The following is a 72,089-nucleotide window of genomic DNA, read 5'->3' on the forward strand; positions in this document are numbered from 1 at the left end:
CTTCGAACTTGGCCCTTTTATGGCTTGTGGACCTCAACTCTCAGAATTCCTCAGCCAGGGAGTTGAAGTCCACAAGCCATAAAAGGGCCAAATTTGAAGACCTCTGGTTTAAACCATGGTGGCTTGGCCCATGGAACCCCCAGCAGTCCCTTTTAACTTCCCCAAAACACCATAGTGCTTGGTCAATCTCTGACAGCAAACTTAAGGATTTTAGCAATGTGGGTTTTTTTCCTTGATTTGGAGGGGAGATGTCGGTGCTATTGAGACAGTTTTAAGTTTTAAATTTTGCCAAGGAAGGTCTTTCTGTAATCCATTAACAAGAAGGAAGTTCTGTAATCCTCTAACAGAGGTGTCTTCAAACTTGGCCCTTTTATGACTTGTGGACTTCAACTCCCAGAATTGTGGACTTCTGGGAGTTGAAGTCCACAAGTCATAAAAGGGCCAAGTTTGACGACCCCTGCAAACATGTTACAGCCCATGACTAAGCAGAATTCCCTCACTCTTAACTTAAACTTTGCTTAGGTCACAAGCATTTCAGATGAGAGACTCCCCCATTCCAACGATACAGAAAAACAAGTCTGTTCATCTAGACATAATGGAAAGGTTAAGGCTGCATGTAAGCTGCTTCTCTTTCATGGCCTTCCTCAGATTACTAAACGGTACAGGTAGACCTCGACAACAGCTCTTTACTGAGCATTCAAAGTTACAACAGCACTGAAAAAAGTGACTTGTGACCATTTTTCACAGATAAGACCATTGCAGCATCCCCATGGTCACGTGGTTTACATTTGGATGCCAGACAATTGGCTCATATTTATGATGGTTGTGTGTCCCAGGGTCATGTGACCATCTTTTGCGACCTTCTGACAAGCAAAGTCAATGGGGAAGCCGGATTCACTTAACAATTGTGTTGCTAACTTAACAACTGCAGTGTCTCACTTAACAAATGTGGTAAGAAAGATCTTAAAATGGGGTAAAAATCACTTAATAAATTTCTCACTTAGCAACATAAATTTTGGGCTCAATTGTGATCGTAAGTCGAGGACCACCTGTACTGTAGATGGCACTCAAGGTCAATAACTTGGGCGACTTCAGCCTTTTTTTAAAAAAAGATTCTATTAAGGTAAGCAAAATGGGATTTCCTAAACAAAAGTAGGACAGGTTATTGCTGTAAAGTTGTTTTTTTAAAAAAGAAATAATTCTTCTATAAAGTTTCATAGAGCTTGAGTCGAATTAAATCTGAAAAAGCAAAGCCGAACTTGATATTTCTTCCTCTTCCCACTAATAGAATTCACTTTTGGACTTTGGTCAAAGAAGCAGAATGATCTCAGGAATGAAAGAGATCCAGAGTTTGCACCCCCTTCTGCTTACTTTAACAATCAAAAGAAATATTATGATTCGAATAACCAAAATTGGAACAAACCTGAATCCTCCTATGTAAGTACAGAAGACGGTCTTAGAGGCAACCTGCCATCTACATCAGCTGAGACTCACAATAACTCATGGAACAATGACTTCACGCCCACTCAGGCAGCTGAGAAGAGGCCGTCAAACCAAGAGCCAGTTTACCAAAGTTTGGATGATATGCTCTCCTACTATAAGCAGGTCACCTGAACTTCAGATACTGTTAGCAAAATGACACGTTCTCTGATGATTAAAAAGAATTAAGGATCATTTCTGTGAGCGGGTGAACTTTTCTGCAATTCCCTTCTCTTATCAATTCTAATATTAAAAGAATTCACCTCAAAGATACTGTTTTTGTCTGGAATTTTTATTTCTTGAGGCGCACGAAAACTTGGATATGATCAGGTTTTAACATCTTAATAACAATCCTCATTTAATTAATAACAAAGGTTATGCTAGAGCAAGAGCTGCTGTAGAAGAAACTTATCCTTCGCCATTTGCCCAGTTATTTGGAGTCAAGCAGAGGTGGTGAGCAACTTCTGCACTTTAGGAACTGCAATTTTTTTTAACACCTAGAAGCTACTGGGTTGAAAAGTGTCACCATTTTGTGAGGGGATCTATTAAATCTATTTAATTTGCTAAATTCTTATCTTGGATTTAAGACAGTAAATATAACATTCTATCCTTCAGTTTTTCCCAACGACATCTTTGTGAAATAGATTGGGTTGAGGGTGACTGGTAAACTCTGATACTAAAAGTGAACATGAGTGTCCCCAGTCTTGGTCTAGCAACATAACCATGATGCTCCATGGGTTCCCATATCACCATCAGTCTCTCCATTTAACCTAACTGCGAGAGCTGCAAAATTTCAGCTGGAAGCCATTTCTGATATGGGCTATCTTTCCTCAGATTTCCTCTAAGAAAGTAAGTTTTGATCCTATTATATGTGCTTATAATATTTTTGGTTGTTACAGGTATTCCTTAGGTGTACATTCTTCATAATCAAACATTCACATATGACATCTTCATGCTATAAGCAGAATTACTTTAAATTGTACTTTTTGATTCTCTTTATTTTCCATTAGCCTTCTGAAATTCTTCCAGTGTTAAAGAAGCAAAATGTTCACAGATTAGTATAGTTGACCTTCCAGATTATTATTACATAATAGCCCATTATTCTAAACTAATTTTGTGTTACTTAAGTGCATATTTAAATGTCCGCTAGATTGATGTAATCATAGTGATGTCTGGCTGAAAAATGAAAAATAAAACTCTATTTTCCAGTTTTGAAGGTTCCATTTTTTCTGCAAAGGGTAAAATTGTATTATTTAATGAAATGCCTTGAAATAATGAAGTAAAATGCAAGTCCTTCAGTTAACAGGCTGCTTAGGAAAAAATATATGAGTTCATAAACTTGTACTGGCTTTAACAAATAGAGCATCAACAAAGCTAATGCCTTGCCTGATTTTTATTTACTACAGTTATTGTTATTAGGAATGTCTATTTTCAAAAGTGAGAGTAAATTACATTGTTATAGCCAACTATATAGAATGCAAGATTTTAATGGAAAATGTGTCTCACATTTTTCTTCAGGAACAAAGCCAGTTAAATACAATTTCTCTTGACATCCCTTAAACTTGAAATTCGTCAAACGTGTCCAGTAGATGGCACAAGCTGCTTTTACAAATAGTTGTTGAATATCCACAAAGTGTGTGTGTGTGTGTGATTTTAATACAGTAGCTAAAATTTATTTTTAAGAACAGTAAAATAAGAGATTAGAAGTGGGGAAACCTGAATTCTATTTCTACCTGGAAGGCAGGCAGTTCACTTTGGGCTATTCATTCTTTCTCTACCTAGGAAAGAGGCAAAGGAAAACCTGAAAAATTGTGTCAAGAAAACTGCAGGGTCTTGTTTGTGTAGCTGCCAGGAACCAAGACTGACTTGAAGGGCATACACACTTTTTATTATTTCTGCTGAGGAACATAGATCCTATGAGTTCTCTAGGAGAGATGTCTTTCTTTCTTTCTTTCTTTCTTTCTTTCTTTCTTTCTTTCTTTCTTTCTTTCTTTCTTTCTTTCTTTCTTTCTTTCTTTCTTTCTTTCTTTCTCCTTTCTTTCCTTCCTTCCTTCCTTCCTTCCTTCCTTCCTTCCTTCCTTCCTTCCTTCCTTCCTTCCTTCCTTCCTTCCTTCCTTCCTTTCTTCTCTCTCTTTCTCTCTATTTCATTTTCTTTGTCCTCTTACCTTTTCTTTTGCTCAATGTATCTTCCAAGGAAAGGACACTTCTTGACGGAGATCTGAATTATTTGCTGAGAGGTCTCCCAGTAGGCTAAATTAATTGGCAGAAGTTCTTCACAGTCTTAACTGAGAAATGTTTTAAATTGTCTGGATGCAAACTTTTCAGAAACTTTTGATATAGATGGAGCTATACTATACTGTGTTAGGCCATCAATCTTAACCTGACATTTATCTAATCTGACTGGTGCTAGTTTCCAAGATTTTATGAGCCCTGATGGCACAGTGGTTAGAATGCAATATTGCAGGCAAATTCTGCCCGCAGCCAGGAGTTTAATCCTGATGGAGCTCAAGGTTGACTCATCCTTCCACCCTTCTGAGATCAGCAAAATGATGACCCAAATTGTTGGGGCAATATGCTGACTGCGTAAATGCTCAGTACTGTAAAGCACTGTGGAGTGGTATATAAGTCTAAGTGTTAACTGCTATTTTAAGCAATCCTTTTATTCCCTGCCTTATCACCCAAAGATTACCGATAAACAGACTGGAAACTTATCATTCAAAGTACAAGTCTACTGGGCACAAATGGTCCCTGGAAATTCTCCACCAAATTTATGAGGAGCAATAACTTTCAAGAATTCCTCAAGGACATAATTCCTCTTTGTCAGTAACAGCAGGGCTTCTGCTGCTCCTGGAAAAAAGGGGGGGGGACTCCCTACATGATATCTTCCATTAGAATTACATGAGAGCATGGGAAGCCAAAATGGTCGGAGGCTGCTTCAGAGGGCTTTGTACAATGAAGAGAGAGCTGTTTGCACATACACTGTGCCCTCGTCACTAAAGTACAGGATCAACAACTGCTACCCCTGGATTTTTTTCCCAGATGGGTGGTTGAGTAGTCACTCCATTTGGTGGAAAGAGTTTGCAGACATTCACATTAATGAAGCCTTATGGCTATTTGAATTGCATATAACCACCCATAATGATGCTGCATGCCCTTTGCGTTCCTCTTTATTTTTAATTTGAAGCAGCAGGGAGACTGCTCTTTGTACTAGAAATAGCTAATACAAGTTCCAAAACCAATTCTTCATTTTCACCATAAAAACATATGAACCCTAACTAGCCTTTGGGTGAAGAAAACTCTATACTAAAAAAAATCTAGAATGATAAGGTTCTCTGCTACTATGACATAAGAATGAATGCTGGCAAATGGAATGCAGGATGCTGCCATATCACCCAGCTAATGCTGTGACTATTAGAACATCATCCTCATAACAGGTAATAATTCAAAGTCTCCTTCACTGAAATTTTAGATTTAATGTGAAATCCTGGAGATATTACTTAGGTTTGCTTTTGTTGAATATTACGCTCCAGCTTGTGACCCCTGTGTGTGTGTGAATGCCCTCCTCTTGCTTAATCTTCTAAAGCCACACAGCTGAAAATGCAACTCTCCCTGGTCTTGTTATGGAAGCTGGAAAGAACGGTGGATCCCAAGGGATTCATTGTGTCTGCTGGTTTTTCTGTTATGTTCTTTACTGGTTTCAGTTCTGTACTTACTTACTGCCTTGGAAGAGTGAGGAGAATTCTCAGGGACGACTCACACCCTGGTTGGTATCTCTTTACTCTCCTACCATTGGGTAGGAGATACAGGAGTATAGCCAGCCGTACCAACAGGCTGAAGAATAGCTTTTATCCATGGGCTGTTAGGCTCTTGAATGGGAAATAATTTTATAATTTTATGTATGATTGATTTGCAAGGCCAGTGTGTTTAGCTCACATGGTGTAACAAGATGGTGGGTTTGTTGTCACTGAGTTGTGGTGGTGGGGGGCACGAAGGGAGGCTCAGCCAATCTCAATGTATACATGGTTGTACTTTGACAATAAAGGTTCATTCATTCATTTAACATATGTCAATGTTACAATTAGCCAGCAGACTACAGTGTTAATATAATGTATTTATTTGGCTGCCGAAGAAGGCTAGTCTGTTTAGTTTGCACTTGCAGACTACTATTCAGGGTGCACCACAGGAGGCGAACTAGCTTCCAGAAAGACGAGCAGCATCCTGCAGCATCAGCTTGGGCCTTCTCCCACCACCAATGTTGCCTTGCAATCGGGCACCATATCCGGGCAGGTCCAGCACCAGCAGGGTCTCATCATCCACACAAAACGCCGCCGCATTTCCACCAAATTGGTACCTATTTACCTATTTGCATGTAAGATGCTTTCAAATTGCTAGGTGGGCAGAAGCTGAGGTAAGTGATGGGAACTCACTCCGCCACTCAAACCACTGGAGCAAAGTCCATCTCCAACATCTTTAAGCCACTGAGTCACCGTGATTCTTAGTTCTGTGTTAGTCCATGCCGATGACTGAAACATTTAAAGTCCCCTCTCTTCGTCCTTTTCAGCCAATGTGATCTTAGAACAAATATATCTAAAGTTTCTTTCTAGCATTGTTTAACCTCTTCAGAACATGGTAAAGGGGTAACCAAGCAACTGGTTTTGGAATATGATTCATGACATTTTAAAGTGAGTTGAGCTCAGTTTATAGATCGTTATCCTAAAGTATTTTTGGGCACCATGAATGATCTGTTTCTACTTCTATTTCCTGCGCCTGCACACGCTTGTCACTTTTTGTAGTATGAGTTTGGTCCAGTGAGTTGTGCGCACACATGATCAGAAAAAGTCCCATGACATGGAAAGGATTGGCCTAGGTTCTCAGAGCTAGGTCTTCTAAAGCAGAGGTCCCCAACCTTTTGGCTACCAAGGACCGATTCCTTGCAGAGAGGTTTTTCACGGACCAGAGTATGTGTGGTTTTGTATGCTGCTTGCATCCCACAGATGGGGTTTGCTTGTTTGTGCGGACCGGTTGCTGGCATGCTGGGGCCTGATACTGGTCCACAGTTCGGGACCCCTGCTCTAAGAACACATGATCACATGTAGAGTCTTTAGAAATGCTAGACAAAATGAGCCCTAACCACAAAGCAGAGATTTCTGGGCAGGAGGTTGGATTTAGTGAGCCATTTCACTCCTGAGGTGATCAAGTCTAGTCTGCCGTAGAAACCCAACTGATATAAAGCTTAGACTGACAGGTTATTAGTTCCAGTTGAAAATATACTTTCTAATTAAGAAAATTCTCCAGTTTCTGTTTTCTAATTAAATCAATGGTAATTTATCTGTCACACTTAAACATGGACTTTCTTGGTACTTCAATTAAAAGAAAAAGGGCTGCTTTTGGTAAGGAGAGTTAAGGCCTTTATAATGCCGCATTTTATTTCTTGGAGATATTTCTTGGAGATACTTCCATTCTTAACTATTGCATATCTTGAGAGTGAAGGTTCGTTCTCCGAGCTTGTGGGTTGGTTTCCGAACATTTTGTTACCAGGCTAGGTAACATCTTCAGCACAAATCCGCTGAAGATGTTACCTGGCCTGGTAACAAAATAATTACCATTTTGAAAGAGACAGATTAGCACATCATTCACTTAACAAATGATACATTAGTCCTAAAGATAACAGCACAGAGATATTTCTTATCTATTGTTCTCCTTATTTAGATGTTGCTACATCAATGATGAAATGAATGAACTGGTAATATGAATGACCAAAGGTCTGACACAAAAAGTAGTCCAAAGGTTGATCAAAAGGATGAACATAAATCTGACCATAAGAATGATATTAAGAGTGAACAGAAACCTGAACAGAAACCTGAACAGAAGGCTGAGCAGAAAGCTGAGCAGAAAGAGGAGCCGAAAGAGGAGCACAAGACAGATGAATATAAAAATCTTGATTTTGAGCAAATGAAAGCCAAGGCCCCAAAGCTTTTGGCTGATATGGTACAGATGCTTATCACATGGCAGAAAATGGGCTTCCATGTGCCACGAGGTGTCAGGAACATATTTGAGTTCACCTGGGACGAGCTCATAGAGATACCGCCCAAAAAATCTTTCACAGGTTTATATTGTCCCATTGTCAAATTCCTCCCCTATGACGAGGTTGAGCTGGCCTCTGCAACTACCTCAAGAAGTCAAAAGCTAGGTGTTACACCCTCAGGGAAGAGAGCTAACTATACGATCTCACTTGAAACTCAACCGATGCTCATGAAGTTCCAGAAGCGGTCCATACATCTCCTGACAGAACTTCTGAAGCTAAAGATGAAGATAATGATTGATGCCATTGCTGGTGAGACCAATTAGTTAAGTGTTTGTTTGTCTGCCATAACCTATGGAATACTATCTGGAGAACCTGAACCTATTCAGGCAAAAGGTTCACCGGCTTTGGGTATGATGAAGCTGCATATGTGGGAAGGCTAAATGAAATGCATCCTCAAGTTCGTATAGTTCCATGGAGTTAGGGGGGGGGGAATAAGAGCCCTTACTAATGACAAAGAGTGCTGCTGAAACACAGCAAAACATGAATTATACATCTATAGAATGGGCAGAAGGGACGCGGTGGCTCAGTGGGTTAGGACGCTGAGCTTGTCGATCAGAAGGTCGGCAGTTTGGCGGGTCGAATCCCGAGTGCCGCGTAACAGAGTGAGCGCCTGTTACTCGTCCCAGCTTCTGCCAACCTAGCAGTTCGAAAGCACGTAAAAATGCAAGTAGAAAAATAGGGACCGCTCCGGTGGGAAGGTAACAGCGTTCCGTGCGCCTTTGGTGTCTAGTCATGCCGGCCACATGACCACGGAGATGTCCTCGGACAAGCGCTGGCTCTTCGGCTTTGAAACGGAGATGAGCACCGGCCCCTAGAGTCGGAAACGACTAGCACGCATGTGCGGGGGAACCTTTACCTTTACCTTTAGAATGGGCAGAATATTTGGCTGTTTATGATATGTTCATTGTACATATGGAGGAGGAAATCCCCAATAGGATTCTGTTGAAGGAGCTAGTTCAGATCTTGCAGGAATGTAGACTGGAAATATTTTTCAATATTTTTCAATATTGCAATATTTTGGGATTAGAATCAAAAACTAATTCTAGGAATGGAGAGATGGGTTAAAAATGACAACAGCATAGCAAATAGTAACAACAATATTGCATGAAAGTAAATGCAAGGTTTATTGGGCAGCTGCTATGTCTCCTACTTTGGCACCAACTAAGAGCTATGTAAGAAACATTGGTTTCACTCTGAATAAGTTTTGCAACTTCAGCAATCTTATTTTAAAATCAAATCTGATTATGTCATATCTTGTCATTATCATGTCCACTATGGGGTTCCTTGCAAAACAAAAAAGTCTGCAAAAAAAGTTTCATCAGAATGACAAAATGAGTCTCATAATGGAAGCTCTACCCCTTGCCTGTTGTGCAAGTGATCACACAACACAGGTAGAAAAGGGATAAAGCTTGTGCTACAATGCTTGTTTTATTATTTGCAATACACTTCTCTTCTCCCCCCCTCCACCCTGTTCCCTGCAGTTTTCTGTTACTCCTTGACTAAGTTAGGGAAAATAAAACAAAAAGCAAAATCCCATGGGAACAGAGTTATAGCTATAGGAGAGCCTGTATGGTATAATGATGAAGGTGCTGGTCTAAAAACCAAGGAAATAAGAATTCTAGTCCTGCTTTAGGCATGAAAGCTGATGGGTGACTTTGAACTAATCACTCTCTCCCAGCTCAACTCACTCTCAGGATTGTTGTTGTGAGGAAAATTGTCTGTCTGTCTGTCTGTCTGTCTGTCTGTCTATCTATCTATCTATCTATCTATCTATCTATCTATCTATCTATCTATCTATCTATCTATCTATCTATCTATCTATCTATCTATCTATCTATCTATCTATCTATCTATCTGTGATTTGTAAACTGCTCCAATAAAAAGACTCTGGTTTGTTCACACACATCAACTGAAATACAATCCACAATAAAAGTAAATAAAAACAATATTTAAAAAGTCCCCAAAGTTCTCCAAAACAAAACTAAAATATAAAAGATATACACATCAAACAATAAAAAATAACAACAGTACCTAGTATGATTTCATAGGCTAAAAACAAAAAGCAACCCATAAATGAACCGTAGTAAGGGAACACCTGCTGCCGGCATCATCTTCCCATCGTCCTGTGTGCCCCCACAGGGAGGGCCTTCTCAGGGTACCGCCAGTTAATGAATGCCGGAAGGTTATTCCCAGGGGAAGGGCGTTCTCTGTGGGTGCCCCCTGCCCTATGGAACCAACTACCCACAGAACATAGGACTGCCCCCGACCTTCGCTCATTTCGCCGGGACCTGAAAACTTGGCTCTTCAATCTGTTTGGTCCAGACTGTGGGGTTGTTAATTTAACTGGGTTTTAGATTTACTCTTTGGGCTTGAATTTAATTTAATTGTTTTAATTGTTTTTAATTTTTTGTATTCATGGTTTTAACTGCCCTGTAAACCGCCCTGAGTCCTACGGGAATAGGGTGGTATACAAATCCAATAAAATAAAATAAATAAATAAATATCCAATATAGAAAAAACAAAAAAATGACATATCTATTAAACTTCAACAATACACAATATTGCTGTAGACAAAATATACCTAATTATGAAATCCCAAGTCAAAACTTCATTTTTATCTTTATCAAGCATAAAATCTAAAGATGGTGCCAATGCAGGAAAAAACAACAGTCAAATTGTTATCTTTAATCAAAGTAGTCAATTTTGCCATCTCAGACAGTCCATTAACCAAACAATTCAATTTTTAATAGCTTTTGGGAAGCTGGGACACATCAAATTTTAGTGAGAAGGGTGTGAAGGTTCAGGCACAGGAAATGCACGTCTATGTCCTTCTTCTCTTTATCTTACCAAAGTTGGCGATCATAAGCAGGTTCTCCCAAGATATCCATTTTGGTTGGGTTGAATTGGGAGGAGGAGGAAGCAATCCTGGAAGTAAAGGTTGGGCTCTAATAGGTCAGAACCAGCACCCAAAAGCAAAGAGTGAGCCAGTGTTGGCCTGAAGCACATGTGTCATGTTGATGCAGTGGTCTCCAATCTTTCTGGGTTTGCAGACTGGTGGGGGCAGAGTGGATGGTTCCATGTGTGCACATGATCGCCCACCTACTGTGTGCACAAGTGGAGCTATATATGCATGCTTGATGCTGCTATGTGTGCATGCTTGATGCTGCTTCTGTGGCCCAGTTCTGAATGGGCTGCAACCCAGGGGTTGGGGTCCCCTGTGTTGATAGATACATATCTAGTGCAATATAATTTCTTGCTTCAAGTGTATGTATGTATGTGTGTGTCAACTCTACAAATGAGCATGGCTGCAGCATTTTTCCTACTCATTTTCGGTTGCCACATAGAATGGAGGGAGGAGGGTTGCCCGGGTGTTTCGCTAGTCTAAATAATCTTTTGTCCCATGGGAACCAAGGTCATTGTCTGCTCCCAAGAATGCAAGCTGGGCATTGCCAAAAAGCCCACCAAGAAGATGTATTGGGAAATGTAGTTGCTTGCATAGATTTAGGGGTGGGATTTTTTAACTTTATTTTTTTTATTTTTATTTATTTTAATTCCATTTATATCCCGCCCTTCTCCGAAGACTCAGGGCGGCTTACAAGCTTAGCAGTAGCCTTCATTCTATGTATATGCCTGCTTATTAGGGCTTTCGCCCCCCCCCCAAGCGGCATTATTACAAAGTCAGCTTATTGCCCCCAACAATCTGGGTCCTCATTTTACCTACCTCGGAAGGATGGAAGGCTGAGTCAACCTTGAGCCTGGTGGGATGCGAACCTGCACTTAATTGCAGGCAGCTGGTGTTACTTAAGGAGGCATTAGCCCACTGCTCCACCAAGGCTTTGTTGTGTGTGTCTCCAGATTTGGTTTCACTTTTGACATGCCAATGCTTTGTAACTAATAAACATGTTCTTTGAGGAATTTGCAAGCCTTGGAGTTCTGCTTTATTTATCCCTGTCTGTCAGAACCATGATTGTGTGTGTGTGTGAGTGTAATATTTATACTTGAAGCAAGAAATTGTATTGTGCTATAAACTGTGCACCTGTATGTGTATGTAAAGGCAGGGTAAAAATTAATAAAAATAAGAGCTAGTTTCAGAATGATTTTTGGTTGCTTCAGGAAAGACCTTCTGTACCATGTTCACCAGTAATAGATAGATAACCTTTATTGTTATTTTTTACTGTGGGCACATTGACACACATTAAAAATGAAATCTAGTTGCTTTCTCTCAAAGTGTACACATACATAACACACATTAAATATGCTATATACAATATATGTGTAAATGTACACCTTTACATATAAATAACATATAACAATCACTGTCCATCTTGAATATATAATGGAAAGAGGAAGCTTCAGAGTTCACAAGGTTAATATGTATGAAACGAAACTATGACTGAATCTGGATGTTCTGCTTCAGATACTACAAAGCCTCCTCCCAGAAGGTAACAAGGAAAACAGGTTGTGAAGAGGATGTATAGTGACCCAGACAATCTTGTGGACCCTGCTTAAGCAATGCTTATATGCTATGTCTTGGATGGAAGGGAGGGAACTGCCAATATTTTTTTCTGCCATCCTCACTACTCTCTGTACCACCTTCCTGTCTGAAGCAGTAATGCTTCCAAACCAGACTGTGATGCTGTATGACAGGATGCTGTTGATCGTCCCTTTGTAGAAAGTTGTAAGGACAGGGAAAGGAAGATGTACTTTTTTCATGCAATGCAGAAAATGCAGGTGCTGCTGTGCCCACTTCACCAGTTTCTCACTGTTGACAGACTAAGCTAGTCTACTCGTTATCTGCACACCCAGGAATTTGATGCTGGTAACTATCTCCACAGGTGAATCATTAATGCACAGAGGAATGTGGCTGTGCCTGCCTTTTCTGAAATCAATAATGATCTCTTTGGTTTTTCCAATGTTTAAAACTAGGCTGTTTTTCTTACAACAGTTCACCAAACCCTCAACCTCCTTGCAGTAAGTGCCCTCATTGTCATCTTGCATAAGTCCCACTACTGTTGTATTGTATGCATACTTCACAATATGGTTGGTGGCAAATCTAGCACAACAGTCATAGGTCAACAGGGTGAACAGCAGTAGACTTACCCTGAGGAGGACATGTGCTCAAGAAAATGGTGCTAAGAATACTTGTTCCAGCTCACACATTCTGGGGCCTGTTAGTAAGAAAATCAAGAATCCAGTTGCACAAAGGAGTGTTTAAGCCTAAAAGGCCTAGTTTGGCTACTAGATACTGGGGAATGATTGTATTAAATGCCAAACTGAAGTCGACAAACAACAAATGCACATGAGTATTTTTTTCCTCTAACTGGTCTGAGCTCAGATGGAAAACAGAAGAAATAGCATCCTCTGTGGAGTAATTTGGTCGGTAAGCAAACTGAAGCGGGTCAAATGCTGGCAGGAGGTTAGATACAACAATACAGTAATCCTCAGTAATCAGAATTAAAAACTTTGTTTATTAAGGAAAGTTTAAAAAACAATATTTGTTCTTGAAGGAAGAAATTATATTGCAATATCTCTATATACACATACAGTACACATAAAATTCAAAGCCTATATCCCACTTCCTTTCCCCCCCACAACAACAGTCCTGTTGGGCTGCGTGAGAATGACTGGCTGAAGTCAGTCAGCCATCTTTCGTGACTAAGGGGGGGGGGGCTAGAATTCACCATCTCCTGGTTTCTTGGCCAGCACCTTCACCACTACCCCAAAGTGCCCTGTCATTATGCTGATTCTGCTTTTCTATGTAGAGTTTTGTTTATAGATCTGAATTATCACTGAAATATATGGTTGTTCTTTCATTCTTAGGTCCCAACGCTGATGAGTCTGCAAAACGATTCCTGGAAAGTGGACAACAGCTAAGTCCCAAATCCCGGGAGGAAGCAGTGGAGCTGATGAGAGAACCCAGAAGGAAAGGTCAGAAAAGAAATGAACTCACCATGCATTTGGACCCCTGGAAATTATTGTCTGCTGTGCCTGTTGTAGTTCATGTACTTTCCTTTCTAGAAACTTGAGACATGGGTCAAATTGGAAATGAGTAGTACAAATGGTATCAACATAGCTCTAAAAACTTCCAGAAGAGTTCTGATTCTTTAACTGAGCAGTTAGCTTATTATCGTCATCAGTTTTAAAACTTCTTGCCCTGCCCAGCTTTACTATGTTCCTCCGAAAGGTGAACTCTCATGATGCAGGAACCCAGATTGACTGTAAATACTCACAATGATGCACATTGTGCAAAATGAGGTTACAAAATACTCCACAGAGGAAATGGGCTATATTGTCTCACTGCTGAAGAGGGGTGACATTTTAATGATCCTTCACAAAAACACTAGCAATGTGTAATGGATTTGCCAGGGCCTAGATAATGAGAAAAAACAAGATAATTTGGAGTGTTTCCTTGGAGCGCTTTCAAATGCAGTAAATGGGGTTAATACTCACCTCCCTCAGTGTCATTACAGTTCTAAGCAGAATAATTCTTTCCCCCACTTTTAAAATAAATTCAGAGACAAGCAATTCACTGCAGTGGATAGCTTTAAAGAGGTACTTAAAGGCAAGCCACGGAGGACCACTTTATGTTTGACTATCAGACAGTCATAATACCTAAAAAAGGAAGCGACTTGGAGGATCAACATGAGGGGAGTGTGTGTGTGTGTTTTTTTCCCCACCACAGCCCTTTGCCCTTCCCATCCTTCATGCATGCTCTCTATTTTTGTTAGGCATGTCGTATAAGGTAAAATGTAATTAAATAAAAATAAATAAATAAATAAATCTCTTCATGTCTTATGGATTTATCCAACAGTAGCCTGGATTATCACACAAGAACACACCTGTATCCATGTACAGTACAACAATACCGTATTTATTTGATTCTATCCATAGCTTCAGTCTCTTCTTACATTTTCGTGCTTCTGCTGTGTTATTAAAGCTGGAGCTTATCATGAGTACCGAAAGTGCAATGAGGTGAACAATTATTCATAAATGGAATAGTTGCGTAAAATTAAAAATATGCCATGTCACAGGCTCATTCTGTAGGACTGCCCTGGTAATGTGGTGTGCCACGTTACTGTGACCTTTTGAAAAAGAAAAATTCTCATGGTAAGAGGATACTTTTTTGAGGGTGTGTACAGTATGTTATACCTTCACACTCCATTTTGTAGGTAAGATTCAGCTTTTTATACCTGGCATTTTATTTCCTTTCCAGATTGTAGAATGACCTGTTAGTGTTAATGTATCTTTCTGAGACCAACATTTCTTCAAGTTCCATCTCCTCAGAATTAGCCTAGGGAACTAATGCTGGCACAATCAATATCTATTTCCAAGTTTGATTTCTGTCTCAAGAGCTCACTAATAAGTCTTACCTGTACTGCATTCATAGAGAACTTCAATAAGTTTTAGTGGGCTCTCAGCTCCCTTTTCTGCCTACCTCTCTTTTAGTAAATCCCTGCTGCAAGCCTTAGATGGGTGACAATGCAAAGCAGGGGACCTCCTAGAAAGAGACCCCTACAAAGGGGAGATTCACTTTCACAGAAATTCCCAAGCCAATTTTACTTTGGATACTTGAAGATTTTCTTTAAGCCCCAATTAAATAGAAAAAGAAGTAATGACACAGAAAGACACCTACACAAGCCATGGGAAACTTTCAATTCTTTAAAATGATTTTGTCCTTCACGTGTTCAGCTGTTAGTTCAACATTGATTTTTACACCAGAGTACAGTAGCTCATAGAGCATCATACACCGAAGGCATACGCCTCCGGTTCTGAAAGTATTCATGATTCTTTTGTATGAGAGAGGAGAATTTTGAAAATATATGAACTAAACTTTCACATGCAAAAATGTGCTTTTCTGAAGGGCAGTCTTGTGGCTGTATTTTCAGAAAAATCTCTGCAACATGAGTGGCACCCTTCCGTTTAATTACGCCTAGAATTGTGACCTGACTAGGCCATTCTGTATGTGTCTACAGATAAATGAATTTAATTGAATTCAGTGGAAAATACACCCAAGTGTGGGACTATAAGTTGCAGTACACAGCATAACCTTAAGATTGCAAGCTTTCTTTTATTCCCTTACTCAAAGTTAAGCTCCACTGAATTCACTGGGAGGCATTTCGGAGTAAATATAGCACCAAAAGTCATTTTGCTACTGTATCTTAGCAAAGTTAGCAGCACAGAAGTGCCTAGAATCCTAAAGCACTGTAAACGGAACCCATATATCACCTGGCTCTGGGGAATAGAACCCCCTTGCAGATTTTTAGGACCATTTAATTTGGCTTTTGAAAAAGCTGTTCTGTTTGCTTTTTTTCCAATCAAGTGTGTCCAATTCTCAGAGTCTGCCTGAACAAAATCCCTCCAGTTTACTTAGCAAGGTTTTTCAGAAGTGATTTGCCATTGCTTCCTTCCTAGAGCTGAGAGGAAGTGACTAGACTGGGCAGGACTAGAACAGGACTAGAATTCTGTCTCCCAGTTTCTAACCTGGTGCCTTAACCACTACACCAAATTGACTCGTAGTTTGTATTGTGGGCCCAATTGGCAAAAAAGAAAGCTCAGGACCGTATTGGTTGGAAACATGTGGAAGACGCCTGCATCCTGTAGTGGATAAACAGTGGCTAAAATGATGATGATGATGATATTTAAGGAGCTGAAAGGTATATCTGTAATTATTTCTAAAATTACAAGTAAACACAGAATGTGGGCTTTTGTCATTAATTCCTGTACTGAATTATCTCATAATCTTTGCTGAATACAAGGAAATCTTGTATTTCCAGTTGTGCCCCTGGAAAATAAATAATCAGGATTGATGCCATTCTGACTAATCTTCTGGTTTCCTGCTTAAACCACATAGCAACAAAAATGATTGGGGGACTGGAGGCTAAAACATATAGGGAACGGTTGCTGAAATTGGGTATGTGTAGTTTAATGAAGAGAAGAGTGAGGGGTGACATGATAGCAGTGTTCCAATATCTCAGGGGCTGCCACAAAGAAGAGGGAGTCAAGCTATTCTCCAAAGCACCTGAAAGCAGGACAAGAAGCAATGGATGGAAACTAGTCAAGGAGAGAAGCAACCTAGAACTAAGGAGAAACTTCCTGACAGTTAGAACAATTACCCAGTGGAACAACCTGCCTCCAGAAGTGGTGAATGCCCCAACACTGGAAGTTTTTAAGAAGAGACTGGACAGCCATTTGCCTGAAATGGTATAGGGTTTCCTGCCTGAGCAGGGGGTTGGACTAGATGACCTCCAAGGTCCCTTCCAACTTCTTTATTCTTATTATTCTTATTATTCTTATTCTTATTATCTACAAAAGATATTATTTGGGGTTTCTTGAAGCATTCCTATGAATTTAGGAATCAAACATTTCCTTTTATGGATTCTCTTTTCATTAATAGCAATGGTACCAGGGCACACTTTTTATTTCAAAAATAATGTATTTTGCAATAATGACATGAAATCCGCCCTATCCTTTCCTGCCTACAGGACGTGGTGCTGCTCCAACAGGGCCAGCAATTCCTATAACTTCCACCACCCAACTCATACAGCAAATGTCCTTGTCCTGCCTTTGCTTTTCATTATCATTCAAAGAGGTCAAACCGCAGAAGAGCTCAGGTAAGGACTATTCCAAAGACTGCTGAATGGAACTATAACAGTACTCAGAATGGGAAAAGGTGGAACAATAGAGATGGAAGAGAGATATCCAGATGCCATTTTTTTTACATGTATTCAAGATAAAGGTAAAAGGGACACACGGTGGCTCAGTGGGTTAGGACGCTGAGCTTGTCGATCAGAAGGTCGGCAGTTTGGTGGGTTGAATCCCGAGTGCCGCATAGCAGAGTGAGTGCCTGCTACTCGTCCCAGCTTCTGCCAACCTAGCAGTTCGAAAGCACGTAAAAATGCAAGTAGAAAAATAGGGAACACTACGGTGGGAAGGTAACAGCGTTCCGTGCGCCTTTGGCGTCTAGTCATGCTGGCCACATGACCACGGAGATGTCCTCGGACAAGTGCTGGCTCTTCGGCTTTGAAACAGAGATGAGCACCGGCCCCTAGAGTCAGAAACGACTAGCACACATGTGCGGGGGAACCTTTACCTTTACCTTTATTCAAGATAAATGGGCAGAGAGATAGCTTTTGACTGCTTTTGTGGTGGAACATGGCCTGGATTCCCAGGAGGGAAGAGAAGAGACAATGAAGTTTAGATAGTTTGATTGGGAGGAAGAGGGTCAAGACAGCTCTTCCCTAGACGTTCTCAGAGCATATCTTTAATAATGCAAGTAGCGTGCTTTAATTTGGCAAGATTTCTGTCTATAGGTGAAGAACAATAAAGGAAACTGCTTAACTCAGCATGACTTTCTTCTTTTTTGGCGCCTGGCAGCTATTAGGTCATCGTTAATACCAGCTATACTTTGTAATAGCATATTCAGTGAGTTTGCACCAACAGGGTTGCAAGCAGAACAGGGCCACAAAAAGGGAAGAAGTAACATTATCCAGGAAGCTAGAAAAGCACAAATAATCTTTAGGGTCAAAGATTATTTGGGAGTCACTGCTGAGGACCAAGTATTCAGTGAGATCCACTGGGAAAGGGATAAAAAGCATCAAACTAGCAGATGCACATGTTGATGCTGTTCAAACCCCTGCATATGCCCCCATGAACATCTTCAGCAGCCACACATTAACCTGAAAAATTATTAAATATGATTTTTACAGATAGATTAAAATTTTAATAAATTATATAGCATAATAAACAATAAGCACAACAAGCCCTGTTAACTCTATTATCTGTTTTTCCCCCTTTAAACATTTTTAAAATATGTTTAGTTACTAAATTAAGTAAAGTTTTGATAGAAAAAAGTATTTGGTGACAGTATGTTTCTCAACCTTGGTAACTTTAGGACCAGTGGACTTCAATTCCCAGAATTCCCCAACCAGCATGAAGACTACATTTCTTAAAGCTGCCAAGCTTGAGAAACCTTAGTTTAGAGCAGGCAAACTGCTGGCCTGAAGGCCGGATGCGTCATGGCAAAACCACACCCACCCATTACCGGCAATGGGGAAGACGTCGTGATACATAGAGCAACATCATGTGACATTGCGAGTTTGACATGCCTGGTTTAGAGCAGGAGTAGGGAACCTTGGCTTTTTTATGACTTGTGGACTTCAACTCCCAGAATTCCTGAGTCAGCATGGCCGGTTCAGGAATTCTGGGTATTGAAGTCCACAAGTCATAAAAGAGCCAAGGTTCCCTTACCCCTAGTTTAGAGAACAACTTTGAGAAGGTGTTTTTTTTAAAATAAATAAATAAATATTTATTTATTTCTCAATATATTTTTACAGGTCTGCTTAAAATCAAAGGTGGTGGCAGCAGCACTGGTCAAGACAAGGAGTCCATTTTATCAGACAAATTTGATCCATGTCCTGAAGCAAGGGACAAGCTCCGTGGAATTTGCCGTCACATGTGAGCTTTTTCAAACAATTAGGAAAGAAAATCCATTATTTCTACAACAAATCATATGGCCAATCAACAAGTTGCAGCATTTGTATCTTATATATTATATGATAAAGCAACGTCTTTCATCAGGGCCTGGAGCATGGATGGCCTGGTGCAGAGAGGATCCCTATTAGTATGAGGCAAAGAAACACACAAGGCTGCTTTCTTGCAGATATGCTTACAAATATTTGTGCATGTATATTGCCTTGTTCTGTCTGGTACAAGAGCAAACCAAATGTTTGAGGTTTCAGTAAGAGGGTTTCTTCCCACTTCTTTTCAAATGACATTTTAATCCTTTGCACACAATTCTTAATTTTAATTACTTCAGGTAATGTTCAATGTAGGAATGCACTTTTTCCACATACAAAAGTTGCACTTAACATTTATTTAAATTACACAGTGGATTACAAAATGTAAATGGTGTGTGATATTTATTACATTATATCCCCTTTATCAATGTTGTTAAGATGAAGGTCAAATACATGTATGTTGAAATACGTTTTCAAAAGTCAAAACTGTCAGTGAGATGTAGGGGTACATTCACATGACTGTAGGTAAAGTAAAGGTTCCCCCGCACATGCGTGCTAGTCGTTTGCAACTCTAGGGGCTCATCTCCGTTTCAAAGCCGAGAGCAAGCACTTGTCCGCGGACGTCTCTGTGGTCATGTGGCCGGCATGACTAGACGCCAAAGGCGCACGGAACACTGTTACCTTCCCACCGTAGTGGTCCCTATTTTTCTACTTGCATTTTTACGTGCTTTCGAACTGCTAGGTTGGCAGAAGCTGGGACGAGTAACAGGCGCTCACTCTTATGCAGCACTCGGGATTCAACCCGGCAAACTGCTGACCTTCTGATCGACAAAGCTCAGTGTCCTAACCCACTGAGCCACCACATCCCACAGACTGTAGGTAGTCATGTGAAATACTCATATGTGAAATCAGATAGTGTTTTCCTTTCCCATTCTTCTAGGTACAGGGTGATGAGGATTATTATTGCCACAGTACTATATCCAGAAAAAAATGCCAACATCTTGTTTTATAGTCCTTTTCCTGCAAGATTAGGACTTACAACAGAACTGGGGCATCTGTGGCCTTTGTCCTTTCTCCCAAGCCTGAAAAATAGGCCACTTAATTTGATCAACATAAGAGATAAATTCCAAAGTGAGGGTGGGATGGGAGCAGGTGGCTGTCTCTAAAGGACATTTTTTAAAAATCCTTTTTCATCTTAACTTTGACTCTTGTTTTGACATTTTACAGAAAGGATTGACGTGTCAATAGAGTGCAAAGCCTCTGAGAGGTGAACTGTCAAATTCTCATATTTATTCCCCTTAAACACAGAAGAAAGTATATTTGATTGTAGCAGTAAATACATACATGCAACCCCAAATCAATCTAAAAATGGAACTTTGGGGCCATTTTCGGACAGATGAGAAGTGTTAGGGGTAGAGGTGGGAGCAGTTTTTCTCTCAAAAACACCTCATACCTTATTCTAACTGTTAAAACATCTTGAAGTTCTATATAAGGGCCTGCAAAAATGGGAATTCAAGTCATTTACAGACTTCCATTCATTCAAAGAATACAGTAGTTTGCCTCTGTTGCTATTATTTCTATTATTTCTATTATTTCTATTATTTCTATTATTCTATTATTTCTGCCCTTAACCTCTCTTAATAATTGCTGTGAAATTTCCAAAGGCCTCTGCAATCTGCTGAGTTGTGGTCCCAATCCTTCAAATATTGTTCTAGAGTGATTTCTCCTTTTCTGACCATCACACACCTTGCAACCATTACGAAAAGATACTAAGAAAAGCATTGTGCTGCAAAATTGACAATGTGCTATCCTGTTATTGTCACAGCTTACAGGGTCTTTTAAATACAAAAATAAGGAATTACAAGTCATAGTAGCGGGATAGTATTGATTGGCTCACCTTTCAATTTTCAGATCTGCCGAAATGAACTTGATCAGAGATGCTTCTGATTGTTTCCAAGGGATTGGGGAATAGAAATGATGCAATATGGAAATGCCCTCTATCTCTTTCCAATTACTATCACAATTTGCTAATTAGAGTTTATTGCTCTGAGGGCTGTGTGTGTTAGGAGAGAATTTCTACTTAATCTCTATTTTCTATGACTGTCAGAATAAAAAAATAATATTGGACTTACTATTTTATATTTTCAGTTTCTGATCAAGTAACAAATGCTCTTTCTTTTCCTTGCCTTTCTGTGCTGACACACATAGTGTCAGTTTTACCACTGTTACAGATAGAGAAATAAATACCCTGTCTCATGCAAAAATACAGTATGGTGAAATCATATATTTATAAGCACTAGTATTCTAATTTACGTGTGTAGTTATGCATGCAACTTTCATATCGGTTTTTAAAGCCTATTAATTGTCATAGGATTATAGCTTGGGCCTTAGACAAATAAATAATAGGATCACGTAGCAATCCAGAATCAAAGGAGAAAAGAAGGATTGGATCATGTGGAGTGTGCATAAAGTCATACTTCAGGAACACCTTAAACCAATCCATCTTTTCCCAGAATTGTGCATCAGCTGTGAAGTACAGTGATGCAAACTGAGAAAAATACACTGCTGCTTTAAAGTGTTTCCAGCAAATACTATATGCATATCCCTGCATCACAATTTGCTCTTTTTATCTGGCTCTGTGCACAGGCAAGTATATGAACTGTGTTTCAGCCTTTAATTTCCTAAAAAGCTCGGATTCTAGCTCTCTGCCAGAGCTAATCTCTAGAGACAGAGTGGTTGTTAAACAAAATACCTTCACAACTCTTAACTTGCTGAGGATTGCATTAGTTGAAGTTCTAATTCTTACTACTTATCACTATATCTAACATGAAGCAGTGCAATTGTTTCTTTTTCTTTTAGAGAACATGAAAAGTCTGTATCCGTAGGAAAGGGCCATGTGAGACCCCTAATACTGAAGAATTATCCAACTGTGCACAAGTCACCATCTCAGGCCTTGAGAAGAGCTTCCCTCTCTCAATTAGCTGCTGAGATCAGACGTTCAAAATTGAAAAAATTATTCTATTCCATTCCTGATGGAACATCGCTGATTTAGTATCCTTATTTTGCCAGGGAATAAATTGGTGGGTTATTGTTACACTTACTAAAACCTATTAGAAGTCTGCAGTCCTGAGGGCATGTGAACAGCTGCTCATCCATTTGGTCTTTTGGTCTATCTGCCACCTTCATGTAACTTCCAGGCTTTTGGGTGTTGCAATTTCAAAGCCGTCATTGAATAAGAACTTCTCACCTTGTTCTGTGGGTTGTGGCCTAGTCATAACTGTTCTTCTATGGTGAAATGCTTCAAATATCTATCGTTTAAGAGTAAATGAAATTGGAGCAGTCCTAAACCAGTTTCACTTGACTCTCACTTCTCATATATGGGTTAGCCCTGGCCAGACTTTCTTGAAAGAGATTGGTATGCACCTTATGTAATTTGTACCAGATCACCTGGATTTAATGTTTTTGAAAGAGCACTGAAGGTATTTTTAAAAGGAGCTGCCCAAACACCTGCCCAGAGGTGTGTGTGCTATGCAATTAAGAGGATTCTTACTCTTAATTATACCCTAATAGTCCTGGTCTGCTTCTTCCTCAGATATTGGTTGAAGGATCTGATTGGATGATTCAACCCCCTTTGGCCAGAGACCTCTTAGTTGACTCCCCACTTCTTTTGTGGATCTGCAGCCAGATGTGGTAGATCAATGGAAGAAGTAAGGAGAAACAGCTGCTCAGTCCAGAATAGAGTCAAAATCAAAAGAACCCAATTTCCCTGCAGCAATGGACTGCTTCTAACGAACTTGGAAGACAGTGTCCCAGGACTAGAGGGGAAAATGACTGGTGATCATCTCTACTTTCGCCATCCAAATCTGGTAGCCCAACCTTACCACACCCCTAAAACTACTTGGAATTTAATTTTTCCAAACCCAAGATAGTGATAGTTATTAGTGTCACTAAAGCCATGTGTAGGGTAGGGTCTTAAAGAGTAAGTTGGAACAAGCTATGAGTCTGTGCTGGCACTCCCATGTCTGAATATTGTCCATCCCATTTCATGCATCAGGAGTCTAGAATTAAACTCTGCAAATCCTTTGCATTCTCTCTCTCCCTCCTTCCCCCTTTTTAATTTCCTTGACATCCACTTGGCTTTGGCGCTGTAACACAGAAGAACATGCTGCATTTGATCTTGCCACTAAACTGGTAATTTTAAAAAGGCAGCACACTTTTTTTCATATCACTATTATGCTTCAAATGACTCTTTCTGTTTTAACAATGTGATTTAAACCAAGGCCTGGATTGAAAGCCTTTATAATCCCCTTGTTAGAGTTCGTTGTTTTGGCTAATAGATTCATTTGCTGTGAAGGCATAGGTTATGAAAATGTGAGAGAGAAATAGTCTCTCAGGCAAGGCTGTAGAACAGAATGAGCCATTTCAGGGCTCCATTAGAAAATATTATGCAGTAATCTGGAAAAGATTTCACTACTTGTAGGTTGACCAGGTTCAGAATGTAGATAGGTACAAGAGTCTTAGGGCATGGGGTGATAACTGGAAGTTGCCTTTGAATGTGATTTCATGCACATTTCATTGCGTGAAAAGATTTTTGCTGATGCAGAGAAGTTGCCAATTCTTCACTTTCTCCCCACAAACTAAGTCTCTTCCTTGCTTCCTTCTGAGCACTGCAACACAGGGGCAACTGCAGGAAAAGTTCCTCTCTCCTCCAAGCATTATGAAATAATTCCAAGCTATGAAAGAACTGTGTCACCATGTTTGATCTGAAATATCAACAGGTGTCAGTTACAGTCACTGTACCCTATGACTGAGCATGCCCAGTGTGGGAAGTTCAGCAGGAAGTAATCCAAGGTTTGCACTTGAGGAAGATCTATAGCACAGTGCTATTTTTTTATCTTTTCACATTATTTTATTAGACTGATATTGAGGATAGTATCACCTTGTAACTTCAAAGGCCCAAGAATTTCCCATACTCTCTGAATAAATAGCTAAGTAAACATTGTTTTCATGTGTGCTATGACTTGACCTAATTCAAAGTTATCCATCCGGAAATATTGCAGTTTTCCAATTTCCCATATGCTGCATAGGAAAGACAATCACCTTTCTGTTTCAGGATGTTCCAAGTCAAGGATTTTTGGGCATGTTTACCCTAGGCCATTCTTGTCTATCTTATTCCTTTAAATCAAGGTGAGTGTCATTAATTGATCCTAACTGTTGGAGGTGGGTAGAAATGCAACAGGGAAAACATCCATTAATTGATAGGCAATCCTTGAATTATTAATCAAAAGAAATATTAGATCAATTCCATCAAACCAATGGTTGAAACAAATATGATATTTTCATACTTTCATTCAAATTATGTTAGTTCCCGTGAGACTAGCCAGGTTTCCTGTAAGAGATGTGTATGGTCATTCAGAACATCATAATTCTATATGATTTCTCCACAGGGTCTTTTTCTGTCCAATACATTCAATACCATGGCTGCAAAATTTCATCTTGTACTAGTAACCTCAAAAAGCATAGACTTATTAATGAATGCCCGTACAAATGCATTCATTCGTGGAAAAATATCATGTAAGGTGAAAATTATTTCAGTTTTATAGATGAATAATCAGAAAAGAGACTAGTTCAAGGTGACATAACTAATCAGTGTTATGGGCCTTTTAAAATCAGGTCAACTAGATCCATTTAATCTGGCTACTTTATTGTTATGATTCCCATCCATCACTCTTTTTCTAAGTGAAGTAATTAAATATTCTGTATCTCTGGCTTTAAGGAGCATGTGATATGGCAAGCTATTAATGGCCTATGTTAAAAGCTTAACCCCACCGGGTGTAATTAATGATAATGCCACATGGTGCAACTAGGAGAGAAAAAGGTCAACAAAGTGATGAGCAATTGGAATATATTTCAGAGGTGGACTGTGTGAGACCAATATAAAATTTGGCCTGAAGTGATGGCATGAGACATTTCCTGAGAAATAAAGAGCATTGAGTGCATAACAATTGAGGGAATTTGAGAAAACCCCCACAGAGAAGAAAGTTGGGTAATTCAACAGTGCAAATCTTGCTTCTTCAAGAAGATAAAACATTAGGTGGGTTAGATAAGTTAAAGGTCTGAGGAATGGACTGATGTTCAAGGACTCAAACTCATTTTGAGTTGAGCATCTGTATTCATGACACTTGTCCTTTTGAACAGATGAAAATGGGGCTTTGAAATGTCTGTTAAAACCTAATTTCAGATGGTTGTTTGATAGAAATATGAATTTTAATTGCTATTTTGTCCAACAAGATTCACTATTATGCAATGATATAAAAATATGTGTAAAGTCTTCATATATGCAGGAACTCAGCTACCATGGTATTATTCTACCATGACCATAGATAGGGGAGCAATATACATCATGATGCAAACTCCATCCTGTACAAATTTGTGTGTAATCACATCACAAATACAAAAGGGCAGAGCTTGTGTCATGATACCACCTCTTTTGTTTTACCATGTTGGCATTACCATGTGTAGGAACCAACACCCTTGATCATAGCTATGTTGTATTGTACAGGCACTAGATGGATCAAAGGTACAGTATAATAGAGCAGTCCACTCTTTGAAAATGGTAAGTGCTTCACATCTAGTGCAAGCAAGGTCTCTTTTTTGATTAAAGCAGCCTATCTTTTTTCAGACTTCAGCAAGAGTCTGAAAAAGGATGCCGCTGCCTTAAAAAGTCATCTTTTTATGGGACTCATGAAAGGAAAGCATCTTTTTCCAGGTTTATATAAAAGCCTGGAAATTCCAAACTTCTTTGGTGAATAGCAGGGAGGTGTTGTGCTTGTGCATTTCTTCCAAATAACTTTTGAACAATACATAGTCTGGGCTTAGGACCATTAAAATGCTCAATATTTATTATGATTATTCTTGCAATCAGAAGAGCAAAAAATATTACTAGTTACACATGCATCTTCAGCAACAACCTTATAGTATTATTTGTGACTTGACTGTTTTTCCCCTTACTCAGCTTTTCTGTGGCGTTACTGATGAATCAGGAAGGTGGGATAGTTAGAGACAAATATGGCCATTTAACCCACCGCTGGAACTGGTATTCCAGAAAAGAAGTTCTACAGTCATTAGATTTTCAGGTATGAATTTGGACTCTTGCTAATGAGGTACCACCATTGTTTTTGGATCTTTTAAATAATTACTCTACATTTTTAGGTCAGTCATGTCTTCAGTTGCGTTCAGGTTCTACAAAAACCTCCAGAACTGGGTAGTTCTAGTTGACAATTATTGTGAACAGAGAGCACATATTCGAGTTGATTCCTTTTGCTTACTACTTTCTCATTTTAGACCCTCATGTATTGCCACAAGGCACTGAAACATGTTTTTAAAATATGCATTCTTACTACCATATTATGGTAATACCTGTTCTCAGGGATTAGACCCTTACATGTACAAAAATATTGCATTTATGGAACAGAATTTGAGGCATTTCTTCTGTAGAAAACATGGGGCATATCTCTTTTTATATGTATGGAATGTTATATAGGCATAGCACAGAATGGCCCAATCACAGGGAAGGAGGGTAGAGAAGGAGGACACAGAGAACAAGGAAATACAAATACCAACAGCTATGATATTGGATGAGGAACAGCAAAAGAAAACAAGACCAGTTAAGGTAGTCAAACCAAAACAGATAGGGAGGAGAAATTTTTTAAAAAGGGGACAGTAAGACCAGATTGCAAGGGAAGTGATGTGAGACAGTCAGAACAATCGCAATTGGCTAGAGCAAGGTCCATCAGACGGCCAATGAGCAGAGCACAGAACCAAACAGGCTTACCAACGGTTTTTCAAACCTTCAATGTTTTTTTTCCTCTGATGACGCTGGCAGAGGACCAGCGAAAGCTTAGATTAGGTAGATATACTTTAAACAGTTACTTTTTCTTGCTTATTATGATCTTTTAGCAATAAGCGACTGTTTTATCCGTCCCAGTGTTCGAAGATTTTATACTTTATATATATATATATATATATATATATATATATATATATATATATATATATATATATATATATATATATATATATATATATATATATATATATATATATATATATATAATTATATATATATATAATAAAATAATAAAAATAATAAAAATAATAATAAAATAATAATTATATATATATATATATATATATATATATATATATATATATATATATATATATATATATAATATATATATATATATATATATATATATATATATATATATATATATATATATATATATGTATGTGTGTGTGTGTGTGTGTATTAATATTACATAGAAACAGTTCCAATTTAAAAAAAAGAACTGTTAAAAGGTGTACAAAATAGGAGAAGATGGTATTCACTAAAAAAAAAAACAACCAAGGAGAAATGTCAAAATCTCCCCGGATCCCTGGGAACATCTAGGCCTGATAGCATAGCCATGTCTTGAGAGACTTGCAGAACGTTGAGAGGGTTGGTGTGTACCAGTTGTGCCTATTCCTAGATCATCTCCAGTTTGGATTTCTGTAATGCCCTCTGCATGGTGTTGTCCTTGAAAAGAATTCAGAAGTTTTAGCTGGTACAGGCAATTATGTGTGCTCCTGCAAGGGTCTCCAACCCTGGCAACTTTAAGACTTGTGAACTTCAAATCCCAGAATTCTTTAGGCAGCCATGTTGCCTGGCTGTCTGAAGGTTGCCAAGGTTAGAGACCCCTGTTCTAGAGCACACATGTTACACTTTTATTTGCAATTGGGTGTTCCTGTGCTTCTGGGTCAAATTCAAGGTGCTGGTTTTGAAGTTTAAAGCTCTTCATGGCGTAGGGCCAGGTTATCTGAGGGACCGCATCTTCCCAATAATATATAACTGCCCCATCAGGTGCAGCAGAGAAGGTGCTACAGCAGAAAATCTGGATCCTGCCAACTTTAGTTGTTTGGCAGTAAGTCTCCTCCATGAGTAGGAGACAAGATGGTTTTACTGCAGGCTCCATCTATGAAGGAGTTGTACCTGACAGAACCCAGAAGGAGAGCCTTTTCTGTCATGGCATCTACCCTTTGGAACATCATTCCCATTGAGGTGAGATTAGCTCTGACTATACTGGCCTTGAAAATCTTTCAAGACATGGTTTTCCCATTAGGCCTGGGGATCCCTTGGAAACAGGGAGCCCACACCATGACTTTATTGCAATCAGTTTTTAAACACTCTTCTATGATTTAATAATATGTATGGGTCATTTGTGTGTGTGTTTTATTGTTTTGTTTTATTGTACATCACCAAGAATCACAAACATGAAATGGGCCACTATATACATTGGGTTAGATAGACAGATAGACAGATAGATAGACAGCAGCACCCACATTTTCTGCATTGCATAAGAAAAGTATGTCTTCTTTCCTCTGTCCTTACCACTTTCTACAGAGGGACAATCGAGAGCATCCTGTCATTTTGCATTACTATCTGGTTTGGAATTATTACTGCTTCAAACAGGAAAGCGGTGCAGAGAGTGGTGAGAATGGCAGAAAAGATTATTGGCAGTTCACTTCTTTGTTTTTAGGACATAGCATATAAGCAATGCTTGAGCAGAGTCCACAGTATTGCTTGGGATGACATCCTGTTCACAACCTGTTTTCCTTGTTGCCTTCTGGAAGGAGGCTTCATGGTATCTGAAGCAGAATATCCAGATTCAGCCACAGTTTTGTTCCATATAGCTTCAACCTTGTGAACTCTCAAGTTTTCTCTTTCCCCTATGTTTTCAAAATGGACAGTGATTAATACTCTGTGTGTGTGTGTGTGTGTGTGTGTGTGTGTTTATTTATGTATGGATGTAACACATTGTATTTGCTATGGATGCATACATGTGTATCTGTTTCGGCCTATGTGCATCTTTGCTAGTCCAGTTAAGAAGACTGTCAGACATGAAAGCAATGGGAAAATGTCATTCTGTGTGAATCTGCCCCATGACACTGATTTATCTTTTTTTTTTAAATTTCTTAGATAAATGAACAGTTAAAATTAAAAGTGCTTAGCCAAAATTCCATGACCATTACTTTTGCGGCCTTGAATGAAAGTATTACCTTATCTTTGATAAGACCTGGATGTCTGCAAGGATGCAAGGCTGATAAACAGGTACCCATCAACTAATGAAAGCACCCCCGGTTTTTTGTTTTGTTTTGTTTAAATCGGAAGGCTGATTTTCACTGGCACCATAAAGAAATTTGTCTGCGTGCCATAATTCTAATTGAAACTCAGGAGAATTTGTGCCTGTCTATGTTGTGTCTCCAATGACCCATTAGGACAGAGCTGGCGTGATATAGTTGGGAAAGCACTGAAGTAACATTAGGGAAAAATTAATTTAAGTTCACTCTCAGTTATGAATTTCCCTGCGGGAATTTAGGCCAGATAGTATTTCTCAGCCAACCTACCTCACAGGATGGATTTGTAGGAAAGTGGGGAGGAATGAGTACTGTGTATACCATATCGAGGTTTTGAAACAAAGAGGGCACTAATGCTGACAAATAACAAAAAGCACGGTTGAGTATCATGATTAGGTTATCCCTATCTTCTAAATATGGGACGCGGTGGCTCAGTGGGTTAGGACGCTGAGCTTGTTGATCGGAAGGTCGGCAGTTTGGCGGGTCAAATCCTGAGTGCCGCGTAACAGAGTGAGCGCCTGTTACTTGTCCCAGCTTCTGCCAACCTAGCAGTTTGAAAGCACGTAAAAATGCAAGTAGAAAAATAGGGACCACTATGGTGGGAAGGTAACAGTGTCCCGTGTGCCTTTGGCGTCTAGTCATGCCGGCCACATGACCACGGAGACGTCCTCGGACAAGCGCTGGCTCTTCAGCTTTGAAACGGAGATGAGCACCGGCCCCTAGAGTCGGAAACGACTAGCACGCATGTGCGGGGGAATCTTTACCTTTACCTTATCTTCTAAATGCTTAAATAAAACACTTATGGCATTATAGTTACCATACCCTTCTAGCCTTATACCCCGTTTTTCTGCTTACCGGCAAAATTAGATTCTGCAATAAAAGCGATAGACAAACTGTACCTCATTCTATCTTGTTCCCTTCTCCCCCTACAACACACACACACATACACACACACACACACACACACACAATGAACACCGCACTTGGCTCATTTCAAATTGCTTCCCTGGAGTTCCATTGACCTTTGCAAGAACCCCCCCAGGAACTTTGCTGAAATCGGCAATAAGGACAACTTTCTTTCCAGAAGGAAATTGTTCGGTCCCTTCCCCCCAAAATATTTATACTGTGGATGCACTTTTGTGGGAAGACAGTCTTTGCATTAAAATGTTTTATGACTCCACTGGTTGCCTTCACAGGGCGGCTGAATGACATATTTATCAGCCACGTGGTATTAATTGGCCCATTCTTTAGATTAAGAAGTCATTTTTGCTTGTCATTTCCTTCTCCATCCCCTATATACGTCCCCCACCCAGACATGCAAACAGACACACTGCAAAACATACGTTTTAAATTGCTTTGGTTAAGCAGAAACACAGAAAAATGATTGGTTCAAGCACTAAGAAAACGAAAAATGTTTTGAAAATGAAATACACATCTATGTAATGTATACTCATGCAAGTGGTCCAATGTCGTTCACATCTGGCAATTTCAATCACTTCAGCCGCACTTTCAAGCCAGTTCAGGAATGCTCTGAAAATGGGGATTCGGCATCATTGGCACTTTTAAAAGATTTATATGCTCATGTGGTGGAGGGGAAAGCATTTTGAATATCTGTGATTTTAAAATGTGCTTTTGTATGTGAAATGTGTAAAGATGAGTTCCAATAGCTCATTCCATTTTTTTCATGCTTGCTATCTTCAAACCCTCTCTCTTGTTCTTTACTAAAAAAATAGAGTGAAAGAAAAGGTGTGGGATGTTTATTTTGAAGGAGAAAAGATGAGAGACTTTTCTCCTTGAAAACTGGTCTGGACTCTGCAAACATGTATACCCTTCAGCTGAGGGAAAGCACTGCTATCAAAGAAGAGAATGTTCCCTGTTCCTATACTAGACAGCTTGTAGTTAAAGCACACAGTTTGTGTACATTTTTTTTTAAAAAAATCTAAATAAAGGTGATTTTTTTTTAACCCAGTAAGGAGGCTTTCAAAACAGATGCCTTTTGGCTGCATAAGTGTTCTTTTGCTATCGTTTGTCACAAACCTATTGCACAAAATAGGCCAGACCCTTTTATGCTTCTTCTAGCACAGAATTATTTATTTTTCTCCAGCATCAGGAATTACAGAGATAACTTCAGATCTATACGGAAAGTAAATTGAGTCTTTTAATGATCAGTTAATAGTATTACTGGCAACTCTCTATCATGCCATGTCTCAGAATGAGCAGAATGACTATGAGATTTCAGCTCTGGTAACATCCACTACTATAACTGTTCTCTTTTCTTTTCTTTCTTTCTTTTCTGGCTGAATCTTACCTCGTATATGACATAGCTAAGAAAAATGGATGCAATCCAGTCCTTGGTCTAAAAAGTCACAGAATTTTGCTAAATGATGGCTGTTAAGATTTCCAGATGCTAAAATGCAGCATTTCTTAAAATCATTTTCATCTCCCTTTTTCCTTTCAAAAGTTGACTTTAAAAAACATTGAAGCTGATGAGAAAGAACATTGGAGAAGATGCCTTGTTGACATTAAGAGGAGGTTTGAGAAAACTGTAAAACAATTTATAAACAGTGTTTTGATGGTTTCAGGTATTGTCAGTTTGCTGAGTTTATGAAATTCACATTGCTTTATTAATTAAGGTGTATAGTCAGGTGCCCGCTCATGCAGATAGATATGCTCTCTTTCATAATAACACAGGGGTGATAAAAATTAAATTTGAAATGAAATGAATAATGGTACAAATATGACATCTTAAATTTCAGAATTTCAGAAATGATAAAATGACGCAGATAAATGTTGTGAAGAAATATGACTAGTGGTCAAATTATGTATTCCAAACTGTTCATCTGAGGTAACACTGGGAACTACTAAATCTACTACTAGAGCCTTGGTGGAGCAGTGGGCTAATGCCTCCTTAAGTAACACCAGCTGCCTGCAATTAGTGCAGGTTCGAGTCCCACCAGGCTCAAGGTTGACTCAGCCTTCCATCCTTCCGAGGTAGGTAAAATGAGGACCCAGATTGTTGGGGGCAATTAAGCTGACTTTGTAATAATGCCGCTTGGGGGTGTGTGTGAAAGCCCTAACAAGCAGGCATATACATAGAATGAAGGCTACTGCTAAGCTTGTAAGCCGCCCTGAGTCTTCGGAGAAGAGCGGGATATAAATGGAATTAAAATAAAAAAAATTAAAAATAAATAAATAAATCGATTCCTTTTGGGTTTTGTGTTTGAATTATTCATATAACATTTGTAGTTGTTGCTGCATCAAGTAAGAATGGCTACAAAAGTAGATATTTTTGTAGTCGTCCTACTTCAGCTGGAAAAGTCTTCTAAACATTAATTGTAGGACAGTCCCTAGCTTTGACACAGAATATAAACAGGTAGTATAAGAAAGGAAAGGGAAAAAAAGGAATATGAGACGAGACATTAGTGTTCTTTCTCATATGAATGATAGATAATCTACATTTGTAGCTTCTTTATCCAAGTTCCAACAGACCACAGACCGGTACCAGTCCATGGACCAAGGTTTGGAGATCCCTGCCTTTATGATTGAAATCCACATTGCACAATCTACATCCACTATGGTCATATGGAGGGCATCAGTTTAGTAAGAGCTGTTGTATATAGCACTAGTGTAGAGAGTGACTTTACTGTTATACATATGTTAGATACATAACACATATGTGTAACCCTTTCTGTATAGGTACATATTGGGAAGAAACTTATATAACATTAGCTTCTCTGTGTTCAGATAGCTGGAAAATATGGTATTTATCTATTTGCCCAGATGAGTTTGGATCGGAGTAAGCACAACCGAATACTCTGAAAGCCTGAGAAGGACTTTTAAAAGAACAGTCTTTTTAACTAATGAAATCCAAAGGATTATTTACTTTTACTATCTCCTATACTGCCTTGTATACTGTATCTGTAAAATGTAATTGATCATTATTGCTACCATTGTTATTTTAACACATTGTTATTATCTTTTAAAATATATAATAATCTTTATAATCTGCCCAATAACCTGTTGATTGGCAGGAATATGCTGCATAGACTATCCGGCTGAGTTTCGTACAAAGCCTGTGAAGTGTAAAACGGAATCATCACTACAGACCTGGGATCGAAAGCTAAGAGAAGAAGCTATGGCTTCAGTTTCAAAAACAAAAGACAAAAGAATTGTCAGGCCAACAAGCTTACCCAGTTACCGGCCAGTTAAGAGAAAATTTAGGCCTGCCTCACGGTAATTGAGACAATCTTTTGGAGGAGGGAATTCTCTGAAAAGCAAGATTAAATAGGTGGGATAACAATATGCTCCTTCTAAAATAGAAACAGTGGAGTTAGTCATAAAAGGCTAATTGTGAGTGGCAGAAGCTGAAGAATGTCAACTCTGATGTCCATCAGAGGGTGAAGAGGGCCAAATGATGAAAGAAACATCATGCTGTTCCATCCCTTTTGTACCTGTGTCTTGATGTGGCAGGCAGGTACAAAGGGGGCCAAGCTTGTGCTGCAATGGTGCGATGCCGCTTTTGTCACATTGACAAAAGTGCTGGATCCTGCAGATGTTACTACAGATATCCCAGATGTGTCTTCTGGACATCTGCTGCTTTTCATGTTCCTCAGAAGATGCACCAACAGTGACCGTATTTGCTTACTTTGGGCCTGTGGCTTGCTGCTTTATTTATTTCTGCACCTAACCTGCATTGATTATGTGCCATCAAGTTGGTGTTGACTTTTAGAAACCACATAGATAGTTTTTCTGCAAGAAGATCTGTCATCTAGCTGATCCTTCAGACTTTCCAATAGTGCACCCATTGTCACTGTAGTTGAGTCTATCCTTGCTGCTGATCTTCCTCTTCATTTCTTTCCACTTTTCCTAAGTGACATTACTTGGAAAACATTCTGAGAAAGTTGGCAGAAAGACAGGCAGAACGAGCCATATATATTTTGCTTTACTCATGTTACAAATATTGGTATTAGTGTTATTGAGTTGCAAAATTATGGTGAGATGCTGAGGGACAGATGTGTCATTTCCATATCACCTGCATGGTGTCCTCTAAGTTAACCTGCTGCCATGTAGTATAGTGGAAAAGGCTATCTACTCATTGACATTGAAGAAACCTTCCAATTCTGATCTGATCTGGTTTGATCTGATGTTATGGGAAAGGAATATCTTTTTATCCTTTGAAGCAACAATTGAGAGCAGCAACATACCTTGAACCGGTCTTAAGCTTGTGATGTATAAGCAGACAACTTCAAAATAGGATAAGAACTCCAAATCAGATAGATCAAATCATTGAAAATCAAAAGAAATTAAGAACACTAGTGTAGAATTTTATAGACTGTTTCAGGAACATACAGCTTGTAGACTTAGGGCCACATAGAACCCTTGGGCTTTACTACAAGGCATTAATTTAGATTAATCTGTCTTTTCTCTGGCAGCTTCCCACATTGAGTTAAAAATGGAAAGACAGAAAAGAGAATGGCCAGAAAAATAAAAAGTGGCTCCATTCAGTTTGGCTCTGGAGTCATTCTTCATTTGGCAAGCAGCCCCATGCAAATTACCCCTAAGAGACTGTAACTCTCAGGGGAAAAATGCTTTTTGAAAAAAATGTATTAAGTGGCCTGGAGTAGGTAATAGGCAGACTTAAGAAAAGAGTGGATAAGAATGAATCTGTTGTGGGTATTGTTGCCTTCTGGGTTTCAGTGAATCTTTTTACTAATGGCACCCTAGTTACAGGCAGTGGTGGGATTCAGCCTGTTTGCACCACTTCAGCAGAACCGGTAGCTAATTTTTTGTTGCCCAGGCCCAGAATGGTCTTCCAGAAGTGGCATCCACACAGAGAACCAGTTGCTCACATATTTGAATCCCCACCACTTGTTACAGGGCATTTTCTCCCAAAGATGCCTCATTTAACTTTTATTGCCCCTTTGTTAGCCCAAAAGCTGCCTGACAGTTCTAAGATATTGTATTAATGTTGTGCATTTTAGTTTATATGTATATGTGTCTCTCAGTAGGCACATCAGATTTGCTTTTTTAGCTATGACTATTTTTGTAATCACTGTGGTGGTATGATTGAAGGGCAATGTTTTATGCTACACTTTATACCAAATATCCTCTGGATGTTTGAAATAATTTAATACTATAAAAATAAACCAATAGTGAAAACTTAAACATAATAGGATCTATCTATTACCTATCTCTGATAATTATCACTATAAAATTTGACTTGGACTAGTGAGTGGTAAAACCATTTTTATATCCAGTCATTTTATAACTGCTTGGGGTCTATATTAGATTCCAAAAAAGTAATAAGGCTAGTATATAAAATATGACCAATACAAGCACTGATAAAAGAAAAGCATTTTTTTAAAAAAAAAACACCTCTAAAATAGCTTAATATTTTAAAAAATTGGGTAAAAGAAAAGCTTTGGCTGATGTTGATTCTCTGGGCAGAGTATTTCAAAGACATCAGTCCAGATAAGGCCATGTCTATCAGACATTGCTGCACTCATTCAATGTGAGCATCAGTGTAAAATATCCAAAGTTATTATAGGGGGAAGAATTACTTCAAATGACACAAACCCAAGCATTTAGGGCTTGAAACATTAATACCAGCATTTTGAATTTAGAATGGAAACAGATTGGCAGTGAGTTCATATAGAAAATATGGGTTGAATATGCTCTTATCACACTCAATAGTCCTAGCTATTTAATAAACTGAAATTTGATTCTGATAGAAATTTGATAGTCTAAGTTTTGACCATTGATATTTTTGGTCTATTTTCAAAGGTAACCCTCCATTATAATAGAGGTAGTCCTCAACTTACTACCATAACTGATCCTGGAATTATGGTCTATAAGTCATGCTAGTCATTAAGGAAGTCACCACATGACTATGCCTAATTTTATGCCTTATTTTTGTGGCAGTCGTTAAGTGAATTTATTACTAAGGAATCCACTGTCTCTAATGGGCTTTTTTTTGCAGAAACTGGAAGTAAACTGGTTTCTGGCAAAAAACAGTGGAAATTGTGGTCATGTGACTGGAAGGTGCTGCAAATGACTGTAAATGCAGGCACATTGCCGAGCACCCAAAATGTGATCATGTGACCATGGGGCCACCAGAACCTTGAATCTGGATCATAAATATCCCTGGGGAAGTCTTGTCATAATTTTGAGTAGTCATAAGTCAAGGACCACCTGTACTCCAAATGAGCTCACCAAAACCATCTTTGTAGAAAAGCTAGCCTTCTGCAGGCTTTTTGTCAAATGGCAGGACTCTTTCTCCTGATTACTTCCTCTCATCTTTTCCCTAATTATTAAGCTAGAACAAATGTATAAGTTCTGTCTTCTCTATATAAGCTTCAAGGTCCCTATCTTTTGTTATAATTTCCCCTTGACTATGTAATGTTGTACAATCCCACCTAACTGTTACATGACCAGATAATCATTGTACAGAAAAGACCAGAAGAGGTAACAAGAAAGGTAGATGCCTTAATGACAGTAGTGGGAGCGCTGACTTGAAGTTAAAAAGTCAGGGTCCAAGTAAGTTTTGAATAGCGTAGTTATCACTTGCTTTTCATTTACTGTGTTCCAGATGTACCTCTTACTCAGATGAATACACTTTGAATACAGAATTCAAAGTGTACTGAAAATTGTATGCAGCACTAACATTGACACTTTCCAGAGCTTCTGTGTTTCAAATATTATTTATCTATTTAATTTTCCATTCCTTTTTTTCTCATTCTTTTCTTTCCAACTTCTTTGCACAGAGCCAAAGAGATCCCAGATGTAAGCCCTGCCCTTGAGCCGTGGGCAATTTCTCCTACGGATTGTCCAATTGTGCTGCGCAAAGTTTTGACCAAAACCAATGATGGCTTGGGTTGCAAATGTGTAGTAAAAATCCCATTAATTACAGACTTGGAATTTGAAAAGTTTATCACTGCCCCAAGAAACCCTAAACAAGTCATTGTGATATGTGTGTTGTCACCACAAAAACATTCACACTCTCCTTTCTTTGAGTGGTCTGTGGAACAGTTGTATATAAGGATGCAGCACGGCCGTCCCTCACCTTGTGTTCAGGTAAACTAAATGTTGATGCTTTATACATGGATTTTCCCAAAGCAAATTCATTCTTCTTAGCTAGGTAATAGCTGTTTCTATTTTATTGAGCTGAAGTAGTAATGTAAGAGCAGTATGCCAATAAGGGAGTTCACTGACCACAGAACTTGGCTCAGTCTATTATTTTGTGATTCAGAAAAGAATTAGAAGCAGCCTATTTTTTTTCCAATCAAATGTACGTGATTTGTACTATTTAAATCTGGGACATGAGCCTAAAGCAAGAGTCATTCATTAGTAGGGAATTTTGTTTTCTATTAACTCCTGTCAGATGGACAGTGGGAGGAGGAAAAAGATTCAGAAATAAAATAAATGTGATAAAGAAGTCTCTCCAATTTGAATTACAGTGGTTTCAACCTGGATTGAGGACATGTGTGTGTACAATAAAGTAAAAAAAAAGAATAAGTAAAAGGATTAGCTGCTTACTACATACACGGTATAAGCCAGATCCTAAAAATAACCCTCAACAGCCATGACAGAAATTATCTTGGAATAAATGTCCATAATATTGCATTGTAAATTATGAAAGATAACTAAATCACAGAATTTTATTTTATTTCCATAATTTATTCACAAAAAATCTGATTAGCTGTCCAGATTATGAAAAAGGAATATACACCCCTCAGCTAAATCCATTTTCTCATCTGTTTTTTCCTCCAGAAAACAAATTGGTGAGATTTGTTGTAAATTATATATTATAAATATCTGTTACTGTTGTTAATTAAAGTAGAATTGCCTTAGTGGATCAAGGCAAGAATCATCTGCTCTACCTTTTTTTTTTACAGTGGCCATTTTGCTGACTCTTGTTTGAACTCAGGATCTTTGGATTTATATTTGTTCTGAAATCAAAGTTTAATTTAGCTGTTACGATCATTAAATAGTTATAGATGTTTCCCCAGAGAATTTCACCATCCTCTTAAAATACATTAACATAACAAAAAGATTATATTTTAAGGGCAGATGAGAGAACTATCCCAGTTATTCTTTATGTTTATTTCAGACGTCTGACCTCAGCTTCTGTTTTTTTAGAGGAAAAAATGATGGGCTATCTGGGATTTTAACTGTATGCATGTTTTGGATTTTAGGTTTGGGGTTCTTTTTTCCATAGCTTTATCTTTTGATCTGGCAATCAATTTTAACTACCATCTTAATTTCTCACATAGGAATACAGAGGATAAAAAGGATTAGGTATCCATAACATAAAAATAGAGGGGCTCTGAAGTGAGTTTCTATACTGTCTTTGTCTTCTTGTGACACTTTTCGGTCTGGCTGGAATATGCAACTTGCAAATGAAAGCTACATGCAGAAATTGGTATATCATCCACTTCCACCAATTTGGGGTTCTGCCCATGCACACAGCCAGAATGTGGCTCTGATAAGTTTTGATTGAGGTGATGCAGACAGAAAAAAAAATCTCTCACCTATGATCAGAAAGAGCTTTAGCAATATTGAATTCACCCTGACTGCATAGTGAAATATTGTTTCTCCATTTGATTTCTAGTATGTAAAAAATGTTTATAAGACAAGTGCACAAGACATTTCCATAAAATGATAGAATGATTTACTGCCTTTCCAGAGCAAACATGATACCTACCGTTTCCTGAAATATGATCTAGAAAATCCACTGAACAAAACGCCGCCTCTTCTGGTACAGAAACATGGTGTCGTTCCTGGAATGGTGGTGGCAAGTATCTGATGGCTTTCTTGCGGTGCCTATTGACCTCTTCATTTCATTGACCCTGCAGAAATTATTTCCTCATAATGCATTGAGGCAATTTTCCATAATCTGGTACTTTATAATCCACAAATACATGTGCTGATCAGAATATATGAGTGTTGAGAGTCCAAAACATTGAGAAAGTATCATGCATTCTGCTAATGGATGGGGGAAAAGTTTACTTATGCACAAAACATCTACAACTCAACTTGCCTAGTAAGAAGTTGGGACTGAAGTATCTAGGTCCCTTCCCCATCATAAGAATCATAAACCCAGTTACGGTGGAGTTAAAGCTTCCCAGACTCTTAGGGAAAATCCACCCTGTGTTCCATTGTAATTTACTGAAACCCTTTTGGGGCTCTACCTTATGACCTCCCCCTAAGAAGGCACCTGGCCCTCTGGTGGTAGCTGGACAGACCCATTATGAAGTCAAACGTATTCTTGATTCTAGACTTTTCAAGGGAAAGTTACAGTACTTAGTGCAATGGAAAGGATATCCACTATCCGAAGCCGCTTGGATAAAATCTAGTGATGTAAAAGCTGACAGGCTCATTAATAAATTCTATGATAAACACCCTAATAAACAGAGAGGCAACTCCTAAGCTATGATTTTGTTTGAATTGCAGGATTTATACTTCTTGTAAAGGGGGGGGCAGATGTCAACGCTGTAAACACTGGATGTTCCTGCTCTGACAACTGATGAAAATCGCAGCCATTTTCTCTTTTTGCTTCTAACATGCTTTTTCTTCTATTTAGAGATTTGGTGCAGAAGAGGGATTGGGATGAATGCTGAGCTCAGCTAGCCATAATAATAAGCACTGCTTTGTGGGAACCCAAGGACGAATTGATAAAGTTTTGGCGGGCTGAGGAGCTGGGGAGAAAGCCCTCATTTCAGGCTAATTGGAGAACATGATTTATGACTGCTTGTTGGGGTGGGGGTTGCAATTTGTTACTTTGTATACGGGGGAAGGGAAATTAGTTTGGGGTTCAACTATGTAGTGCCGATACTTTGTTTTCTGAATAAAATGTTCTTTAAGGAAGAATTCTTGCCTTGAATTTCTTTTGGTGGGATTCATCTATTGGAACCATGACAGTAGACGGGTGAAAAGCTGACGACAATCCTTGCAATGAGCCAATTAACTTGAGGAAACCCCTCCAAAACTTGGTCGTAAGTATCTGCTGCGAGCAAGCTCCACATGGCATCAGGAAGGGCATTGGCCTTAAACGCTCAGCTCCAACCAGTCGCCCCAACTCAACCCCATAAAGGGATTAGAGAGTTGCATAAAAAGGGAGTTTGCCAATCTTTTGGCTCCCTGACAGTCCAGGGAGTGTGCTCCTCGAGAGGCTCCTGCCTGCAAGTCGGCTTCGGACGCTTTCGAAGAACTTGCCTTTGGCAGGGTTCTCTCGAGGTGCTTAGAGTCTCCACTGGGCAGGATCCACTCCAATGACCAGATCAGGTCTCATGTCTTTGGTCTTGCCTCCAGCTGTAGAACATAAAATGTTTCTTTCTCTGCCAGTGCGCTGGCTTGCGCTCCCTTCGGTGAGGCAGCAGCCATGGCTGGGGTGCTGGTTACAGGTGCTTCTTCCTTCTCCATGCTGACATCTTCCCTGAGTCTTTATCAGCCTATCCCTCAACTTAGGGAAGGTGACTGGAGCTCAGGACCCCAAGGTGGTTAAGGTAGAAAGGTAGTTTTTGGGTTAATGTCATGGTTCTGATAGATGAAACCCATCAAAAGAACTTCAAGGCAAAAATTCTTCCTCAAAGAACATTTTATTCAGGAAACAAAGTATCGGCATTACATAGTTGAACCCAAAAACTAAATTCCCTTCCCCAGAATACAAAGTAACAAAGTGCAATTCCCACCTCCAGTATGCTGTCATAAATCACATTCTCCAATTAGCCTAAAACATGGACTTTCTCCCCAGCTCCTCAGCCCACCAAAACGTTATCAGTTCGTCCTTGGGTTCCCACAAAGCAGCATTATAATTATGGCTAGCTGAGCTCAAACATTTATCCCAACCCCCACTCCCTTTCTGCATCTGATTTCTAAATACAAGAAAAAGCATGCTAAAAGCAAAGAGAAAATGGCTGCATTTTCATCAGTTGTCAGAGTGGGAACATCCAATGTTTACAGCATTGATATTGTGACAGAAACATCCAAAGAAATGTCTTTAACTTAAAACTCTGCTTCCCAGACTCAGATCTTTGTCCCCTCCCTGGTAGCTTGAATCAACCAGGTGAGCAATGATCAGGTTTACAGGTGGCAGAGATGGCTTCAAACCTGTCCACTCTTGAGAGCCACAGGCTCACGTTAACAAACAAAGATCCAGATTGCAGCTCAGAGCAAATATGAGTCATATTAATGTGCTTAATTGACCGATCTTCTGGCCAAGCGTTTGCTAAAAGAGTCTGGGCTTATCTAAGTTGTGTTTCTGACTGTTATATCACAGATGCAATAAGGGTGTAGAAATAGTTTCACTTTATTGTCCTTATTACTACCATAAAAGCTCAAAGCAACAAGTATCACCTTGACTGCTTTCTTAAATGCTAGCAGCATTGTTTCTGTTTCCTTCTTCTGGAATGTTTTTTTTAAAGACTTCTCAGCTAAGTTTTCAGATATTCTATCAGGCAAATACTAATCAGGCTCAATCCTGATTCAGCTCTTGCAAGTTCCTATCTAGACAAGGTCAGTCAGGATCTGCTCCCTGTTGCTGAGGCAGACACTAATTGCATTCCTAACGATATTCTGCACAATTTTTGTTATAAAGAAAACACATGAAGAATCCTAGATAACTTTGGGAACAAAGGGTGGGTGAGTATGAAGAAATTTTCCTTTTTTTATTTTACTCCCAAGCCTCAACAAAACATCTCTGATTAACATTTAGAGAAGTCATGTTTTTGTGATTAAAATTAAATTTTTAAAAAATATTCCATATAGTGGTACATTTGCATGGTTGTTCAGTACTCGGTCTCACTGATTCAACAAGATTTGTTAATTAACCAGATTTAAAATAACATTTGCACATAAATTGTGAAAGATTTGACTTTTTTAATTTCCTTTTTAAGAAAAGACTTAATTCTCAGTCTCTTTCTGATTTGATCTATGAAATTAACATCCTGATCTCAGTTTAAATGACAGGGAAACGGAAGCATCAAGAGAAGGTCTTATTCATATATGTATAAATGCAATAAGTGAATGTACGAGATTGTAACCCTATTCACTGCCCAAAATCTCATGCCATGTGCCAAAATCACACAACTGTGTTTAATAATAGAGGGATCTAGTTATGCCTGGAGTACATTAAATTTATTTTAGGGTCTTTGGCACATAAAGGGAGACATTCGTTGTTCCAGTTGACAGAGGCGCCTACTCAGATAAAGCAGACTTCTAGTAAACACAGTCTTTTTGTGTTCTAGTACTGGTTTTTTATTGCTTGTGAATCCCTCAGTCTGGAAGGGTAACCCTTGGGTAAGCATATTCATCATTTGTAAGGATTCTCTGCTGTACAAGCAGCATTTCAGCATATCAGAAGTTATTAGTTACCACTCCTACTTAGTATTGAAATGCTATGAGGAAAATACAGCTAATATTTGTGAAAATGAGGACAGGGTTTGTGTTCCTTGAAAGAACTGTTTCTTATTTTAGCAAAAAAACAAAAAACAAAACCTCATACCTATTTGGAAAGAAACTAATAGATCAAGTTATGAAATGTGAGGATGGATTTCACTTTCAAAATTAAATATTACAAGGATTACCGTATCTTAAAAATAACATCTGGACCTATGAAGGTGATTTTTAATCAGCTCCTTTTTTAAATCCACATTTATCCAGTTTACCATATGGAAGTTTAAAGTGTAAATTTCTCTAACACTTCTAATTTCCTATATACATTTTAGTAGCTTAACTTTTTAATACATAATTTAATACATAATTTAATACATAATTTAATACATAATTTAACACTTTTTATATATATCTTTATTATGTTCTCTGGCACGGTTAATCTCAACAGTCTACCATAAGACAAAACAGAACTGATAAATCTGAACTTTGCCCAATCCGATTCAAAATAGTGCACATAACCATTGCTAATGGTTATAATTAGCATTAACTGAAAAAAAAGTCACTTCAAAAACTTCCACAGACTTAAATTTGTCCATTCTTCATGAAAGAGTAGCAAAAAAGCAGTTACTGCTGGTAATGTCTTTATGCATAGATTAGGTACACAACTGCCAATAACACAGCAACAAATTAATTACGGCAGAGAGAGACTATTTCTGCTCACTATATATCAATAGGCATACCAGCAAGCAAGCCAGCCAGCTTATGAAAGTTTGCCCTGTTGGCTCTAGCAGGACTTTAACATTCAGAGAATAATAAATCATCCTGCTGAAAACTACACAAGCAACCTATAAGGTGATCAAAATAATGATTCAGTGTCTGGTTTGAGAGCAAAACTGCTGCACAAAGGGATTTTCAAATGATCCTGAACCGAGCAGAGTTAGCTGCAAATGCAAGGTTCATCAGTGCTGATTTTGCGAAAGTCAAGACATCTGTTCCTTGATCTTAACCAATGATTGCTTGTTCAGCCATGGAAACACATGGTCTTCTGTCCAGACTGCTGGAATAGCCTACTAGCAAGCAAGAGCAATTATTCAAAATTAGAAAAACAACTCAGCTTTCTACAGTGGATAATATTAACAGCCTGCATGCTTACATGGAGATGCTCCTAGTTAAAATTGCTTTGGATTGAAAGTTTAAAGTGCTTTCCCATGAACTAAAATGTAGTTATTATTTAAGCACACAGAGATACATGCATATTATAAATCCTAAAATTTTCCTTCTGCTAATGTCATAAAAATCCTTGATACCAAACAATATTCAAACCAAATTATAAGTTCTTTTAACAAGTGGGTTACAAAGTTACAACCTGCTTACACAAAATCAGAATTCCCAAGAATTTAAACAATTTGGCAATATATTTTCAGTAATAAAGTGTTTGATAAATATGCCAATTCCTAAAACACAGTTAAGTTGCTTCCTTGTGTCATTCCCCCCTACACCTCTGACAATTCATAAAGCGACCCCAGCAACGTTGTTGGCATAGAAAAATCAATAAGATGAAAATATAATTTCACTACGGAATAATCAAGCAGATCAGCTTCCCTTTTCTTCCTCTAAATGTCATCTCAAAACTTTCAAGAGGGAATTCCAAACACATGAAGGTTGACTACAATAACTTTGATTATGTGTCATCTAGGATGATCTTAATGGGACGCGGTGGCTCAGTGGGTTAGGACGCTGAGCTTGTTGATCGGAAGGTCGGCAGTTTGGCGGGTCGAATCCCGAGTGCCGCGTAACAGAGTGAGCGCCTGTTACTTGTTCCAGCTTCTGCCAACCTAGCAGTTCGAAAGCACGTAAAAATGCAAGTAGAAAAATAGGGACCACTACGGTGGGAAGGTAACAGCGTTCCGTGCGCCTTTGGCATCTAGTCATGCCGGCCACATGACCACGGAGATGTCCTCGGACAAGCGCTGGCTCTTCGGCTTTGAAACGGAGATGAGCACCGGCCCCTAGAGTCGGAAACGACTAGCACGCATGTGCGGGGGAACCTTTACCTTTACCTTTTAGGATGATCTTGCTCCAATTTGGTCCTTCAGGTCTTCTAACAGTGTAGCCATTATTGACACTGAAATTGACTCCATCTATCTTATTGCTTGTTATCCTCTTCTTTTTTTGTCCTTCTATCTTTCTCAGATTTATAAACTTCTCCAGAGAGCTACTGTAGATTTTCACATACTTTCTTCAAAATATGATACTTTGAGCTTGGTCATATGTTCCTTGAGTAAGAATTCAAGAGTTATTTACTCTATTATATATTTGTTTCCTTGGGTATTCTTAGAAGTCTTATCCAACACCAATGCTAAAAAGCATTAATGATTTTTCTACCCTGCTTCTTTAAGTCCAGTCTTCATTTCTGTATAGTGTCATGGGGAATATCACTATCTGCATGATTCTGATTTTTGTAGGGCCACATCCCGACATTTGAATATGTTTTCTAAGGCTTTCACTGCTAACTTATCAAGTGTTACTCTATGTCATATTTCTTAACTGGTGGTTCCTTTACTGTTTATAGTCAACTGTAAAAGGTAATAGCTATTCACCACTTTAATATTCAATTCTAATGCTGGTTGCTGTATCTGTTTAAATTAGTTGGCCTTCTATATATTTAAATTTAGTCCCATTTTTCCACTATGCTCTTTAACTTTCATTACAGTATTTGCCGACCATTTTCATTTCACAGCAGTGTTATCAGCATAGAACAGGTTATTGATTTTTCATCCTCAAGTGGTAAAACCACACTCATCTTCCAATCAAGCTTCTCTTAATATAAACTGAGCATAAGGGTTGAATAAATAAGGGAGAGTGTACGCCCTTGCCTCATTCCTTTGCCCATCTGAGCCAGTCTGTTTTGCCACGTACCATGCAGACTGTGGTATCCTGGCCTGTTTACAGTTACCTTAGAGTGCTCCGTTTTCCAAGATCTGTATAGTTCAGGGGTCCCTAACCCCTGGGATAGAGCCCACTATCAGGCCGTGGCCTATTCGGAATTGGGCCATGTGAGTGGCTGGCCAGAATGCTTGCATACACACATGTAGCTGCAGGGTGGCGGGTACTCGTGCCATCCTGCTGCTCATGCAAGGGCTGCATGCGTGTGCACACCGGCCTGCCACTTGTGCAAGGGCTGCATGTGTGCACTGGCTCTCTGCTCATACAGCCCAGTCCCCTTGTCTCCCCCCACCCCAAGCCAGGCTACCAAGCTGCAAAGGTTGGGGACCACTGGTATGGTTAGATTATCACTACAGCAAAAAGAAAAACAAAAAAAACCCCTGCTTTTAAGGAAATTTTTTAAAAAAGTAAGAAAGAGACAGACAAGATAAAGTCTATAGATGAAATATCTTCAGAATATGATATTGTTCAAAGAAATTAGTTTAACTATTGTACCCAGCCTCAATTTAATGGAAGAACTGACGACGGATGAAACTCCATTGCATTCCGAATGATGTTGGTGTTTCACATTGATGGTGTTGCCCAATTAGGTAATGAAACATGTACAAACAAAAACCAAGTTCAGAAAAGATAAAGAATTTCACAGTTCAGCCCTGAGCTACAGATATTCTCTTCTACCCATTGAATTGCCATGCCACTGAGTTCACATTTAAGTAGTGTATTAATCAGAATGTCACTTTTTGACAAATGTTATTATTCCCACAATCTACTAAGAAAGTTCCTCTTTCAAAAATGGAGACAAAGTTTCTGGTGGCAAGATTTAGACTTGATAAATCTACTCTAACTTCTAGTAATTATTACATTGTTTGCAAGGCATTTGTATAATGATTGCTTTTTATCTGCTTTACAATTTTCTCAATTCACACTGGCTCGGACTATCTTTTTTTTAAAAAAAAAATAGGGTAACTGTCTGTCTTCCTCCCATCCTCTATATTTTCAGCCCTTCTCTGTGGTTTCTTAAGAATGATGCCTACCATTTCATTCATTCAGCATGTTAGAATTCAATTTGTTTTATCCTGGAGTTCTGAATTCATTTCAAGAAAAAGCTATTCCTTGACTATGACTAACAGCAATGAGAGTTGTAATCTGACAGATGCTGAAGGCATCAGCCTGGGGGAGGTTGGCTTTCACTAACCATTTACTCAACATTGAAGGATTGAAGTACTGAAGGATGTCAAATACAGGTCAGCCAGCATGCTGGCTAGGAGAATTATAGGAGCTGAAGTCCACACATCTTAGTGTTGCTGAATTTTACAAACAGTGCTTTAGAACGTTGAGGTTTAAGTCTAACAGTATCCATTGTGAAAAGGAAAATTAACTTGCTTCACTTGATTTTAATCATCTCACTTCTTTATCCCAGCAGATTAAAACTTTCCAGGGACCCATTGATTATTAATAAATTGTAAAATCTTGCTAGTAATAGGGATGAAATCATTTCTTCAGAAATCGGGGAAAATTATAGAAATTACCTTTAGCACTTTCAATACTGCCTGAACAGATATAATTTTAAGAACACTTTTTGAACGGGGTTGTAAGAAAGGGTTGGCTTCACATCTCTTGCAGCTATTTGTCTTTAACATTTATATCTGCCGCCCACTAGAGGGAACTGCTGGCTCTCTGAAGAGGCAGAGTTGTGAGCAGTAAGTTATGAAGCAGCCAGGTTCTTTGGCTGTAAAATGCACTCTTTGTTCCTTGTGTGAAATCAACAAGATGAGCAAGTGGTTGCCAGCCACCCATTTCCAATTAGTGTCCTTACTCTCCACCCCCCTTTCCCCTATAACCTCACCCATACAGCACTTTCTCTCTGCTCTCCCAAGTGTCTCCTACTTTTCTCTCCTTACTTATTACACCTACTTCTGTGGTCCTCCACCCTTTTCCTTCACTTTATGCCTTCTACACTCCACCTCATTATGATGATTCCAGTAGGTGTGCCACCCTGTTTTATGCCTTCATGGCCAATCAGCTTTTCTACTCTCTCCTTTGTTCTGATTTTATGCCCACCCATTCTTTGAACTCCCCATTTACCCCTCTATCTACTCTTTCAGTTATATTTTCTGTTTTGTAGCACTGCATTTATTATACACATACTTTGCAGAGAGTCAAGTGACAAAGTGAATGCACATGGATGTGGTAGTGGCTCTGTAATGACAGGCATACATTATTCTGATTCTGCACAGGATAAGAAACCCTGAAAGATCTTTCTTGCGCTCTGATACAACTCTTCCTTTCACTCAATCAGAATCATCTATATGGGTTCTCCAGTGCCCCTTAGCTCATCAGTATTATTCTTTTTCTGCCTTTTCAATTAAAGGAACCTGATATATTTAGGATATATGTTTATTTATTAATGTAAAATGTTGTTCTATACGGCAGGAAATTTCTTTTGACAAAGTGTCCCTCTGTACAGCTTGGATCTCTGCTCTCACTGGTACCACCATTGTAATTTCCCATAATACCTCAGAGGTTTGTTACAGCAGAGGCATTGTAGAAAAATACTGTGTCAGCTAGACACAGGTTCCCAATTCTGCTGGGGCAGAATTTCTTTTCAAAAAGGCCAGAGGACACGACAGCTATCAGCAATGGATCCTACCTAGTCCCAAATCTCAGCAATAGATCCAGGATACGAAGTATACTATTACAAGCGATAACAAGGATAGATAATATAGTAGAACAAAAAGCATAGTGATCAGGTGACAAGACAGACAGAACTCTCTATGGTAATAAGAACTTCTAATGGGGTCCCATATTATCTCTCTTTCTCTCTCTTTCTCTTGCTATTTGCGTATTACAAATGCATGTAACACCCCTGGTTTAAAGGCATAGGACTAGGATCCTGGTACAGTCTGCATACCAGTATTAATTGAAAGACCAATCTTCTACAATAGGATATTTCTTTTCAAAGAATAGTTTCACATAGTTAGCATTAGGCCCAGTTGCTTGCAAACTAAGAATAGAGGTGATTCAAACAGGTGGAAAGGCTGTTCTAGATCAGCAACTGATCCTTGGTGTGGTACTGAAATATAAGCTTACAGTTGGGCTCTCTATTTATTTATTAGCAGCACCTCACATCTTACATACAACAGACATTGTATAATTTCACTAAATCACATAGCCTAGAGCTGATTGGATTGGTAAAATAAAACCAATGGCCCCTTTAACTAGCGAACTGAGCAGGTCTTTTTAAAATATAAAAGTCAAATTTCTTTGTGGATGTAGCCTTTAGGAGATTTAAACTAGTATTAAAATACTCAGCATTAATAATATTAAACGATGTAAAGGAAGACTGTTTGTGGTGTGCACATATAGCTGTCAGAGGCGCTTATGTCTGAGTGAAAATATTTAAAGCTCCAGTACAAAACAGGAAAAGGAAACCATTTGGTCCAAGTCTTCAAACTTAACCTTATTTTTTTTTGTTGCAAAGCATTTTTGTTCCTCTCTTTCCTGTCTGTTTGTCAACAGATGTATGCCGGAGGGAAGCTGCTGTTTGGGAGCTCTGTTTTCAACGGATACAGCTACAGTAAGAAGGACCTGCTAAAACAGATCAACCAAGTTTGCCTTGACTGCAAAAGAGATCACTTCCTGCCACAGAGTTTCAAATTTAGGTAAAACAAAAAAAATAAAAAATAAGGAGAAGAGAAAAGTAAGAATGGGGAAGAGGAAGGCAATATCACGCTGAGGTGTATGTTTACAACATTAACTTGACAAGAATGTATTGCAATGAAAAGAATGAAATTCCATAAACTCCTTGTAGGGTGAGTGACAAGGAACAGAAGAGGAGGAGAAGGGGGATAACAGTAGTAATAATTTGGTAAAATATTCTTTCTTGTTATGGTTAATGGTTTTAAAAAATGGTCTCTGAATACATTCAGAACTTAGTTTATAAAAATATTCCTACTGTTACTTCTTGTATCATCGAGTTGACAATTTTATTTTTATTTATTTATTTTATTTTAATCCCATTTATATCCCACCCTTCGAAGACTCAGGGCGGCTTACAATTTAAAGCACAAATCAATATGCTTAGCAGTAGCCTTCATTCTATGTATATGCCTGCTTATTAGGGCTTTCACACACACCCCAGCGGCATTATTACAAAGTCAGCTTATTGCCCCCAACAGTCTAGGTCCTCATTTTACCTACCTCGGAAGGATGGAAGGCTGAGTCAACCTTGAGCCTGGTGGGATGCGAACCTGCACTAATTGCAGGCAGCTGGTGTTACTTAAGGAGGCATTAGCCCACTGCTCCACCAAGGCTCCTATTTTGTCAACCTTCTTCCCAAGCAGACTTCTTGAAGTGATCCCCTTATACTTTTTATATCTATTCTTGCTACCTTTAACTTTGCAGAGGGAATAATAATTGCAATCTTATAGTCACAGGGAACAGAAACAATGATCATATATATTGTTTAAGGCATCGGACTGGAAAGCAGGAGACTGAGTTCTAGTCCTGCTTTAGCCACAAAAGTCAGCTGGGTGACCTTGAACCAATCATTCTCTCTTAGCCCAACTGGTTGTGGGAAAAATAGGAGGAGGAAGATGTGTGGGATATGTTCACCACCTTGAGTTATTTTAAAAATAAGGGCAAGATACAAATAAATAAATAAAAAGTAAAAAGCAAGTTGCACAGTTCAACCAAAGAGAGAAGCAACCTAGAATTAAGGAGAAATTTCCTGACAGAACAATTAATCAATGGAACAACCTGCCTCCAGAAGCTGTGAATGCTCCAACACTTTTTAAGAAGAGACTGGACAGCCATTTGTCTGAAATGGTATAGGGTTTCCTGCCTGAACAGGCGGTTGGACTAGATGACCTCCAAGGTCCCTTCCAACTTTGTTGTTGTTGTTTTTGTTGTTGTTGTTAGCCATATCCTTATTTTTAAAATGCACCAATTATATCAGCTGCAACACCAGCCGTACCAGTTTTCAACACTCATAGAATGTAAGAGATTCTTTGCATCACATTTTTTTCTTGGATACTAATGATAATAACCTTCATTTCCAAGGTACTGCTCAGTTTGATTCTTTAATATCTTATTACTATGTTTGTATGACTGAGAGAGAGAAAAGCAAAGCATAGAGGATAGAGTTGCAATTGCAGCTGCCATTTTGACTTTTATTTTTCCTGCATGGATTCCCCTGAGTCTGGTGATGATGCGGTTAAGGACAGGTATCTGCTTCTATTCAACCTGGTAAATCTGCTGCAGACTAGCTTCCCTCTCTCCAATCCCTGGACCTCATGACCATTTTCTTCCACAATCTTGTCTTTTTTCCTTTCTTTTTCCCAATTAGAATATTAACCTGGTGGGGTCAATATAGCCATGGAAACAGTGCACTCCTGAGGGAGGCATCCTTCTAAAATAGAGATCAAAAGGGTCTTGTCCTTGCCTCACTAATATCACCCTAATAGCAGAGATATATTATTATTTTCATCGAGTGGGATGTTTTCACATACCCATCCCCATGTTGATATGCGAATCAGGATGATGGGACAGCATTTTAGGTCTCCCTCACCCATGTTCAGACTCTCTTTCATACCAAGACAACTTCCTTTGCCCCCTTGAGGAATTTGCTGACCCAACTTGATGGGCCACCTGCAATGTAATTAACATTCAGGTTAGCTTTGTCAGCTACCAAAATCACACTGAAAGGGCAGCAGCTTTAGCTTAGGAAAATAAAATGTATCTGAGAAAAAAAGAGGAAATCAGATAGTTTTCCTCATTACAGACAAATAATAAGGTTTTATGGGTAAGGAAATAAAAGGGGAACCAAAAGAGAAAGAAGGCAGAAGGAAAAACTCCAAGCTTATCTTTAGCGGTATATAAAGTCTAGTATATTTAAGGGTAAATATACTAGACTTTGTGGGATTCTTTCTCTGCCACAAACAAACCTTAGCATGGTATTAATCAGATACCAACAAGTGGAGGATCCTTGCTGTCTGAAACTGACTTCACATAGGAATTTGAAGATTAAGATCTTCATAATTACGAGGGGAGCCCCACTGTTTTGTTCCATTCACTCTGAATATAGTGTTGATCTCATATACTAGGAAGTAGGTATTTGTAAGCAGGACATACGGAACTCAGGAAAAAAAGTTGCAGTTTGTGGGCATGATACTGTAAGTCATAGGAGTTCTGTTCTGTTCTGTTTTAGTAGAATTTTGTTATTACTAACTCTCTTTTGTGAATGTTATTACTGATTGAGTCAAAAATTCCAGGAATCAGTGAATTCTCTGCTGATAACAAGATTCCTCAGTGTGAACTGGAGAAAAGAGGAAGCATTTTATGTGTCACTGGAATTTGCTTGTGATTTTGCTAACATTTACTGATGGAGAACATCAAAATAACTAGGAAACCAGGAAGCATTTCAGTACCCTTGTTTGCAACTATTCATTCTCTCTGTGCAATAGTCTCAGTACAAAAAAAAATAATAGTTGGCGGGAAGAATTGATGGCTTTTCTTGCTGGTATTTTCCAAGGTCACAAGTTCTCAAGTCTTTTTAAATAAAAACTTTGAGGACTGAGAATCTGGTTGGCTGGTTAACATTTAAAAACAGTTGCTACCAATCTGATCTTGTCTCTAAAAGTAATTTAAGCATTCAAATACTCCATAGAGAGGTTAGAATGGTCTGGGCTATTTAACATGAAGTAGAGTTTGTAAATTTCCTTCTAGGCACTGTATCTGATAACCATTATCAAATGTTTTGACATTTTGGTTTGTAGTGCTAATTTAAGAAGTGCCGGTTGAAGCATGGCAGGGGCCTTAGTTTAATATAGCACACGCTAACATGGCATAGGCACTTCCAACCATGATTTATCCTCAGTTTGCCAGTTATCAGCTCAGGAGGAAATGCTGCAAACTATCCTTGTTGAGTTTCTTCTGTAGCACCAAGGTAATGAATTCAGTTTACAGAGATGTAGGAAGAGGGAATGATTTGGAACTTAAATTGGAACAGGCTTTGTGTACAGAAAGGATCTTGTAGTCAAGCAAGCACTTGGCCCAAATTAGAGAGGACCATAAGTATCCATATCTATGTAGGGCAAAGAATGAATGAAGGGTTGTCAGCCATTTGGGAAATTTTGCAAAAATATAGATGACTATGATCACTTGTGGTTCCTTCTTTGTAGAGGTACTAATGAGAAAAAACTGACAATTTTTATTTATTTATTTTATTTAATTAGATTTCTATACCACCCTATTCCCGAAGGACTCAGGGCAGTTTACAGGGCAGCATAAAATACAATATAAAAGATAATATAAAATTAAAATAAATTAAATTAATTAAGCCCAACAATTAAAACAATATTTAAAAAGCTAAAACCCCTTCAGTCCAGGCCTGATAAATCGAAAAGCCAGGTTTTCAGGTCCTGGCGAAATGAACGCAAATTGGGGGCGGTCCGGAGTTCCACAGGTAAATCATTCCAAAGGGCAGGCGCACCCACAGAGAATGCCCTCCCTCTGGGGATCACCCACCGGCACTCCCTAACCGGTGGCACCCTAAGGAGGGCCTCTCTATGGGAGCGCACAGGACGATGGGAAGTTGATGCTGGCAGCAGGTGGGAGAGCAATAGTGAATGACTTGCAGGATTTAATTTAATGTTTTTGGAAGTTAATGTTTTTATTGAGCTGAGATCAAAAATAACTTCAGCTATACCATCCATCAAAGGGAAGCATGTTAAGGTTCAAAACAAAAAACAAAACCCAAGAAGAGTAGAAAAAAATCAGAGTAATCAATTAGCGTCTTGTGAATCCTTCTGCATTAACATGGCCCTACTTATTCTAAGCTGAGAGTAATGGTCTCAGTTTGACCAGGGACTTTGAAGCACATCTAAATGCAGCTGCTTTGCAATGTGAGCTGCCTGAGATTCAGGGCAGGGTTCGGGCCTGATAGATAGGGTGCATTTGACATAGCAAAGGAATGCCAGAAAGCAGCAGAAAGCAAAGTTCATCCATTCAAAGGTCAGCAAAACCAATCTTTCACATCTCCTTTCAGGAAAAGTTGAATCTGTTATAGGGAAGGCAGCATTAAGAAATAAGTACCTTCCACATCCTTTCATTTGCATAGACTATATTAAATGTTTCTGGTGCATAATTAATATCCTTCTTGCTAAAACAAGGCAGATCACAGAAGTTAGGAGGAGATTCACCCACAAGCATTTCATTGGAAATAAAATAGGCAAAACCAAAAGCTGTGACTAAATGATAAAAATGTTCAGATTAGTCATGTCATCCTGTAAATTATTCCATTTTATTCCTCTCTTCCCAGGTTTTCAATTTCCCTCAAATTGAGGGAAGTGATTTTTTTTTACTTCTTACTTAACTGTGGGGTGTTTTGGTATATTTTCTCCCTTATTAAGGGTTCCCATCCCAATGCTATGTTCTGTATAAACCTCCTTATGACTACATCAAGATCCATACATACTACTATAATATTGGATATAGATGTTTATGTAGTCCTTCCTTGCTGGAGGCATTAATCTGAACCACTTTAACTTTTAAAGACACATTTCAGATCCATAGCTCTAGAATAATATAGGTTTCCCAATTGCAACTGCACAGTAAGCACTGTAGCCAAATGAGCTATCAGAAACCACAGTGAAGCTAGCTGTTTCTAATTTGCAGCTCATATGAAACTTTAAAAGAGAATTCAGTTACATATTCCTAATTTATATTTACAGAATCATTATATTTAGTTGATTGATGGACCATATTTTGGAATTTCTGCATGAATAAGAAACGGAGTAACTTCACTGAATCCTTTTTTTAAAAAATGTCTTGTTCAATATTTAAATGGTAGTTGCAGATGTAGGTGCACTCATACCTTTTTTTTTAAATTGTTCATGAAAACAAATCTTTGAAAGTCTTCATTGTTGGGCATATTATAGTCTATCTATAATGCTAGTTTTCATGTTTTCAGCATTACTTACTTAGTTCAATTCTTAGACAGTATTGAATAGCAAATTGGATATTATATTTCTCTTCAATAGATAAAAGAGCCTTGGTGGAGCAGTGGGCTAATGCCTCCTTAAGTAACACCAGCTGCCTGCAATTAGTGCAGGTTCGCATCCCACCAGGCTCAAGGTTGACTCAGCCTTCCATCCTTCCGAGGTAGGTAAAATGAGGACCCAGATTGTTGGGGGCAATAAGCTGACTTTGTAATAATGCCGCTTGGGGCCCCCCAAAAGCCCTAATAAGCAGGCATATACATAGAATGAAGGCTACTGCTAAGCACATTTGATTTGTGCTTAGATTGTAAGCCGCCCTGAGTCTTTGGAGAAGGGCGGAATATAAATGGGATTAAAATAAATAAATAAAATAAAATAAAAACAGTGATACGAGGTGCTGTCCTTCACTTTACCATACTGTAATCATGGCAAAAATCACTTCTACAAGAGAGAGAGGGGGGGAGGGGGAGAGAGAAACTATAGGATTTCAGACTAGTATTAATATGACAATGCATTTTTTAAGGAACCGATTGTATGTTTAGCAGTATTCGAAACTGCTAGCAGTATTTGGAATGTAGAAGATTTGTACAATCTAAGACATTTTTTGCTTTGACTTTATGTAGGTGGATGCTAGCAGGTCGCCTAGAAATCTTTTTAAAATTAATTGTGGACTTCAAGAAAATGTCAGCGTCAAATTGTCGTAGAGTGAATATACCTTTTTGGTGTGCTGGAATTTAGCTTTTTTCTGTCTATGTAGAAAGAGATGTGTGTTTATAACCTTAATTATTCTGAACAGCTGAATTAAAGAAACAAAATCAGCTTGGTAAAAGAAATTTAAATCCCCCAAAACCTAAGAATCTGGGCATATTAGGTATATATTTGGTTTGTGATGGATTATTTGCTGTGAATTTATTGTAAGTAATAATCCCAACTTTCTCTTCGTCTGCATAATCATCCAGAATAAATAATTGGAGAGCTGACATTCCTCATCCCTAAATTACATTCATGCTTCTGCAGTTGGTCAACATTTCTATCCATCACTATGGATAACTGACTGTGGTGACACATGCTAGAATTTTGTTAATAAAAGCAAATAATGGAAGAAACGACAATATTGCTTGTAAATCTAGCCAGACCCAAGATATTTGGGTCCTTGTTGTGGGCAGTTTGGAGGTTTTTAAAATAAAATTAGACACAAATTCCTTTTGGAGACTTCCCCTGCATAAACCTAGTGTCTCTTAAAAATGGGACAGCATTTAAACTCTATGCTGCAATTACAGTATGAAAATCATAGCATTTGACACAAAAGCAATACCACAAAGGCACTATGTATCATCTCTTTGCACCAGCTAGGTTGTAAGCACCCAGGACTGTAGAATTTTCTTATTTTGAAGTTGTTTCCTTGCACCATGTCAGATCATATAGAGAACTGAGATGACAGACATCTGTTTTCTAATGATGTAAATTAATGTTTGGTGGCACATAGCTACAGGGAATAATTGATTTTAAAAGGCAGCACACTTTTTTTAAAATAGTAATAGTAATATGGGGTGGATGGAGATTAAAGCATAAAAGCCATTAAAACAATATTTGTGTCTCTACTATTTAGTTGCTAGAACTCTGACAACTGTTTCAAAGGGATATTGGAATAATAACAGAATCAATCATAAATCAAATCAATTGGAACTTTTTCATAACTTAATATTCTGCATCCTGCACAGGCCTTTCAGTCACTGTACTGTCATATCCTCCGTAAATCTTTTTTTTTCAAAGCTACAAACGCCTAGATGCTTCAGTTCCTTGTTTTAAGATTTAGCTTCCACTCCACTTGCAATCGCTTCAAGTGTTCCAGGTTTCCTGAAGTAGGGTGCCCAAAATTGATTATCATAACAATACAAATAATAGAGTTGGAAGGGACCTTTGAGGACTTCTAGTCCAACTGCTCAGGTAGGAAACCCTATACCACTTCAGACAAATGGTTGTCCAGTCTCTTCTTAAAAACTTCCAGTGTTGGAGCACTCTCAGCTTCTGGAGGCAGGTTGTTCCACTGATTAATTGTTCTAACTGTCAGGAAGTTTCTCCTTAGTTCTAGGTTGTGTCTCTCCTTGATTAGTTTCCACCCATTGCTTCTTGTCCTGCCCTCAGGCGCTTTGGAGAATAGCTTGACTCCCTCTTCTCTGTGGCAGCCCCTGAGATATTGGAACACTGCTATCATGTCACCCCCTCGTCCTTCTCTTCATTTTACTTTACAGCTGCAACCTGCAGTTAGGTAAGGGTTTAACTTACCTTTCCATTCCCAAATGGTTAAATTATACTAGACATACCCAATTCCAGCAACCGGTCTTTATATGTTTTAGCCTCCAGTCCCATGATCATCTTTGTTGCTCTTCTCTGTACTCTTTCTAGAGTCTCTATATCCTTTTTCATCGTGATGACCAAAACTGGATGTTCAAGGTAGTATTTGATCAAAGGAAAACATGGTGGAACCATGACTTCCCATAGTTTGAAACTGATACTTAAAAATGAAAATATCATTTTCCTTTTTTGTAATCACATCACACCTCTTTAACCAATTTCATATCATTTTGAACTTTGTATGTACTGCACTTTTATCCAGAAGGTTATCACACCTATTGTCACCTTTGATAAACATACCCTTTATCCCTTTATCTACAACATTAAATTAAAATGCTGAAGAAAATTTGAACTTTGGACTAAAAGTATGAGACTTGATATTTTAACAAGTTTAAAATTAATTTAATAAGGAAGGTATGAACTGTTTTGAGTATGGTTTTCAACTCTGTTAAGTTCTCTATGTTCAATCTAAGTAGTTCACAAATCATAGTGTCATTGTTTAATTTGCCAAATGTTTTGGTGAAATTAAGACATATTATATCTTCATCATTCCCCCATTCTATTAAGGAAATTATTTAAGAAGAACAGATATTACCGATAATCCTTTTTTAACAAACCTATACTATACCAATTAGTACTCGATGTACTAAATGCTTATGGAGATTCTTAGTCATTCAGGTCAAGGTTATCCCAAAGGTGCTTTTTCAAGAGGCAACTGGACTTTCTTGTTTTTCTTTGAAGCAAAACGTCTTCAAAGAAAAACAAGGAAGTCCAGTTGCCTCTTGAAAAAGCACCCTTGGGACAATCAATGCAGTACTTTCAAGATACACATTAGTTGCAAACCACTTCTGAAACTACAGCGACTTGTCCAGGCAGTTGCCAGGAGTTGACACTTACTCAAATCTTACCATAAACAAAATGGGTGTCGGAAAATTCTCCAACCTCTAGGAATAGCAATAGCCCACAAATCCACAACCATACTCATCCAGGAATTATCCAGAATCAAAGACAAGATATAGAAGGATGAAAAATATAATGTAATTTACAAAATTTACAAAATTTTGTAATTTACAAAATGTAATTTGCAAAATTGGCAACCAATTCTATGTGGGACAAACATCACATCAATTGAAAATCAAGAACCATGAACACCAGCTGGCAGTCAAATGCCACGATCCCAATTCCCTAATCTCTACCCACACTGACACCGAACAGCATCAATTCAATTGGAGAAATACAAGAATCATTGGCCATGCCACCATCCGTCACACTTGTGAGTTTATCAAAGACAGGTGCTCCACAAGAAATTTCATCAACAGACACATGGACCTACAACCACCTATGAACCCCTCAGAATTCAAATCAATCACTCAGGCAACCATAGACAGCACCGACCCTCAACCAACCTACACAAGCTCTCCCCTCCAACCAGGAGTTCACCTCCCAATGACTCTTACCTGACATAACTTCCCCATCCCAGGACCCTCACTTGGTACCCATACCTGACCCATCACAAAACCTTCACTTGACACAACCCACACCTGACCTGATGTGGCCCTCACCTGTCATGACATCACCATCACAAGACCTACTGATCACACAAAACCCCCCATACTGACATCCCCTAAATTCCGCTGAAGATGTTACCTAGCCTGGTAACGAAACATTCAGAAACTTTCCCACAAGCTTGGAGAACAAACCTCCACCCTCAACTTACTCGAATACACACCCAGTGCCCAGATCAGCCACTTCAGTATGGTAGGATAAAATCTACCTGGTTTAGAGAATTGAACTCATCCAAGGTCAGCAAATATTTCCAGCCTATTTTTCTCTCATGCTTAAGTTTGTGCTTGACTTCTTCAACCAGCACTTCACAATTGCCCAATGGAATGCACATCCTCTTTTCAGGGAAGACTGAGAGGACTTCACAGAGATTTTTCATCCGTTCAAAATCAACTTTGGATTTGCCTGATCTCAGTTGCAGCTGCGAGCTGAGCCAATTTATTGCTAGCTCAGCTACTATATAGCAAAAAGTGCAGCAGCTGGTATACTCCCCCCCCACCTTCTTTTATTCTGAATGTATCAGAAGATTGTTTTTGTTATTTTTCTGCATTCTTAGCCTAAACTCACTGGGCTTTCATCTTTTCTGATAACATGCTTGATGTCTGTGCTCTTCCTTACCAATTTGTTCTTCTTTCAAGCTCCTATGTTGTCATGATTCTGCTTTTTAGCATCTCCTTTTTGAAGAACTCCTGCATAATTCCTATTAGGCTTCCTCTTATGGTTATTATTACGGAGTTTATTAAAAAAATCACTTTCTTGAATTACAAGGTGTGCATTTCTTGACCTTCATAATGTATCTTCTTGTGGCGTTTATTTTCTAGCCAACTGTTGTACTGGGAGGAGAGGCAGGAAGGGGGAGTTGACACATGTTTATATGTGATGGCGCTTCCTGCCTGTTTCACTCCAAGAGTTTGAGAAGGGAAGTACTATTCAGTAAAGGAGAGGAATCCTTAGGTACCATCACCACCTTATGAGAATCTACATGTACCAAAAGTCCTGTGGCGGTATTATTTAAAAGGCAGTTCTAGGAAAAGGATTTTGAGCAGAAGAGTGGTGTGTACATTTTTGTCTAAGAGAAAGAGAAGAGAAAGAGCCCTCATTTTTCAAATTCCATTCCTCCAGCTGCATACTGGTAGTCCTCGGCTTATGACCACAACTGAGCCCAAAATTTCTGTTGCTAAGTGAGACAGTTGTTAGGTGAGTTTTGTCCCATTTTACGCACTTTCTTGCTAGGTGCTAAGTTCTTAAACTAGTTAACGTGATTGTTAAGTGAACCTGGCATCCCCATTGACTTTGCTTGTCAGAAGGTCAGAAAAGGGGATCACATGATCCCGAGACATTCTAACTGTCATAAATAAGAGTCAGTTGCCAAGCATCTGAATATTGATCATGTGACCATGGGGACGCTGCAACAGTCATAAGTATGAAAAACAGCCATAAGTCACCTTTTTTTAGCATTGTTGTAACTTTGAATAGTCACTAAGCAAATGGCTGTAAATTGTGAACTACCGGTACTTGAGCCTGTTTTGTTGACACAATAAACTAAATGTCTCAGCTCAGTGATGCACCTTGGACAAATATAATGCATATTTAGCAGTTCCAGTAAAATAATAATAATAATAAAGTTGGAAGGGACCTTAGAGGTCTTCTAGTCCAACCCCCTGCTCAGGCAGGAAACCCTATACCATTTCAGACAAATGGCTGTCCAGTCTCTTCTTAAAAACTTCCAGTGTTGGAGCATTCACCGCTTCTGGAGGTAGGTTGTTCCACTGGTTAATTGTTCTAACTGTCATGAAGTTTCTCTTTAGTTCTAGGTTGCTTCTCTCTTTGGTTAGTTTCCATCCGTTGCTTCTTATCCTGCCTTCAGCTGCTTTGGAGAATAGCCTGACTCCCTCTTCTTTGTGGCAGCTCCTGAGATATTGGAACATTGCTATCATGTCCCCCCTTGTCCTTCTCTTCATTTTACTTTACAGCTGCAACCTGCAGTTAGGTAAGGGTTTAACTTACCTTTCCATTCTCAAATGCCTGAGAATGAAAAAGAAAGAGGCTAAAATGGTAAGAGGAAATGACAAGATCGCATTGGGCCTTAACAAGAGAACTAACTGTGTTCAGATGGTCTTCGTAATAGGCTCTGCTGATCACTTCATTAGACAAAGCCATAATCCCAGTCTACTATAATGAAGTTTTCCTGCTCACTTTATCCCTTTGAAATTAGTTTTCTTGCAAAGCTTGAGGCAAGAAAAAAGTGTCAAGACCATGAACCATAAAAGAAAGTATTTAGGGAAAACTTTGATGGTTCATGAACCTTGGATCTGACTTTCTTGTCTTCGTTGTTCCATTTTTACAAGTCATGTTGTATTTTTTGATGCATCTTTCCCTTAATACTTTCTTTTCTGTGAAGAATATATTGTACCTTTCTAATAAAAAGAACAGTGACAATACTTTTTCTATATTATGAATGATACAAGAAAGTTCTCAATGTAATATTCAGTAAATCCAGCACTATGGATTAACAGAGTTAAGTTTCATGTTACTAGGGTACTTACTCATTATTCTTTCACATCCAGCCTTGACAAAAAATGGGTTTTCTAGATGGGAATGTTTCTGTTTTGCAAATACTGTATATGCCAAACTGGGTATAAAAGGGGCAAAGCCAGATAATGATGTTAAAATGCTGTCTTTCAGTCCGTGATCCAATATATCAGTTGCTGCCCTGGTTGCCAAATCCACCTTGCCATAGTAATTAGGCTAGCAAGTCATGCTGTAATTACTGATTCAATATAGAGCAGGAATGCAATTGCTATATTCCATCCGCTATATTTCACCTCCCATCAAACACTGCCTGCCAGCAGGAAAACAAAGTGAATTAGGGGAAGGCTAGGTGAGTATTTGGGTGCTTGGAACAATAGGTATAGCCATCTGTTGCCTGTCTAATATTTGGCAGACATGGAACTTCTCTGCACCTGTGATGCGTCTCTTGGGCTGTTTTCTGAATGTGGGTCTAGAAAAAGCATTAAATCCATGTCCCAAACATTCCATCTGATAGGTCACGGGCATAGAAAAAGAGTGAAATGGCAGGGAGCTCCATCCTTCATGTCATCTATCCAGGGGCAACAGAACTAGATCACATGGCTGGCAGAACCTAGCTCTCTTTCTTGGTTGAAACAGATCTGTGCAGCATGGAATAGTCTCACTTTGAAAAGTGACAAGGAGAAATAGGGGTAAAAACATCTGTGGGAACTTGCTGGGCGATGGGATGGTTCCATCTCTTGCAGTTGATACCTTCTGGGTGGAATCGCATTTCTGGTCAAACACCAATATAGATTTCATTTCAAATGGGATAAAAACATGGGTAAAACCTTGTACTTGGAGGATGAGTGGCCTAAAATCAAAAGCAAATGGAGAATTTTAAATTCAGTTTTGATGAATCCAACGAGAGCGGGGGAAATAGGCTGGCTGTCACATGTTTTGAGTAGTGAGTGAATAATTTTCTAAATAGTAAAATAAACCTAAGAAACAAGTGAGGCCCAGGGAAGAAGATTACAGTAGTCAAGAAGGGAAAGAAGCAATAGTTTTAATTATACGGTCTGTGTATGGAATGGTGGGTTCTTTCAATATTTAATATAAAAAAATAGATTACATTTTAAGGACTACAGATCTTAGGATTTAGTTGGCCTTGACCTGAAGTTTCACTTTTTGATGTCAATTGATAAATAGTGAGGGTTCCTGGCATTTTAGTTTTCAGGGTTTTTTTTTAATGCACAATGGCCATAGATATCATGGCATTTGCTCTTTGTCATACAAACAAAGCCATTTCTTTCTCTTGCATGTTTGATTTTGTATATTTGAACAGATGTAGCTTGCTTCTGTATTCCTGATTAGACTAAATACCATGTGATACCTTTTGGCTTATTCATAATAATAGGTGTATTTGTTAAGGAATGCTTGGTGAGACTGATGATGATGATGTGTGTACGTACAAACACACATACAAATACAAGTCCACTTAAAAGTGAAAGAACCTGAGAAACACTAGGAAAAGCATACTTTTTCTCTTACAAATTCATTTCACTACAGTACAAACACAGAGAGAAATCTGGGGTCTTTTATTCCTTTTATTGTTGATGACCTGCTCAGTGAGAGCCAAGTTCATGCTGGTAAAATTCAAAACTGAATGTTTGTGTCAACTTCTGTCTCAAAACCACATGAATAAAGAGCAAAATACCAGGCTTTTATTGCCAGGATGTATTTGCTGCTATAGCCATAACTTCACTTAACAAAGCATCCAATAAGCTGGCCTTTGCAAAAGGCATTTTCCTTTCTATAGCAAGGCCCCCCCCCCCGAGCTCTAGAGAAAGATAGGTCATAGGAGTGAATTACTTTGCTGACCCCCTGGGATTTGTTCTGGTCCTTATCTGGCTGACCTGTAAACTAAATCTTCCTTAGATTTTGTGCAGGGATAAGAAAAAGAAATTGATGGTGTCTCTTTAGATCAAGATGCAATCCCTCTACTTTCATTCATTCACTGCAGTCACAGAGGCACAAATCTGAAGGGAAAAAAGAGTCTTGACTGCACTGTCTCCATTTTAATTGGGAAATAGCAAATACAAGGATAACCATAGGTTCTGCTATGTCCGTGTGTTTTTAACCTGTGGCTTTCTATGATGGTAGATAATAGTTTCTATGTTAACTTTTCCCTGATCAGAATTAGCTCAATGAATTCAAAGAAGCAGTAGCCACCCTAAGCTAGCTGCCTTCGCAAACCATGCAATTGGTATCCCAATCACCACAAAAGTTGTAACTTTTTTTAATTTGGTTTTTTTTTCCCCCTTAAAATTTGGTGCTCTACAGTAGTGGCCCAAATTTTGGAAACCTCTTGGGAAAAGTGTACATTTGAGGTTTGATGGCTAATAACACCACTTTTTTTTTGGAGTAGTACCATAAAATTATATATCAGTGGAAAGATAATTTAATCGAGAATGTAATGCAACAAAGTTTGTTCAATTATCTGTACTGTATTGTATGAAAAGGTATAGCCAAATAACCAGAAAAAGGAAGCACAACTTGCTTAGGTTGATATCAGGTGGCTTTCCTTCATCTGATTGTAGCCAATGAGCATGAGTGTTTAGAGAGCCAATCAGGTGTCATCTTGTTTTGGCAATGAGCCAATCAGATCACAGTAGGATTCAGTTATTGATGTCATGTATTGAACCTGAGAGGAGGACATTTGTCAATGTGTTATGTGATTGCTATCAAGTTGGTTAGGGTTTGTTTTTTTTCTTTCTTTTATTTAGTGAGCTTGTAAAACATAATAAAATGAAAGTAATGGTGCAAAGAGTTGACTGGTTGCCCAAAAAGCAATGTAAAATAGTATTATTAAGTGAACACGGCTACAGTTATAAAGAAATTAGAAGAAAAATTGGTGGAAACTTAACCAAAGGTGGCATTTCTGCTGTACACATTTCCCAAAAGGTTTCCACAATTTTGGCCACTACTGTACTTCACTCGTTGCCCTATGCAGCTCACCTAGTTTGCTGATATGGATAGATCACCCTAACAACAACAAACTCCCCCCCCCACCTTATTTATGGTGTTCACATCTGTTTGGAAAAGAGAATTTCAATGACTTTCTGCAATCATCATTGCACATGCTGAACAAAAATCTGACCTGCTCTGCAACCTTCACATCTGCAGGAAATATATCCTTTGTTGGATATGACCATCCCATTTCATAACTACATGCAACTAATCTTTGCACACAAAAAAAGCTTTGCTGATTTGAGCCAAAGGCCCATCATCAACTAAGTCAGGGGTCTTCCAACTTGACCCTTTTATGACTTGTGGAATTCAACTCCCAGAATTCCTCAGCCAGTCATAAAAGGGCCAAGTTGGAAGATCCCTGACTTAGTTGATGACCAAGGTTCATTTTAACTCCTGCATTCTCTGACTCTAAATTGGGGATTGGCAGTCTTTTCAAGCATCAGCATACAATTCTATGTCATGATGCAGGTGTGCAGATACCATATACATCTTCACGCATGAGATAGAAAACTGCATCCACTTTTATTTCAAGCCCTCAGAATTTCACAAAACAGGTCAACAGTTTGTGAGATTTTTTAGAATTCCCAAACTAAAGAAAACTTGAAATTTTCTTTGGAAGTTATAAACTTTTGATTCTTAGCAATCCAAGTTCTGTGTTTCTGTGTCTGGGGTAGAAAGGAACCAAGCAGCAATCTATTGTCATTCATCACTAGCTAATTAAAATAGTGTTTACTGTAGATCATCTATTTCCTACTCCTTGTGTTAATTGAATTTTCAAATTAAAAAAATAACTAAGTGATCAAGCCATGAGTTTCACATGATAAAGTTGTTTTACTTCTCTAAAATCTTTAGCAGGTGAGGTAGGACTTTCATAAATGCTCTGCTAAAATTATTTAACTTTTTTTAGAGTTGGTTTCTGCATCTCTTGGCACTTAAAAGCAATACAGGTAATTTGAATAATGGATACATGTTATTTAATGCTGAAGTTATCATGGGAATGTGCAGAGCAGGATAGTGATTCAGTTGTTGGGTTTGAGTTTAAATCTCTATTCCTCAACTATGGAATTGAGTGGGCATTCACATGATTCAATCTAATGTAATTTGCAGCATTGTTGTGAGGATAGAATGGAGATAGGAGTGGAATAAAACACAATATTCATGTTCCATATGCTAACTTTCTTCTAAGAACCTTAATTTGTGTTCATACTCTTATGAGACAGGATGAGTTGAGAAAAATGACTGATCTGTCACTCACCGTGTTCTGTGGTCAAGTAAGTCCTTGGATTTGGGATTCCAGTCTAGCATTCTCACTGCTACAACATGACTCTAAGTTTCATAAAAATAATACTACAACTGATAAAATGTTGGTGGGCTATGTGTGAAAGAGTGTGATAGCAAGAGAGAACAGTTAATTCATTTTCTACAAAAAAAACCCTAAGTGCATTAATGTTCAAGCTTACATTCTCTTCCCCTTGATGTATATGTACTTATGGTATCATGACAATGGGGGTGGGGGTGAGCACATTTTCTATCCCTTGCCCTTTCTTTGAGGCTGCTTGGGCTGTCCGACCTAAAGTGACCATCCACAGTTGACAGTGGACTTGAATTTAGATCTCCCTAGTTCTAAATAAAATGCTTGAACCGATGATATGCCCAGGGATGGCAAGGGGTATAATGGTGCCAGAATATCGGGTGCTGTAACGCTGTATGTCCCAATCCTTCTCCAATGATAAGAACCAGAAGGTGCTGTTGCCTTAAGCTCTCTGCCAAACTGCAATCCAAGCTGATTTGTTTATGTAGTCTTAGCTTGTGCTATTTGCAACTTTGTTTTAAGGTAAGATACATAATCAGCATTTGAGCAGTTCATTGCAGATATGTATCATGGGTGGAAGAAAAAGACTTTACACGTTCCTTAAAAGAGATTTGTTCTTTTTCCCCAGTCCCATTGCTGAACCTCCGAAGAAGCCCTCTTATCAAAGTATAGAAAGGTCAGTGTGATTAAATAGCATGGGAAATTAGCTGTTATTATGGCATTGGCTGTGGCTGCGGGTTTTGTATACTGCTGAGACTAGCCCGGACTGAAGTGGCTTATAAATTTATGAATACATAATATTGATAGATAAATGTATAATATAAAAATAGTGACTAGCTAAAGAGATTGAGAGATTTTTATGAATATAGGTTTCCTGATGCCAAGAAGCCTATTGTCCTAGTTCAGTATACGGTAGTTTGATGGGCTGCAGTGGTTTCCAGGAACACAAGGTTTGTTTGTTTGTTTTTTTTGCTCCATCTACCTCTTGAGACCATCTGACACTAGGAAAAAACATGCACATTTCATCTGTTTTTTTGAACAAGCCAATAGGTTTTGAATTGGCTTTAAAAAAAAGTCAAAAAAAGTAGAACAAACACATTAAACCTGGCAGGCAATCAGACAATCTCCAGATTATTTTAGACCTTGACTCTTATCGGCACTTGCAGCAAGTGCAGTGGAAGAGGATTTGGAAGGTATAGCCCAAAATATCTAGATGCATCAGCTTGCCTCTTCCTACACTACACAGAAGAAAAGAGAAAAGGACCTAAATTGCAGTCTATAATGTAAAAGGACTCAAAAGGTCTTTTAATTCTACAGGGTGGGTGGAGTATTTTTATAGCGGCCTCTCCTTTTTTTCTATGTTGGTATTTACTACCTTTTAATTAATGACAATTGAGAAGATATTATGGCATCCCTTTTTTTTTAAAAAGAAACCCACTTTACTTGGCTTGCAAAGGACTTTTTGAAAGCTTTCTGCCTTCAAACCATGGTTGTATCAGATTGATTTAGAGATATTCCCATGCTTTTTGGAAGAAATGAGCTTAGGGCCAGTATAGACCTAAATGGTTTATCTTTGTTGAAAAAGTAAATCAGGGGTCAAATTTTCTTAGGTTTTTTTTTAAGCAACTTCCCATATTTTTTGTCTTATCTATCTTTTCCTTGTTTGTCCTTCCTGATTTTTCTGATGAGTCATTTCAGTTCAGTTCTGATGAAACTGACAATCTGAAGATCACAATACAGATGACAAAATCCAATCAGTGTATTTAATACTGAATGTATATATGGTGTTTCAGTAAATAGGACTGCCATAGTTGGCAAATTATTGTTGAGGTTGTTTAGGGGAGAGGATAAAGGGTGAATCTTTTCAATGTACTAACTAGAGGGATCGAATAGCAATCATTCAAGTGGCTAAAAAGAAGATAAGATGCATCACATTCCCAGAGGTGTGTTTCTTTGAATCCATAACCAGCGACCAAATTGTAGCAAGCTGAATCAAATACTGCCTTTCCTGAGAAATCTTCTTGTACAGAGTCAATATAGCATGCATTGTAGAGCAGATGCTAAGTAAAAACAGTCATTTAAATTCACATCCTGTTTGAGAATTTCTTCCCCCAAAATTGACTCATCCTTTTTGAAACCAGTAGGCTGGATGTGCTTTGAAAGAAAAGAAAAAGTATTTCATTTCATTTGATTTGATTTTAATGTGTATGCATATGTTTTTAAATGTATATGCTGCCTAATTCTTTATAGAGTCATTGAGAATCATAAAATTATCCAGATTCAATTCAAGGTGTTGATCATCACTTTTAAAACCCTCTATGGCAGAGGGGAGAATGATGACATTTTTATGACCTGTGGACTTCAACTCCCAGACTTCCTGAAACAGCCATGTTCATTCCTACCTCAGGAATTCTGGGAGTTGAAGTCCACAAGTCATAAAAATGTCATTGTTCCCCACCCTGTTCCAGGATATCTGAGGAACCACCTTTCCCCAAGGGCAGTGGTCCTCCCCACTCATTTTGACAGAAGAGGTCCACTGCAGACCCCATCAGACAAGGAATTTCAATTGGCGGGCTCTAAGAGAAGAGTCTTTTCTGCCACTTCTTATACTGTCACCTCAAACAGTGAGATGGATGGCATATAAGTTTAATAAATAAATAATGAATAATAAAAATATCCATAAAACTAAAACTGAACTGAACAGGTGAATGGTGAATAGTGTTAATGGCAATGAGAATATCCTTTGTTTAGGATACTGAATCAAAACATTCCAATTTGAAACACCAAATGTTTATGTTACATATGAAACACTACTTGAAAAGTTTCCAGGATTGTGGCCACAAGAAGCTATGGGAAGTTTTTTATTTTTTTTATTTTAATTCCATTTATATCCCGCCCTTCTCCGAAGACTCAGGGCGGCTTACAAGCTTAGCAGTAGCCTTCATTCTATGTATATGCCTGCTTATTAGGGCTTTCACACACCCCCAAGCGGCATTATTACAAAGTCAGCTTAATTGCCCCCAACAATCTGGGTCCTCATTTTACCTACCTCGGAAGGATGGAAGGCTGAGTCAACCTTGAGCCTGGTGGGATTCGAACCTGCACTAATTGCAGGCAGCTGGTGTTACTTAAGGAGGCATTAGCCCACTGCTCCACCAAGGCTCATGAACAAGTTCATTTGCCTCCCTCAGAATTTTTCATAGAAATAAGTGATGCAGTAATCTTCAAAAATATTTTAATGCTTAAGTAATATAGTGCAGTGGTACCTGAAAGCTTGATCATTCCTGATCTAAAAATTGTTTTAGAAAGTGTAATAATCTGGAATACACTGTATCCATAATTAGATTCTCATAAATCAATTCTACTAAATTAATGGAATTTTTTCCAAGTGAAACATACAGAACTTGCCACTTAAACCTGCTGAGTGCCCTTTGAATATAGTGTCACTTGCACTTTCTAGCAAAACTGAAGTTATGCATTCATAATAAATTATGCAAATTAAATTTGTATCTACCTGCTTTTCATAATGCATTTTTGCTGCTGAGACTTGTCTTCAGGTTTTTGCTACAAGGTGGCAGCTTGAGAACAAAAAAGCAAGCATAAGAGGAGGGCAGGCATCTATTGAAACAGGCTATCAAATAGGACAACTTTGGCTTGTCATAAGCTTTAAAGGGCATTATTATCACTTGTTAACTGAAATTTAATCCAGCCAGCTCCTAGATAAGTCATTGCTTATCTATTTTTGTAACTTTCTTTCTGTTTTTAAAACAAAATTTCTTATTTTTTTTTGTTTTAAAAATATTGTGAAATTGTAGCTTGTATTTATGTCTTAGCTGTCATTTCACAATATTCATAGATTTGGGGAATTTCAGAGTTTCCTTCACTTCCTTCTTTTCTCCCTTCCCTATATATCTTATACTCAGATATAATACATATTACTTTAATGTGCTTTCTTCCCCCCCCCCCCCCGATGTTGTAAAATCTTTGCACATCAGTTGATTGATCCCTGGAATGATTAGGAGAAGAAACTCTGGTACCTAATAAAAATCTCCACTAAGCTCCATGCAGAGTATGGTCTTTAAATGGATGCTGGTGTCATTATGAGAAAGATGAAACTGGAGCACTTATTAAAGTTGTGATTATTTGTGACTTTGCCAACCAATCTACAATGCAAACTTCTCTTTCATTTTTCTCCAAATTCAGTATTTATACTACCAGTGTTAAGGAATGTGAAGAAGAGCAAGAGCTTGTTGTTGAAGAGAAGATAGAAGTAGAAGAGAAGATAAAACGTGCTGGCCGTGGGAAGAAGAAAGCAAAGAAATAGTATAATGAGATTGGAAGGTGTTTCTGTTATTTATTTCTTTGTTTGTTTAGCACATACATTCATGCTGATCTAAATTTAATGCAGCTACAGATGTACAATACAGATATAGCCAAGTGGATTGTATACATTATACAGCAAGCCAGATCCCAGAAGTATCTGTCTTATTATTATCAACCTTTCCATAAAGGAGCTTCTTTCTTTCCATAAAACATCATATCTTTCTGAAACATCTGGAGATCAGTTCCCAGCAAATTATGCAGATCCTAGCAAGAATCTCCTTACCTTGTTCTGCATAAATAAGACATTGCAAGACTTTGGAAAGAAAACAAAAGTTGTGGTCAGACTGGTGTGCAAGAGGCATAGCAATTTTGGTGATTTGGTAGGGCAGAGAGGCATGAACAGCTAAAACGGGATACAGCAAACAAACAAATGAAATGCACCATTAGAAATAATTAAAAATTGAATTAGTTAAATTATCATCATCTTCATCACCATCATGGTATTCTTGTATGAGATCTTATGGGATTCCTAGCAACAGTATAGAAAGAATACCAATATTTTGATATATTAAGGGGTAGTTTTGCTTGAAGATTTAAGCATTTGACAGACGGATTTTGTTTTGTTTGTTTGTTTTAGTTTTTGGCACCCACAACCTCCTACCATGCAATGATATCCACCACTTGTGAAAAATTACCATCCTTCGTCATACATTGGTCTTCCAGCAAGAAGCCTTCGTCTTTTCCAAAGCAATGTTTTCAAAATTGTGAAACTGAAGTTTTTCAAGAGATCGGGTTAACATGGGGAAACATCTAGTAAAGAACAATACAGATGCTTAAAACAGAATTTCGGGGGGGGGGAGGGGAGAAAGTGGAATTCTGGCTGAAGTCTGAGACATTCCATGCATCAGTTTATGCAATACTGAAAGTACAAGAGCATTTAGAATCTTAAAATCCCCTGCTCATTTGTGGACACCGATAGCCTCCTATACATCATGTGGCAGCACCTGTCCTTATCCTAACCACAAGTGGTACTGACTAAGGCTGATGGGAGTTGAACAATATTTGGAAAGTCACAATGCTGCATCCCTGTCTAAGACATGAAGGCTAGATTTGACAGGGAACCTGAGTGTGACACCCAATGGAGACCTTGCACTGCTATCTGATATTAAAATGAGATTATGACTCACCTGCCACCTTAAACAAATATATAGTGTAAGAAATCTATGGTAAAGTACATATGTGATAAATATGTAATCTGATATTGGCTGCTGTGTATGTTCAATTTCTCCTCCACATAACATTTCTCTTTACGATACATGGAGCAAATAATAGCATGCAAAATGTTATAGACTGAATTTACTCCTTATGTACCAATGTCTCTAGAATTTCAAAGGGTCTTAATGTGTTTATCCAAATCCTTTGATCAATGCTGGTATCTTAACCATCAGAAACAATGGATATACATGAAGTTGTTCAATTGGCACTTTTAGCTATCAAGCTACATTTAGTCAAACTAATTTGTTACTAGGGAAAATGTTCATTTATGTAGAAGAGAACATGACAGCATATTAACAATAGACTGAATTTTTTAGAGACCAACTGAAGTCAGATCTAGTGAATAACTGATTTGGTAAGAAGCTTGTATACCAAGTTATCCAGAAAGGGTAGGACAGTTTTAGTATCTTATTAACCTGAATGTGCTAAAGAGTTTTTCTGATTAAAAATCTCTAGTTTAAATTCAAAGAAAAAGGTATAGTTTATGTTACAACTGATTCACTATGCTTCCAAAACCACCCAGAGTCACTTAGTTGAGTTGGTTGGCCATAGAAATTGAATAAATAATCAAAAGAACTTAGTTTTTGGAAAGAAACATTTCATCTTTAGTACGTTCTACAATTAAGATGATTATTTGCACAATGACATTACTTGCAAAAATGGTAGTCAGAAAAATAATTTCTTACAATATTTCAATTTAGTTACATTCACATTTTCTGTTATGTTTATGGTAAATTAGTATGGTTATGAAAACTTTCCCCCCCAAACACTAGAGATTTGTGTGCTTGTGTATTGGGGGGGGGGGTTTGTTGTGTTTTCTATTTTGTTTTCCAGTTCGTCATCTTTCAATAAAGCAAGCAAGTGTTGGATGTAATAACTTTGAAACCAAATGTCCCCTAGAGGCTGTAATAAATTAATATGGGTCTGAAAATTGCCAGAGTTAAAGTGACATTTTATTAGACTTGTTTTCTTGTCCTCCCCTAGATAGGCACATTCTCATTACTAGAAAACACCGCATGAATTTAACATGTGAATTTCTGTAAAGAAATAAAATTAGCAAGAAGACTAAGTGGCTGAATTAGATCATAGGAGAATATGTATGGTTGCTTTATTTTCCATTGCTG

At 38.4% G+C, this 72,089-nt stretch overlaps 2 protein-coding genes across 3 annotated transcripts in view; both read left to right on the top strand.

Annotated features, from left to right (window-relative positions):
- The window catches only part of CCDC174 (coiled-coil domain containing 174), a 15,195-nt gene extending 13,443 nt beyond the window's left edge, over positions 1-1,752 (top strand). For both annotated transcript variants that reach the window (XM_081316850.1, XM_081316851.1), the window contains exon 11: positions 1,289-1,752. In XM_081316850.1, the coding sequence (XP_081172976.1) occupies positions 1,289-1,614 (326 nt within the window). In that variant the 3' untranslated portion in view covers positions 1,615-1,752. The remainder of the gene's footprint in view (positions 1-1,288) is intronic.
- A 5,475-nt stretch (positions 1,753-7,227) lies between these two features.
- LOC308662927 (uncharacterized protein C3orf20) lies at positions 7,228-49,303 on the top strand (the record flags this gene model as incomplete). Its single annotated transcript, XM_081319073.1, has 11 exons — positions 7,228-7,813; positions 13,385-13,492; positions 18,898-19,018; positions 21,940-22,131; positions 24,118-24,267; positions 26,096-26,216; positions 31,721-31,841; positions 33,291-33,492; positions 37,023-37,332; positions 38,945-39,052; positions 49,117-49,303. The coding sequence occupies 11 exons, from the start codon at positions 7,228-7,230 to the stop codon at positions 49,261-49,263; spliced, it is 2,166 nt and encodes a 721-aa protein (XP_081175199.1). The 3' UTR covers positions 49,264-49,303.
- Positions 49,304-72,089: the final 22,786 nt, after the last annotated feature.

This window comes from Vipera berus (assembly GCF_964194415.1).
Source record: "Vipera berus genome assembly, chromosome: 2".
Taxonomy (NCBI): Eukaryota; Metazoa; Chordata; class Lepidosauria; order Squamata; family Viperidae; genus Vipera; species Vipera berus.